General features: G+C 36.0%; 3 protein-coding genes and 1 non-coding gene across 15 annotated transcripts; all 4 read left to right on the top strand.

Moving 5' to 3' along the window:
- The first annotated feature begins 15,755 nt into the window (after window positions 1-15,755).
- LOC105053743 (serine carboxypeptidase-like 34) lies at window positions 15,756-19,902 on the top strand. The gene is made up of 10 exons (XM_073245667.1): window positions 15,756-16,029; window positions 16,822-16,929; window positions 17,568-17,663; window positions 17,778-17,870; window positions 17,980-18,068; window positions 18,224-18,517; window positions 18,697-18,833; window positions 18,963-19,055; window positions 19,553-19,658; window positions 19,753-19,902. Exons 1-10 carry the CDS (start codon window positions 15,756-15,758, stop codon window positions 19,900-19,902), a joined length of 1,440 nt encoding a protein of 479 aa, XP_073101768.1.
- A 2,489-nt stretch (window positions 19,903-22,391) lies between these two features.
- Window positions 22,392-30,945, top strand: LOC105053725 (putative pentatricopeptide repeat-containing protein At5g08310, mitochondrial). 12 transcript variants are annotated; one of them, XM_029267200.2, is made up of 3 exons: window positions 22,392-25,474; window positions 30,011-30,078; window positions 30,352-30,945. In XM_029267200.2, the coding sequence occupies exon 1, from the start codon at window positions 22,841-22,843 to the stop codon at window positions 25,397-25,399; it is 2,559 nt and encodes an 852-aa protein (XP_029123033.2). In that variant the 5' UTR covers window positions 22,392-22,840; the 3' UTR covers window positions 25,400-25,474; window positions 30,011-30,078; window positions 30,352-30,945. The 12 variants fall into 12 exon arrangements, with proteins under 12 accessions (XP_029123033.2, XP_073101945.1, XP_010933288.2 ...); XM_073245844.1 differs by having other exon boundaries at window positions 30,000-30,078; window positions 30,401-30,945; XM_010934986.4 differs by having other exon boundaries at window positions 30,000-30,078; window positions 30,361-30,945.
- A 37,080-nt stretch (window positions 30,946-68,025) lies between these two features.
- LOC105053727 (transcription factor TCP7) lies at window positions 68,026-69,636 on the top strand. The gene has a single exon (XM_010934988.3). It carries the CDS (start codon window positions 68,286-68,288, stop codon window positions 69,024-69,026), a length of 741 nt encoding a protein of 246 aa, XP_010933290.1. The 5' UTR covers window positions 68,026-68,285; the 3' UTR covers window positions 69,027-69,636.
- Window positions 69,637-71,816: 2,180 nt separating this feature from the next.
- On the top strand, window positions 71,817-71,889 carry TRNAF-GAA (transfer RNA phenylalanine (anticodon GAA)). The gene has a single exon. It is a non-coding gene; the product is annotated as a tRNA-Phe (tRNA).
- Window positions 71,890-72,089: the final 200 nt, after the last annotated feature.

Raw genomic sequence — 72,089 nt, 5'->3', positions numbered from 1 at the left:
ATCGAAGGTAATATTTTATTTTTTAGGATATTTTGGTTTGATTTTTGCTCCAATTTTTTGCCTAAAAAATAGAAAAAAATATGCATTAAATTTTTTTAAAATTTTTCATCATTTTGGTGCTTAAATTACTCAATTAAATTAACATCTATTTTTCATAAATATGTTTTAATTTTATTTTTTTTTAAATTATTTATTTTTATAAAAAAATTTAATTTATTCATAAAATTAGATTTTTAAGAAGATGTTAGCACCATAAATTATCAAAAATACCTTCAATAAATATAAAAATATATCACTTATCACACCTCCCAACTTGAACTTTGCTCGTCCTCGAGTAAAGAAAGAATTTAGAATTAAGTACCATTTAACTTAAAATCTCAAATTTCATCAAAATAATTTTCAAAAGGGCCACTGATGTTCAGTAGAGTGTAAATGAGGTATGTCATTGGGATATTAATACTAGTCAATATGAGAGTTAAACTAAGAATACTAAATTTTTTTTAAATTTTTTTAAATTATTGCTACCTTTATCTTCAAATTATTAACCTTCGTATAGACAAGTATATTGTTACTTCCATCCTTCATTTATTGATTTATTTTTTTTTTCTCTTTCTTTTTTTTTTAAACGTTGTACTGCTATTGAGTGTCTTAACCCCTTAAGCTTTCTGTTTGACCCATGTAGCGAGTTTTCAACCAATGACTCCCAAACCAAATAGCTTTAGGACACTAGGTATAGAATACTCCTCGGACCTACTTGTTCGAATCAAACAGGCTACGAGTTAAAACTAGCTTTACAACAAAGCTTCTTTGTTCTTCATACTTTTTAACGCGAAACTCAATGCTTACTTAGGCAAAAAGTTTCAATTACTCAGCATGAAGTACTTGAAAACTCTTCTTCTTTTTTTTTATTTAAATATATGAAGAAATATATAGTTGCTCTACACAAGTCCATCAAAAGTTAACTTTTCTTTGATACTGGTAGAAAAATTTAGAAATGCTAAAAAAAAATTGTTTAAGTTCTAAACTTAACTCTTTATCGAGTTTTTTTAATACTTGATCCTTCAATATCTCACAAACTCTCTAATCTATACATCAATTTTCTTTTAAAATACTTGGTATAACTTGATTCTTAAGTATAATCAGATGCTTAAATACTAAATACTAACTTACTTGAAGACTTAAAAAATTTTTTATTCTCCCCCCCAACTTAATCGACATTGTCCTTAATGGAGTAGAAAAAATGAAGGGTGCATGCAAAGAGAAAGAAAAAGAGAGATGGCATCTAATCCAAATTTTTTTTTTAAAATTAATTCTCCTCCCAACTTAGTCAAGATTATCTTCAGATCTCTACAAAAGACACTAAGTAAGACTTGATTAACCTAAACAAAATATAAAAGATAGCAAAAAGTATAAAATTAAAAATTAAAATTTGAATTGCCTCTCAGGAAGTGTTAAGTTTACCGTCTTCAGTCAGACCATGCTGATTCTCTCACCTATCTCGTGTCGAATATTGGATTGATAAATTTCAATAGTTTTGAATTGTCAATCTCAAAAAAATGATCTAAAATAAATTTTAATATTTTATTATTAATTTTTAGAATGTAGTTCACATCCTCGTTCTTAATTTTAGAAAGATAGTTCACAAATCCATTCACAGACCCTTATTTATCGAGAATTTTTTCTATTTATTCTTCTATAATGCTCATAAATTGAGTTTTTAATTTAGGAGTTAATTTCGATGTAATGGATACTGGAAAGATGTCATTTGATTCTAAACATATATTCTCAAGTATGACTGAGGACGATTTCAATTCTGGAGGGGATGGTGATTCTAAAGAAGAAGAACCGACTTTTAGGGCTGAAGAAAATAAAACTTTTGATGGATATATCTTGGGTAGCTCATCTGCTCTCTTCTCAGTATCAATTTTGGACTCAGATTCTTTTATTGGGTTAGCCTCAGTACTAACTTTTTTTTTTAAATTTTCATTTTGATTAGCATTAGTGTTAGCCTCTCTCATCTGGTTTGAATATGGGTCCTTAAGAATCCTATTACTTCTAAGCTCATAGATTACTTTATTATTTTCAAATTGAGAATTCTTAGGTGGGACATTGGACTGATGACTAGGTCCAAGTGGTTGGTGGATGGGTGGATCATTTTTAAAATTCAGTATTGGTTCGTTTGGCAATTGATCTAGTTCTCTCCTCATAGAAGATTCAGCTAATTGACTTATTTGTACTTCTAGCCTGGTGAGGGATTGCTGTTGGATCATAATCATTTGTTGAAGTTGACTAAACCTATCATCGGCTAGAGGAGTCTGTTGAAGAGGTAGGTATGAAGACTGATTGTAATAGGATGGCTGAGTAGGCTGACCTCTATTATAAGCATAATTTTGATATTGGGGCCTATTCTGAAAGTTTTGCATAGAAAAAATTTGGATCTGAGCCAAGTCTATTGGGGTCTCCAAAAAAAATTAGGATGGTTCCTTCAATCTTGGTTATATGCATTTAAGAATGGGTTATTGACAGGATTGGAGTAACCTTGAGCAGTTTGAACTTGTTCTTGGATGAAAGGTGAAAACTATGCAGTCGTGGAATATTCACTCATATGATGGGCTGGACTAGCACAGATAGAATAAATCTCTTGATAATTGAGAGATGGAATGTATTGCACAGGAGATTGTAGATCTAAAGCTAGGCATTTATCTATAAGAAGGTCAACTTTATCTAATTTTTGGACTAGTAGGTTCAAATCGACCTCAGGACTAGAGTCAGAATATTTGATCCCATAGAATGATGAGAACATCGATGGATTTAGGTGGAAGGAATAAAATATTCCTTCATCTGCCTATGTGGTTCTCAAAATTTCTAGCCATTTGATTATTAAGTGTAACATGGATCAGTCATTCAATTTCAGGATTAAGTTCAACTAGATCAGAAAAAATTATACCATGCATGTATTAGTGCAAATCCTAATATGTGTGTTGTTAAGATTTTTTTTTTAAGAAGAAAGAGGAGAAAAAGAAGAGAAAAGAAAGAAAGAGAAAAGTTCTAAAGGTGAGATCCTTAAGAAAAGTCTTAGACCTAAAGACGTAAAATGAGAAGAATTAGTTATGGTTAAGTGTTAATTGCAATCATGTTAGCAAACAGTTAAATCTAGACACCTACGGATTTCTTAGATGTAACAGCTCGATATAGAGTGGCTTAGTCTAGATACAAATTGGGTTTGTTCTCACTTCCTTCAACTAGCCAGGTAAGAGGTGAGGTCATGGGGGTCCTCCCATTGCTTGCCTTAGACACCAATTGAATTGACCAGATAAGCTAACAAAATCAATTAAATAACCATGAGTCCACTTAAAAAGAGCCTCTGTAACCTCTAGCCTTAGACATTAGTTTTAGAGATGAGTCCAAACTTACTTTGTACTTGACTTAACCACAATACTCAAACTGAACTCAATTGATCCTAGGGGCCCATATCTACTTGATTTTTAGTTAGGTTTGAGTTAATACAGGATGCTGGTTGATTGTTTTTAGGCTAAAAAAGGATGCTGAGATCTCCACCTTATCTTATTATAGGTGCTGCCCTTAAATTGATTTGAGATGAATATGCACCACCAATTTCAAACAAGGGATTCTATGCAACTAAATTAGATGCATGAAATTAATCAAACTTGAAAGCTTACCTTGTCTCCAGCGATCACCAAAAGAAAATCTAAGATGATGAATGCTTCTAAAAAATTAAATTTCTACTCTTGTCATGTGATTTTTATTAGGTTGATGTGGGTGAATTTTAGGTGAATTTAAAAAAAAATAGTAATTAATACTAAAAAAATAGTTAGGATTAGGGTTAGGATTGATCTCACCAAGCAAAATTGAAAACTTTATATCTCTTTTTTTCTATACTTTCTACTCAAATTTTCTGCTCACAAAGCTTATTTTCGGACCTCCTATTTATAGATAAATTTTTCATAATTTTTTGATAGGAGAAAGAGTCCTAAATTCTTTAGAAATCATATTAATCCTCTTAGAAATATTCCTGGCCATCGGATCAGGCTTGAACTGCCCAGATCTGCCCAGAAAATCAATATTTTAATCCGAATCAAAGTCGGATCGAATGTCAACCATTCGATCTGGGTTCTGATGAAGTTTTGACCATCGAATCATGCAAAAGATCTCCTATTCAAAGTCGAGAACATCCTCAACCATCCGATCGCTTGATGGATCGCTTCTAGGCCGTCGGATCGCGCAAAAATCCCTCTTATAAACTGGCAATGGATGTTGACCGTCAGATCTAGATCGAGATGAATTTCAACCATTGGATCGCATCCAGAATCCTTCTCTCACTGTGAGCCATGCTTGTGGACCGTGTGAAATTTTCTGTGGATCGCGCCCTGGCTCTGTGGACCGAGCGACCGGTCCACCATGCATCGAAGGTAATATTTTTTATTTTTTAGGATATTTTAGCTCGATTTTTGCTCTAATTTTTTACCTAAAAAATAAAAAAAAAATATTCAATAAATTCTTCATAAAATTTTCATCATTTTGATGCTTAAATTACTCAATTAAATTAATATCTATTTTTCATAAATATGCTCTAATTTTATTTTTTAAATTATTTATTTTTATAAGAAAATTTAATTTATTCATAAAATTAGATTTTTAAGAAGATGTTAGCACCATAAATTATCAAAAATATCTTCAATAAATATAAAAATATATCACTTTTAAACACATATTCTCAAGAGTTGAGAATTTGAGACATATGTTATTATAATTAACTCATAAATTATTTTTGATCGTAGGATCATCATGGAGACGGTGATCGATCCGAAAGATTAATGTATGATCATTTTCTTCGGATAGATGAGTCTTAAATATATGGTGTAGAGATATTGGAGCAAAAGTATAGATGCTTGTTAAGAACAAAGGTACTGAGCATGACCAATCACCAACAGTCACAAAAATTCCTACCTTCTCATCAGTGACTTGTTCATAGCTGCGGTTGTATGTTTAGTTCTCTGATTTGTAATATATCGATAGTTCATCTTAAGGGTACTGTAGTTTGACTACACCATAATTCGATTTTATAACCATATGGAGCTTTGAGGTATATGTTGGCTGTAATTTTTTTATTGTAAGAATTGAGTTGTACCAAGATGGGATCAATCGATCTTGGTAGAGGAGAAGTAGTCCTATATAGATCATGATATTGAGTCCTAAAGCCATGGCTATAGCAGTGTGAAAGATAGAAAAAAATTCTATTGGATTTCATATCGGACTCGAATCGAATGATTCTATCATATGATAGATATGAGGTTTGATGAGTAAACCTTCACCTCAATCTTATTGGGATCCACAATAGAAGAACTGAATCAGATGATAACTATACCTTAAAGTTCTTTTTCAGTTCTGATGGGTTGTCACTACATATTGCTAGATATCACTTATGGATTGTGAGAACTCACTAGGATTATGATGGATCGATGACTCTTATTGAGTGTAAGTTGAAATTATTCCAACTCATTGAAAAAAATTTCAATGATACTATGATAAAGATCATGGTATATCTTACTACTGGACAGAATTAAATCTATGAGATCATACAATAAGAGATTTGATCTTGTATTGATCCAATTGGACTTGTGAAGTCACAATTAGATTAGGATTTGATGAAATCCTATTGGATTTAGGTGCACCATGCTAGCACATGGTTCAACTTAAATTCTTTTCTGGACTTAGTTTCTTATTTGATAAGGTTCAGATCAAATTAATAGCCTTCATCCTAACCTAGTCTATTTGGGTCATGTGGGGTACCATATTGGGCACCTCATTTAGGTTGGACTAAGCTAATTAGTTTGCTAATTTTTTTTCCTTAACTTTTCTTATTTGGCATAGATTTTTTGGAAAGGAATAAGGAGGAAACATGCCACCTCTAGATGAGATCCAAAAAGGCACACATCTCCTTCTCTCTTGGAACATCTACATGTGCATGGTATATGAAATTGTGTAGAAGAATGAGGGGACCACATGCCCCTCTCTGATTTTAGCTTGTGGAGAAGGAAGAAAGGCACACATCCTATCTCTCTCTTGCTTGGATAAGGATAAGTGGCTGTCAAGTGTTGGTACCCACTTCATCTTCCTATTTGAGAGAGATGGCATTCCCTTTTAGATGGATTTTTCTTGAGAAGAAAATCTGAATAAAAGAAATGTGTTGTCATAAGATAACAACTAGTCATTTTAGCTCTTTTTGTTTGAATTTTGAATTCAAATTAAGGGTCTATAAAATAGGCTGCCTTTAGGGTTTGCAAATGGAGATGAAAATTAGATTTTCATAACCTCTCATTGTATCCACACACCTCTCCCTCACCACTCTGTCCAACGCTCAAAGAGTTGAGTGTCCACATCTCCTCACACCTAAGATTGTTAGGCTAGTTCTTTTTGTGCCAAGAAAGTCTCAAGTGTTGAGATTAGGAAGAAGATCAAGTGTTGATCTAAGATCCAGAAAGGCTATCAAAAAGAATAATTCAAGATTAATCCCGATGGATACCTGTAGAGGCTAGACATGTGCACGGCTAATCTGTAAACCTCCTTCAGATCCATATTTTTTGGATTGTGATATTCATCTACTCATGCAAGGTGATGAGATCATCCCTCTCTATTTTGTATGCTGATATAAATGCTAAGTAAATCTGATTTAAATCTATGCATAACGTGTCGGGTCGAAAATTTTTTGAAATTTCATTGCCTCTAATTTGATCTGATTCGATCCGATGTACAACTCGATCCTTTAACTGGTATCAGAGACAAGTCGATCCTTTGATCAACTTGGACTGTGGGGCGCCAATCTCACTGTGCTTATCCAGTGTTGGCACCGACAGTAGGAGAGATTGTGGAGATTCTTATCTGATATGATCAGATGATATCACTCTACCAATCAAAATTTTTTCAGAATTAATTAAAATTTTTTGATTGATCGAATGATGTGGCACTGCATGGCGCAGCAGGGTCTATTTAAACCCTGTCTGCGCCTAGGGTTTAGAGACTCTGTGCAATAACCAATAAAAGCCCGAATCCTCTCTACTTCTCCATGCTCCCTCTACTTCTTTCCCTCCCCTCTTCACGTCCAAGAGGTTGGACGTCCATCTGGTGCTTGTCCAAGGCGTGGTAGCTCTTTGATTAGAAGGCTGTAGAGATTTATCGAGAAGCTGCTGCTCCAACTTTAGAAGATCTTTTGAAGATCTTCCAGATCAGATCCAGATCTGATTTTTGGAGCAAAGATTCATGAGGAGAAGACAATCCAGATCCTGCTCGAGTGAATATCGATAGAGGCCAGACGACTGCGTGGCTATTTTAGAACCTCGAACATTGCTGCGATCATCTACAGGGTAATCTAGTTACCCTATAGGTATTTTTCTATTTATCATGATTTTAGATTTAATATCAGATAATAGAAATTAGATCTAATAGATCTTAGATCTAAAATATCGTAGGATAATTTTTTTGAAATATTCCACCTCAGATCTCATCAGATCTGGAAGATCCTACAAGAAAAAAGTCGATTTTTCCTTCAGGCATCACCTTGATGCCATGTCTAGTCATCAGTATGCTCGGCAACAAAGGAGGCCACCTAGTCCACATCATTGTTAGCCTTTTGATAAATGTGCCAAATAGTCATCTCGATAAAATGACGAAGGGACCTCTAGATATCATGGAGAAGCAGATGAACATCCACATGCTTCACCTCATCCTGGATCCATGCAATGATAGTGGCAAAGTCACTCTCGATGAAGATCCTCTCAGTTTGTAACTCCTGTTTCGTGTAGATGATGTTCGTCGAAGCAGTACGGAGCTCAGCATCAGGGATGGCGAGGTCAAAGAGCTGCGACCCCTCCGCCGCCAAGAGCCTAGCATCCAGATCCCGTATAACAAAACCTAAATCATCTTTATCATTTCTGACACTGCCATCAAAATTGATCTTGACAAACTCTAAAGAAGAAGGCTCTCAGAAAATGAAAAGAACCCTCTGGATCGCTGCAGGCGTAACCAAAGAGTCTCAGAAACTCAAAGTAGCAAAGCTCGAGTCAATAATATCGAAATGATAGTACTCCACAACTAAGCAGCAGACTCTTTCTAACATATGCCATGCAGGCACAGTCTTAACATCGAACACAAGACTATTCCTGAACAGTCTTTTCTTTACAACTCATCATTCCACCTTAGGTCATGATGGACCTCATCTTCATTTGGTTTTCCCATGTACCTCAACCAACCTTGCATTCGAATAGAGGATCATATAAAAAGGAAAAAAGTCTACGCAAAGTTCCAATGTTTGATTAGGAAGACACCACCTTCAATTTCATAGTTCCCCCCAAATCCAGAAATTGTTTGCCTATTTCAATCAAATGGGATCTGGACAAGAATGACACAACCGTCCGTGGACCAACAATTACGTAGTTATAATATATTTGAATGTGCAATCTATTTGAATTAAAAGAATTATTTATATTCCTTCTTGTCTTTAATAAATGGCATACTAATTGGTGTCAATAGCCAATAAGTCAGTGATATTGAATAAAAGGAGACGACTGATCCAATAAAAGATCCAAATTAGTGCAGTGTACAAAAAAAGATCCCGCAATTATCTCCATAATATTTCTAATTGGAGGTGCGGGTTTGAATCTTAAATGGTAAATTCTCAAGAATTGGGCCCAAGTAACGACGGATTCCCTGGATGACATAAATTAGTGTAGAAAAACATGGGCCGGAATCCTACAGATATCATTAGAAATCAATCCGCTAGGATTGAAAAATAGTTTTAAATAATGTCAGGGCCTGCGTTGAATTGTTTATTCTAGGTTTTTTCAGAAAAAAAATAAAGTTGAATTGTTTCAGAGAGGCGGCCGAGCACCTGGTGAAGGAAAAAAATATATCTTGGGTGCAGATAAAAATCAGATATTTTTTTCTGAAAAATTTTTAATCTCATACTCACCCCGCCTTACAAGAGGATCTGAGCTGAAGCCCACATCCTCCGGTGGACCAAATTGAAGACATATTTAGCTAAAAAAAATCATACCGGTGATGAAGTCTTTGAGCTTTACTTCAATATAACTCTCCTTGATAAACACGTGGTTGGTTCTCTCGGCCTCTTTTCAACTTCAAGAAAAATTGGATGGCTACTATTTTAACTGTTTGTTGAGTAAAATTCTATTCCTACTCACGAACCAAATATATTTCTTAAAATTAAAGCTCAAGGTTGAAGTAACATATTGCAAAACGAAAACCATTCCTTGTCTAAAATGGTAATAGGTGGTACTGCATTTGGTGGTCATGGACCAGTTCTTTTATTGGTTGGTTATTCCATTGCTAGCTTTAGTTCTACTCCTTCCTTTTTAAGATAAAAATCAATGCATGCAAGTGAAGCATGGTACTGCCATTGCTTGTATTCCTAAAAAATGTATATGCAACATATGAGCATGCCTATTCATGGCAGTTGGAGAGAGGAGCAGGAGTCAAACCAACTTAATTTGGATAAAAACTCTCTTAAGGAATCTACCATGGGATTGTTTATATATTCTAAACTAATTATTTAGTCACGTTTTAATATTATACAAATTATACTAATTTATAATAATATATAAAATAAATATATTTTAATATGTAAAAGATAAATTAAAATAATATATAAGATGCATATGACTTATCAACACATTTATTTGTCGAGTTTAATCAAGTTGAATTCAAATGAGCTAATCTTAGCTTTAGCTAGATTATTCCGCTACACAATCGACCTTTTTATGTGATTTTGAACATTGAAGGTTTCCAAAGTAAATGTATATAAATGAGAAAGAAAGAAAAATCTATTTATTTACCATGTTTGAAGGAAAGATAAATGAATAGATTAAGGCACTAATTTACTTTGACATTATCTTTCAATCAAAATGCACAATTTTGATTAAGGCTGAAAACATATTGGGTAAAAATCTCCTTATTTGCCTTGATGTATATTGTGATATTTTATATTTTCATAATTAATTCTTTCTATAACATCAATCCTATTCTCTTTGATTAGAAAAATTAAATAAACATACCTCAATTGATGCTTTACAATATTTTCGAAGGTTGCTAATGGAAAATTCAAAAAATATCAAAGGACTTCTATATATTCCAAAATTTATACCTAAGTTTTGATATAAGCTTTCTAAAAATAGATAATTATTAAAAATGTTAGCTTTAATTATCAAATTCTACTCAACATATAATTTATATCCAAGTAATATTTGACTTAAATCCGTATTTGAATAGAAAATATGATATGATTAATGTGGAAGATTAAAGTTGTATTCTATTATGCTTGGGATTTACCCCATTAAATATACATTGAAGGGCTTGTATAAGGTAAATGCTACAACAATGTCCAGCTAAAATATTCCGAATAGGACATCCTAAACATAGTGTCATATCTCTCAATAGAGGAAGGAATCTCACAATTGAGGAAAGATGTTTGTCATATCTCACAATAGAGGAAGGATATTTAACACCCCTCCTCAAACTAAAGATGCTTTTTACAGATGAAGTTGGAGAGAAGATATTGGAAGCACTCCCTGGTATGTGACTTTGTAAATAGATCAGCTATTTGATCATATAAAAAAAATGAGGTAGGTCAATAGTCTGGTGTTGATAGTAGTGGCGAGTAAAGTGACAGTCGATTTTAATGTATTTGGTGTGCTCATAAAAAATGGCATTGCGTGTGATTTGAATTGTACTATTGCTGTCACAATAAATGGGCATTGGAGATGATAATTGGACACTCATATCATCAAGGAGCTAACAAAGCTAGACAATCTCAGCAGTAGTATAAGCAAATGCATGGTATTCAGCTTTTGCACTAGAACGCGATACAACTATTTGCTTTTTGCTTTTTCAGAAAATCAGATAATATCCCTAGAAGATGCAATAGCCAATGGTGAAGCGACAATCAGTGACATCTCCAGTCCAGTCAGCATTAGAATAGGCATGAAGAGTGAGATCAGAAGAGAAAAAGAGAAGCCCACGATAGAGCGTGCCCTTAATATACCGTAAGGTCTGAAGTACAGAAGCATAGTGAACAAAACAAGGCTCAGATATGAACTGACTGGCAACATAAACTACATGAGAAATATCTGATCGATACCGTGAGGGATCAGCAAGAATTTTGCCATCGGTAGGTCAAAGCTTCAAATTTAGTTCAAAAGGAGTGTCAGCAGTCTTATTGTCTGTTAGGCCGGCTCGAATAAGCAAGTTGGATGCATACTTAGCCTAAGAAAGAAAGAAACCATTAGACTGATAGTTGACTTCGATGCCAAGAAAGAATCATAATAAGCCAAGATCTTTCATTTCCAAGCACTTGTATAGGTATTGCTTGGCATCGTGAATGCCTTGAGGGTCACTACCAGTGACAACCATATCATCGATATAAAGAAGAAGAATAACAATCCCATGAGATGAGCGTCGATAGAATAAGGCGGAATCATGAAGGCTCTGGAGAAATCCATAGTGAAGAAGAGTAGTTTGAAACTTTTCAAACCAAGCCCAAGATGCCTGTTTGAGACCATAAAGAGCATGATAAAATTTACAGACTTGATTAGGCTGATGAGAGAAACCAGGAGGTAGCATCATATACACTTCTTCAGATAGGTCTCCATGAAGAAAGGTATTTTTTATATCAAATTGATGTAAGGACCATTGTTTGGCAGTGGCTATAGTAAGTAGAGTACAAACAGAGGTCATACGAACAATAGGAGCAAAAATCTTCTCATAGTCGATGCCATACTCCTGTGTGAATCTTTTGGCAACAAGACAAGCCTTATAGTGCTCAATGGAACCATCAGCCTTGGTTTTTATCTTATAGATCCATTTATAGCCCACGTTTGATTTCTCAAGCGGCAGATCAATCAGGTCCCACATACCAATTTTTTGTAGAGCCTCAAGTTCTTCTGTCACAGTATTCTGCTAGGAAGGATTAGATGATGCCTCTTGATAGGATTTGGGTTCATGTAGTGGCAAAATGATGGACAAATAACAATGATAGTCTTTCAAATGAGCTGGTGTAGTATAAGAGCGAGTAGGATATCGCTTCTCAGATTCTGCTAGATTACTTGCAGAAGAATCGCCAGTTGAAGGCACAGTAGACTCGCCAGATTGTCCATGTTCCTCAAACGGTGCATGACAGAGAAAAGGATCAAGAAGAGGTTCTATACAGAAAAATAAAGACTTTTTGTGAGGTAAAGAGAAAAATAAATTTTTTTCTTAAAAAGTGACATGCCTAGAAATGCGTAATTTATGTATTTTGGGATCATATCATCGATATCCTTTTTGTTGGATCCCATATACTAAGAAAACACAGATTATATTTTTTTTTGGACAATTTGTCACACTCACGCTTGGGAAGAAGAACAAAGCAAGTATATCCAAACACACAAATATGGTTATAGGAAGAGGGAGAATTATAATGTCGTTCAAAAGGTGAGAGATCACAAAGGACATGGGAAGGAAGGTGATTGATCGTATATACAGCAGTATTCATGGCTTCACCCCAAAATGCTTTTGGGACAGAAGAGGAAAGAAGCAAGGTACAGACGGTTTCAACAATATGATGGTATTTTCTTTCAGACATACCATTGCCGAGGAGTTTCAATACATAATAACTGTAAAATGGTACCTTGAGATTTAAGGAACTCGTTGAATGCTTTGAAAAGATATTTACCACCAAAGTCAGAATGAAGAACTTTTATATGTTTTGAAAATTATATTTTAATAATGGTGATAAATTTAATATAAACTTTTAAAACATCAGAACAAGTATGCAAAAGATAGAGCCATGTGTAGCGAGTAAAATCATCTACAAAAATAATATAATATCTAGAGCCACCTATAGAGGACAAGGAGGTAGGATCCCAGATATTAGAATGAATAAGATTAAAAGGGGCACTATTAGATTGACTTAAAGAAAAAGATAAAACGATTTGTTTAGATAATTTACAATGAATACAGCACAGTTCTTTTATTATAGAGACAGAACCTAACAATCTTTTGTTAATTAATTGAGATAATTTTGAAAATGAAAGATGACCTAAACGATTGTGTCAAGACATAAAAGAAAAGTCAGTAGAAGAAACAGTAGTGATAGAGTGAATACCAAAAATATGAGGAACATAAAGCTTATCTAGGATGAACATACGATCAGTCTTACGGTGTGTCCCAACTTCCTTCCCCATCGAGCAATCCTACACAACATAGCCAAAAGAAGAAAAGATTATTGTGAGTCATTTTTCACATAGTTGTCCAATAGAAATAAGGTTCATAGAAAGTTGGGGAGTAAGAAGAACATCAGAAAGGGTTAGGTTATGAGAATGAATGGTTCCATTATGGCTGGCGATAATGAATGATCTATTTGCAGTTTGAATATGAGGTGGAGAATGAAGAGAAGAAACGTGTTGGAAAAGATTGAAGTTAAAGGTCATATGGTTGGAAACACCGAAATCAAAGAACCACCTATCTAATGATTTATTCGACAAAATGGAGGTGTCAGAAGAAGATAAGGTAATAGTATTACCAATAGAGAGAGCCTGATGAATCATTGTCTGCATATCATTGATAGTAAGAGATAGAGCTGCTTGTACTGTATGCTTCGACATGACAGTAGCATTAGCGAAGGATGGATGATCTCTAGGACTTTGAGTCTTCACTCGCATATTGTTGGAGTTAGGATGGTGACAATTCCAAATAACATATCCAACCTTCTTATAGTAGGTATACTATATGGAAGACATATCTTGAAGTTGAGAATCAGGCAAAGGTTGAGAACCAGATGCCTGACAATTACAGGCAATATGGCCAAACTTCTTGCATGAGTGGCACTAGATATAAGACAGATCCTCCGGTTTGACTTGTGCAGCCAAAATGAGAGAACCATCAGGGTTTGAGGAGATGATCTTTTTTTGAGTTTCTTAAGCAATCAACTTAGAAAGGATAGTATCAACAGATGGAAGAGGAGAACTATATAAAATAAAGGCCCGAACAAACTCAAACTCATCATAAAGAGCCATTAGAAACTAAATAAGGCAGAATTCTTCACGAAACCAATAATAGAGTTCAGCATCATGTGTCCAATTGGGCTCCACCAGGGCAAGTTGATCCTAAATTTGTGACATTTGAGAATGAAAATTAGCCACGAATTGCTCTGATTGTTGCTTGAGATTGCGAATATCTAGTTCGAGTTTGTATTTGAGAGTAAAATTTGTCTGATTATACCGCTTAGTGAAGAAGTTTCAAACCTCCTTTGCAGTGTCAAACTTGCTGAATTACAGGCTGATAGATGTACTGATAGTATTTGAAATCTATATCATGATCTTGTTGTTATTGATTTTCTATTGTGCAAAAAAATCGTCAGATTCGATCAGATATGGAATGTCACCAGTAACGTACTTCCATAGCTCTCGTCCTTTGAGAAAAATTTTTATCATGAAGGATCGTTGGTTGTAATTGGTCCCATCTAACTGAACCACAATCGATTGAGCCACATCAATCATGATGGCTGATTTAGATAGGTAGATTCAGAGAAGAAGAGCCTACAGGCACTAGATTGAGGTCGGTTGAAAGAGCTGGAGGAAGGATTCGGGGCCCTTGATTATGAGGTCCATAGAACCCATCTGGAGGCGGCCTTGTCCATAATGGCAGTCGAAGATCGAACTAGGTCGGCGTGGATGGTAGAGAGGACAAGGAGATGGAGAAGGCCAGAGCAGAGGAGGGAGAGAGCTAAGGTGGTGATGAGGGAGGAGGGACGAAGGTGGTTGAGAGATCGATAGGTGGGTGGAGGAAAAGAAGAAAAAGTGGCGAAGGCTCGTGGTGGAGGGGATGGCAGGCCATGGAGGGCACAGAGGGCAGACACACGGGGTGCGAGAGGTGCTCGGGATGCGGGAGGGAAGGACGGCGATGGCGCGGGATGGGGCAGTAGATGGTGCAGGGGGTAGAGGGTGCAGGGGCCGGCAACGAGTGCAGGGGTAGGATGGCAGAGGGTGCAAGGGGCGGTCGACGTGTGAGGTGCGGGAGTCGCGGGGAAAGGAGAGAGGTTATGTCGGAGCCGGGAGAGGGGAAGGAAAATTGGGAGATCGGGAGGGGAGGGGTTTTGATGGGCGCAGACGGTGGTGGGATGAAGAAGATTAGGAACGAGAGGGGAATGGAGGGGGTTATAGCTCTAATACCATGTGGAAGATTAAAGTTGTATTCCATTATGCTTGGGATTTACCCCATTAAATATACATTCAATGGTTTATACAAGATAAATGCTACAGCAATGCCCACCCAAAATATTCCGAATAGAGACAATCTAAACATGATATCATATCTCACAATAGAGGAAAGAATCTCACAATAGAAGAAGGATATTTATCATATAGAAGAATGAATCTCACAATAGAGGAAGGATATTTAACAATTAACATCCTGCTTTTATTAATGCCGTCTAAAACAGATATAGATATATTTCATATTCCATTCCTATCTTTATATGGATTCTAATTTCAGAATCTGTTTAATATCCAGGATTAGTATCTCTGTTAGTATACACTTAATATGGACAGATTTATAAGCATTTCTAATATAGTATTTTTTTTTTCCCCCTGCCAAAGAAAAACTTCCCTCTTCTGCATCCTCCATCCTCATATATGGAGGAGATGAGGAAGAAACTACATGCCTTCAAGTGTCTAACTACAATTCACCGGATGGGTGTCTTCTCCTCTTCTCTCTTCCTTCCCCTCCTACTCTTCTTGTGCTACTACTCGACTGTCGTTGAATCAAGTGAATTAGACAATGATTTCGTCGAGCAGCAAGAGGCCGACCGCGTGTTCAGTCTTCCCGGTCAGCCGCCGGTCAAGTTTAAGCAGTATGCCGGCTATGTTACAGTCAACGAGACCCACGGGAGGGCGCTCTTCTATTGGTTCTTCGAGGCCACTCATGACGTCCAGAACAAGCCTCTCGTCCTATGGCTTAATGGAGGTATACGTTATTCATGACCATAGAATTTTCCATTTAAGTCTCCGTACTCTACGTCCAATTCATTATCCATTCTCTCTCTCTCTCTCTCTATGTACGCACGTACACACACACACACACACACACACACACACACACACACATATATATATATATATATATATATATGGTTTTTGATTTTTTTTTAGATGTAAAGAGTTTGTAAGTCCACTAATTCTCTACATACATATAGTTGACATCTTATATGACTTTTTCTCATGATTCGATCGGTTGATCACCCTGACATATTGATGATGAAATATACCTTGAAAAGATAATCATACCAGCTCTGGAGGAGTATCTTAATTTAAAAGGGAGATCATGGTTCAAAGAAGCACGATGTAAGTGGGAAAAATATGAAATAGTTTGGAATGTCTAAAGCAATGGTGCCTTTGCCCATGAGCACATGAATACCATCATTTTGTAGTTTCCTCTCCACTTCTCTTTCTATCCTCTTGCTTTATTCCCCTGTATCAAATTTCACAAACTGTATCTTTGATTTCCATTCTGATAAGGTGGGGGAAGTGCCTCAGTGCCTCCAAGTATGCTTCCACTTATAGTCACACTCATCTGCCTTTGCTTTGACATTGGGTTTTGGCAGTTCAATCAATAACACATGCGTGCAATTCTCATCATCTTTGGCTAGATCTTGATAAAAGGCTCTTATTTACTGGAGAATTGTGTTGTTTTTGCCTAATATATATGAATTTTTTTCCTTTAATGAAAATATCAAATAACTTTTCTGATACCATCCAGGGCCTGGTTGTTCGTCCATTGGGTACGGAGAGGCAGAGGAGCTTGGGCCATTCTTAACGCAAAAAGGTTGGCCGGAGATAAAACTCAACAAGTATTCCTGGAACAAAGGCAAGGCCACTCATCACTCACCTACCACTGCATTTCCAATGTGTTAGTAAATACTATAAAAACTTGAAACGTTTAAGTTAGGTATTTCAACTAAAAATATTCCATAAAATGTTTTAGTCCATTTGCTTATGGTGTCCACCCAAAAGGGCAACTTTTTCCGAGGTTGACCATTATTTGTGAAGCAATAGTTGGGGAAGCTGCGAACCATTCAGTAAGTCTACATCAGGTGAACGCTGCAAAGGGTTGGACCTAATTTCCTTGTCTACAATTTGGTTGTCAAAATTTGCTAAGAGCTTAAGTTTATGTCCCAGAAATTAAATGGGTTAGGATTGGAACTAAAACATGATGCCGTGGTCCTTTTCTAGTCCAGACTGCACAGGTGCCATACCCGAATTGTCGGATTTGAGTCTGAAATATGGACCTGGCTCAGAACTGCATTAGATCATTTTGCCTGAGCCCGGCTTAGGAGGAACGCCCCGTTCCTCACTAAATGAACAACTTGTGTCTGTATTCTCGAAATTAAGTTTTGTCCAAGACAGAATAAGAGAATTAATAGAATTGGAGCTATAGATTTTTTTTTTTTTTAATGAAACCAGCAATAGATAATAATACTCTGATTCTTTTCATTTATTATTCAGAGGCCAATTTGCTATTTCTGGAGGCCCCAGTTGGTGTGGGGTTCTCTTATACAAATACGAGCTCTGATTTGCAGAACCTTGGAGATAAGATTACTGGTAAGCTTGAAAAAGTACATTATCATTGATTCACTAATGGCCAACCTTAGTTGGTAGAGTTTGTATACATTTCATGAATACTATTGACTTTCTTCATATAATTATTATTAAAAGCTATCGACTCGTACAACTTCCTTGTGAATTGGTTTAAGAGATTCCCACAGTTCAAGTCTCATGACTTCTACATTACTGGAGAAAGTTATGCAGGTAAAGATTTGCTTCTTCTAATGATCATCACAGTAGTATTTTTTTCAGCGAATTGATTCGTAATTCCTATAGTTGGAACGTAGTTACTTTGTTATCACATCATCTGCAGGGCATTATGTTCCTCAACTTGCTGAGAAAATCATAGATGAAAACAAAAAAGCATCAGAGGATGATTATATAAATCTCAAAGGATTCATGGTAAAGTTGTTCTGAAACATCCATCACTATCATAAACTTCCTGTACTAATTAGCTCTTGGAAGTGGTTTTTTCTTGCGCCACTTTGCCATCTTTTCTTTCGTCATCAATCTTAAGAATTTGTGTTCTTAGTCATTCACCATCTCTAATGATTCAGATAGGAAATGCCGCAATAGACGACGACTCCGATCAGTGGGGGATGATCGACTATGCCTGGGACCATGCAGTCATTTCTGATCAACTGTACGAGAAAGTGAAGAAGAGCTGTAATTTCAGCGACCAGAATGTTAGCCTGGCTTGCAATAATGCATTGGACGAATACTTTGCTGTTTATAAGATCATCGACATGTATAGCTTGTATGTTCCTGTTTGTGTTAACCAGAACACTTATGCCACCTCTAAAAAACACTTCAACGTCGTAGGCTCTGCTTCTAAGCACTTCTCCAAATATGTAAGCTCTCCCTTGGCATTCTTGCTCTAGCCACAAGAATTTACTTCAGAAACGAGACTCACATTGTCTTTGAGGAGTTGCATTTTAGACAACTCCATGAGGACATGGGTCGCTTGCAAAATTTTTACAGCTTTTTCAAGTACAAATTTTGAATAAGATTGGCTTTCTCTTTGTTGTAGAGAGCGTGGCATCAGAAGCCGTCCGGCTACGATCCCTGCCAGTCAGAGTATACTGAGGTATACTTTAATCGTCCAGAGGTCCAGAAAGCCTTGCATGCCAACGTTACAGGTATTGGGTACCCCTGGACTCATTGCAGGTACAGTTCTCACTCCCTCCGTCCTCTTTGGAACCGTTTAAAGGAGCCCTCTTTCTTACCTATGTTTTCTTAATTGTTGTCCACATTCAATCACGACGGATGCTAACTATTTGATACTTTTTATGAAAGTGATGCGATCAACGATTGGAATGATGCGCCAGCATCTGTGCTCCCCATCCTGCGTAAACTCATCAATGCTGGCCTTAGAGTGTGGGTTTACAGGTGAATTTCTTGACAAGTTCGACCCGATTTAACCGTTGGATCGATATATATTTAGCCATGCATAATGCCAACTTACGTAGCTATGTAGCATATATCAGTTCAAGTAGGTCGGATTGGAATATGTGATGTCAAACGTGTATATCATTATAATGCAGTAGAGTCGTAGCAGTACTCCAATCCCATGATACTCCTAACAATCATAAAACATGCATATAATAATTATGGCATGGTAAAAAGAATCTCATTAACTGTATTCTAATAACCTTGTTTTACCTTGACAACATAGAACAAAGAATCATGAATTTTACAACTAATGTAGATTAATATGCTCCTTACCTTTGATATCAAATAGCTGTTGGTGCAACACATGCTCATGCGGTTCCTGCAAGTAGAAGGGTTTCATGATATCATCATATTGGTTAATTTGATACAGTGGTTGCTAAATGCTTCTCTTTTCTACTGAAGTACTCGTCCTACATGTCTATTTGGCTAAACAGTGGTGATACTGATGGAAGAGTTCCAGTCACGTCGACAAGGTACGCATTGAACAAGCTTGGCCTCAAAACTGTTCAGGAATGGTCACCATGGTACCATCATAAACAGGTAATGATTATTTAATTTCTAAGAACCATATATATTACTGTCTTCATCCTCACCTTCAAACAACCAGATGGGATAATTCCATGCGATTGTTTAGGTTGGTGGGTGGACAATCATCTACGAGGGACTTGCGTTTGTTACAATCCGTGGCGCTGGACACCAAGTTCCAACATTTACTCCTGGCCAAGCTCTACAGCTTCTCGCACACTTCTTGGCTAACCAGGATTTGCCTTCTACAGCATTCTAGCAAGTGTCCCTTGCCTATCCCATCCAGACAACATTCTAGCCATTCCGTCCATCGATCCTATGTATTAAGAATTTGATCAAAGTAAAATAAAGGAAAACATTACATCAAAAAAAAAAAAAAAAAGAAAAAAAGAAAGAAAAACAAAAAATAGCTGTTGGAAATTGTTGTGAGCCAAGTTTTGAATTACACTGCTTCAGCTAGTGTTGATACATGCATGCATTGATATTTTTCATTCATGCAAATAATTTTATGATGATTTCTGCCCCTCCTCTTCAAAGTAGTATAACGATCATATCTTTAATCAAAACACATTGATATCTCAAGGATAGTTCATATCATGAACACTTGGAATACCGTAGAGATGAATTTTGCTGAGTGCTGTTTGGTTTCTTGCATGAAGATCCCTGCTTTAGGCCTTGCGAAATGCCTCGTCTAAAGATATCACTTGGTAGAACTACTTACCTGGATAATAATGAAAACATGTATATTGAGCAAATTTGCTCTAACCAAATGGAACCAGACCCTCAAAACCAAATAATTGTGATGATTTCATCTGTCGTTCCCTCTATTTTGTGCCATTGCAGGAGTACGTATATCTGAAAAATTAATCATGCCTGTCCTCAGACAGGAGCTTGTATGGTTTGTAGACTTTGACATGCAAATTTTTGAATTAGCTGAAGCTGATGGGCCTCTGAAACCTTTCCTGGGTGAAAACCGCGCGGATATCCTCAAACTCATTTGTAATTTTGTCCCACCATTATTGTCTTTTTTTTTTCCCCGGTACATACATGGGCTTGAAGCAGAAAAAAGGGTGGGTACAATCTCTTTAATGCATCTCTTGTAGTTTTGTTTGAACTCATCAATGTATGGTTTAAGGCCAAGTGGCATACCTTGTTCATCATCCCAAAGAACCACCCTTGTCACACCTTATGGACACGATCTTTATCTTGGTTTCGGGATTCTCAAACTATAAGTACCTAAAATCTATCCGATATATAATTAATGTGGGATTAAACGCACACTTAAATAAATCCTCACATTCCTCGTTTAAGGCTTAGCATCTTTGTTAAATGAAAGTTCAAAATCTAATCATATCCAATCATAAATATTTATATATGGTTAATCTATGATCACCCTTAATGGACTTGCCCTACTGTATCCTTTAATCTACCATAAGTAGGATTTATTCCGATATTATTTATAACAACCTTGAATCTCATCTAATTAGATTCCTCAATTCTACATAAAAATCCAAGATTTCTTCGTCATATCCTTACTTGACTAATTTCATATCACCTCTTTGCTCCATCATAAGGATCAAGAGGATATAGTCTCACCTAGATAATTCCCAAGGACCAACTTATCGAAAATCTCCTTTTCCAGTAATGTGGCCTAGTCTGACTAGCATTGCATCAAATGCCTCTACATAAGACCATCAGGGTATGGCATCACTTTGCCGCACAGTAATGTCATGATAGGCCCATGTCCTACAGGCATGCAAGAGTAGAAAATGCGACCAAAATTCCATGCCTCTTTTCAATCAAGAGAAATCCTTGAGTGTCTATGTATATCTTGACAATCTGCCACCATACCAAATAACATGTATGAGCTTTCACATGAGGTAACAAATTTATGATTTTATTTAACAAGACTAGTTGAAAAGTATTATTTAAATTTTTTGATATTATATAAATAATTAAAATATCTACAATTTACAATCGATGTAAGGACTAAACACATACCAACACGGACTCCTACAGAGTTTTTTGTTTTAGCTTTGGCTAAATATCTGATTCCAATCAAATCCCATTATGAACACCGTGAACTAATCCATGATCAGTCCAAAAAAATTGTGCTACAGCATTCCTTATTCCACGTGGATTATGAATGGATTTGTCCTAATGCCATTTACAATGACCCGTGAACTCATTTGTTGCCACTGAAAATCAATCTGACTAAGTCGTCGAGCTAGTTAGTGCGCTAGAGAGTTCGACAAGATGGCTAAGGAGTTGTCGAAGATCTCAAAGCATTTTGGATGATAGATGATGGTGGCTGAATCTTTGCTCCAATGCTGATGCTAATCCCGAAATACTACAAGGAAAGAAAATCTGCTTGCTAAAAAGTATCCTATAGGGATCTTTCGGCGTCAAAGTCCGATCACCCTCAAAAAAGAATAAGGGAGGTTCTCAGTAAGTGACAGAGAAAGAGAGACAGAGAGAAAGGGAACTCAGATTTGAAAGAAGAGAGTTCCGCTGTAAAGAGATTCCACTTGGTCTAGTTGCACTTGAGCTTGTCACTTGGAGACTTGTTACTTACATGGAGGATCCTCTGGTTTATATAAACGAGGGTGGGAGTCCGTCGTGGTAGAATCTTAAGATATGCAAGGATGGCCATTGCCACGTTCAAAAGATAATATTAAAGCATAATTTTCTCATGTATCTTACGATTATAGGGCCCGTTCTGTTGTCGTGAGTTAGTCGTAACTGAACGAGGAGAGACTGCGTCTCTGGGTTCAGATAGCCGATCTCTCGAAGTGGTACGGTCATGGACATCAAACCGCACCGTAGATTAGCCCAGACCATTTGCCGGAGAAATTACATCCTACACCCGGTGTACCCCGAGTACGCCGGACCAGCAAAATGCCGCCATGTGGATATTCTAGCCACCTCAGCGGTACCGGTAAATTACATCCTCCCTGTCACCGCAACCCATGCCGGTGGAATGCTGCAAAACAGAACTGTCGCCAACTAAGAAGATAAAAGAAGAGCAGCTGCTTTTTGGATCGTTATTTATTCCGTAACATTTTTGTGCCTCTTCGTTCTTCCCCAGACTCCACTAATGGTGGCTCTCTGCACCATTTCGACGAACCCTTCTCGCTGAACCATCGCTTACTTCAAAATTTGATGAGATATCGTCTCTCACTACCCTCCATCTTATCATGGCTTTAAGAGCAATCAGAACGACCAGCAGCTTCTCCCCTCCCAAACTCCTCATTCCTTCGCTGCCATCTAACCCTAATTTCCACTCCAACTCCGTCCCCATCGATCCTACCCTACCGGGCAATCAACTCGTCCACCAACTGCTCGACCTATTCTCCCATCCACCCGGCCTCCGAGAAAGAAGCGAGGAGCTCCACCACCTCGGCCGCAGACTGACACCCGAGATGGTCGAGATCGTCCTCAAGGACCTCAAAGGGTGGACTGCCGCTCACAAGTTCTTCCGGTGGGCCTCGTGGCAGCAGGGGTTCCACCACAACCGCTACACCTACAATGCCATGGCCTCCATCCTCGCCCGGGCGCGTCAACGTGCCCAGCTGAAAGCCCTGGCGGCGGAGGTGGTTTCAGTTCGCTGCCCAATGACTCCCGGGGCCTTGGGGTTCTTGATAAGGTGCCTCGGTAATGAGGGCTTGATCGAAGAGGCCAATTTGGTCTTCGATCATGCTGGGGATTTGAATTGCGTTCCAAATTCATACACTTATAACTGTTTGCTTGAGGCCTTGGCTAAGGCCGGTCGGGTCGAAGCAGTGGAATCAAGATTTCAGGAGATGGTGGTTGGTCAAGGATGGCAGCCTGACAAATACACCCTTACATCGGTCTTGCAGTCATACTGCAATGCCAGGAAGTTGGAGGAGGTGCTGGAAATCTTCAACAGGATGAATGGCAATGGGTGGGTTGATGGGCATGTTTTGACGGTCCTAATCGTCACATTTTGCAAGTGGGGAGAGGTTGACAGAGCGTGTGAATTGATCCAGCAGATGGAGGATCTTGGGATGATGCTGAGTGAGAAAACATTTCACATCTTGGTTCATGGCTTTTCGAGGCAGGGAAGGGTGGACAAGGCGCTCGAGATTTTTGAGAAAATGAAGGTTTCAGGGTTTCATGGGGATTTGGCACTTTACAGTGTTTTGATTGAGGGGCTTTGTGAGGGAAAAGAGCTCGTGAAGGCTTTGGATTTGTATATGGAGATGAAGGACAATCGTACATATCCTGATGCTCGATTAATCAAGAAGATGATCTCGAGACTTTGCGGGGAAGGGGACTTGGTCAATGCAAACAAGTTGCTTGAGGAAAATTTGGAGATGTTGAATATGGGTAGCCTGATCTCTCTTTATGATGCAGTTCTAGATGGGCTAGTTAATCATGGTGATGTAGATAGAGCTCATGTGCTACTAAGGGCAATGATGGAATCGCAAAGCTCGCAGGCCTCACAAGTGGAAGTCAATGAGAATGGATTTAGTGAATCTGGTGCTGCAACCGAAACCCTATTTCAGATCAAGAAACCTGTTTGCCCAAACGCTGACTCTTTTAATATTGTGATCTGTGGTTTATGCAAGATCCAGAAGCTGGATGTGGCTTTAGTTCTTTTGAATGATATGATCAAAGTAGGTTGCAGAGGGAAACTTCTGATGTACAATAATTTGATTAGCGAGCTGTGTAATGTGGACAGGTTGGAGGAAAGTTATGAGCTTTTGAGAAAAATGAAGGAATTTGGGTTTACACCCACAGAGTTCACTTACAATTCTATGTTTTACTGCCTTTGCAAAAGAAGGGACTTATCAAGTACCCTTGACTTGCTTAGGGAGATGCGATGTCAAGGATATGTGCCATGGATAAAGCATTGCACCATGATGGTCCAGCAGCTCTGCAGAAATGGAAAAGTAGCAGAAGCTTCTGGTTTTTTGGATGACATGGTTAAGGTGGGTTTTCTTCCTGACATGGTTGCTTACTCTGCGGCTATTGATGGAATGTGTAAGATTGGAGAGATAGACAAAGCACTAGGTCTTTTCCGTGACATATCTTCAAATTGTTATTTACCAGATGTGGTTGCTCATAATATTTTGATTAATGGATTTTGCAAGGCTGGTAGAATGAATTCAGCACAGGCAATTCTAGATGAAATGTTAGAGAAGGGACTTGTGCCTTCTGTAGTCACGTACAATCTGATGATTGATGGTTGGTGCAAAGCTTACAGGATTGACAATGCACTTGCTTGCTTTGCTAAGATGATTGATGAAGCAAGGTCACCCACAGTAGTCACATACACAAGCTTAATTGATGGCTTGTACAATGCTGGAAGGGCTGAAGATGCTTTTGCTTTGTGGAATGAAATGAGGGAGAAAGAATGTCCTCCAAACCAGATGAGTTACACGGCTCTTGTCCATGGTCTATGCAAGTGCGGTGATGCAGATGTTGCTCTTATCTATTACAAAGAAATGAAGGAAAGGGATTTTGAGCTAGATACTTCTGTCTATTTGTTGCTGATAAACTCTTTGGTTTTGAAAGGAAATTCAGTTAAAGCTTTTGAGCTTTTGAAAGATGTTCTTCGAAGGGAAAGCTTTCCTTCTACTGATTCTAAGAATTTCCGATTGATGAAGAAAGCAATACACAATCTATACAAAGATGAATCTACTTCTTTGGATGTGAGGATACTCATTGAGGGGGGATATGTTCCATTCATGAAAAGTGTCCATGACATTGGGGAGGACGTGAGGAAATAATATGCTGTTTGATTGAACTTGGAGAAAGATTTCCTAGCATGCTTCAAAAGCTGCCTTCAGATATAATGCTTCTGGGTACATGCATGTTTGAACGTCTCTTCTTTTACAAAAGGCTATAGGTTTAATGGTGCTTTTGCTGCAGGGAATGTTTTCTTCCATTACTGACCAAGGTGTTTACTATTTCAAGAGAGTTAAAGCTCCATGCTCTTAGACTTTTATTCCTCAAGTCATATTTCTGTAGTAGCTTACTTTTGTATATATCCAGGCATGAACAAAAATTCCATTTTTTTTACCAAATACATCTGGATAGGTTACAGGATTGTATCTAAATTAACAAAAAATCATTGCTCTAAAAATATGATCTTTTCATTGCTCTAAAAATCTGATCTTGAATAGATAGCATGGGGCTGATTACTTATGTTTTTGCTTGAATTTCAGATAGGTCTTATATAAGTATTATGTTGTAGATCGATGACTTACTACTGCATTGGGCTATGCATATATTTGTCCTTGACATCTAAATGCAAAAGTACCTCAAAATCTCTCATTAAGAGATATCATCTCTGTGCATATTCATTTATTATTCTTGTACAAACATGCTTGCTTTATGTCCAGCAAAGAACATTTCATTTCATTAAATGTAACAGAGCAAGAAAAAGAAATAGATCTTATGTTTCCCATAATGCAGGACATAGCACAGAACTCAGTATTTATGCTCCACTTAGATTTTTAATAAGTTCTTATGTAAGTTTTAGGTTATAGAGCCATGGAGGGAGGCTGCAAAAGAGGGTAGGCTGTAGTGGTGGGTAGGTAGAGGCAATGGTGGAGAGGAGGCCTTGGTGGATGCTGTGATGAGTGAGGGAGGTAGGAGGGAGGCAACTAAAGGAGAGCAGTGTGGGAATATTCTTTTGATTTTTTTTAAAATAAATATGGTGAGAAGTTTCTCATTTTCTATTAGACTGTGCACTTATTCCGAGTGAAGCCTAGGCCTAATCTTCTTTCTAGTAAATGGACCTTGGCTAGGATTGAGTCGATCATTAATATGATGGACCGGGCATGGTTTTGAAGTGGGCTAGCTTAAGCCTAGACCATTAGCAACCCTAGCTGATATCTTCTTGCCATTCTCCTCATTTTTCACATGTTGGTTGCGCATCATTTTAATTTATAAAATGCTTAACACACACACACATAATTCAAGGTATCCTCATCATTTTTCAAATGCTTTGCATGCACCACCACATTTATGTATATTAATTACATACTGACCTTTTGGTTAAACTTTCTAACTTCCCAACTTTAACTTTATTTTGGCCTTTCTACATGAAGTGGCAAACATGGGCATGATTGTATTATGATTTGAATTGATTCCCATATTGATGGTGAACCTAGCTGAAGGCTACTTTGCTGGTGTAAACTTGGATGATGTGTATAAGAATAAATGACAATTTTGAGAGAAGTTTGGATGATGCTATTCTTTTTGTGAACTATAACTTTGTGTGCCATATTTTCGGTCTTGGTAGTATAGCGAATTATGTTAGTTTGAACTAAAGTTCGTCGATTCGAAATCGGATCCTATGTTGGCTGACCGACGATATGAATTGGTATGCCTCTGTACTCGACCATACCAAGCTTGAACCGACATGGAAACGAGGAAGCATCGAGGAGGACAAGAGAGAGGGGGGAAGATAGGGAGGGAAGGAAAGAGCAACTGGTGGAGATGCTGACGGCAGCCACCGGATGGCCATGGAGGCCCTCGGAGGGCTGTCAAGGCCTCCGGGGTTCCACAGTCGTCTACAAGAGGAGAATGGAGAGAAACGGAGAGAGGGGGGACAGAGAGAAATGGAGGGAGGAAAAAATGGTAAGGAGGCCACAGGAGGGCCACTATGGCAGCTGGATGGCTGAAATTGATCTTGCAGATGCCGTGGGTTCAAAATAAGTGCAATCCGTCCTTGTTCATCGCATTTGTTTTTAATGCAATTTACAATGAAGCCGGCAATGGATTTATTTTGGTTGTTTGGCGGCCCTCCAACGGCCTCCCATTGCCTTCCCCTCTCATCATTTCTGTCCCTCCCCCTTCTCTTTATCTCTGTCGCTAATCTTCTTTTGCATAGGATCGTGGAGCCTCGAAGGCCTCAGTGGGCCGCCGACAGCCACCACCGGTCTTTTCCTTTCCTTTCCTCCCCTTGACTCTCTCTCTTCTTCTCTTTTCTTTTTTTTTGCTCTGTTTTTGCTAACGTTCCGAATTGAATGCTTGAATCGCATAGGCTGGCTGCTGGTATAGTTCGACACACCCCGAACCACCTGATTCAGAATAGTTCAGCATTCCATGGTTTGAATAGAAGCATTATATTTAGTATACCAAAATATGTCTGGATATTTTAACACCATTTTTGGACCCCTGATAGTTAGACTTTTGTATATGTATTTGGTTCAAGATACACTACAACCCTTCATTAAATTGAGAGTCGATCAATTCAAGCTAATAATTATTTTGGTACATTTGATTCTCTTTATTTATATAAGTAACTTCCAACAGAATCTGTTTTTTTTTCTTTTTTTGGAAAAAAAAATCAGCTGACCAGCTGAAGATTTAACTTACCTGAATAAATGTGGTAATTATTTCTATATTTTGATTGATTTCAATTACACATGGTTTTTTTTCTTCTACAACAGTATAATCTTAACATGTATTTGAGAAAAAAGGGTGATATTGGTACAAAATATCAGATTCACAATCTAAGAATGTAGACCTTGTTTTTGTAAAAGGGGATGGTAGAGAAGATGATTAACCTTGATCAAGGGCTTTATTGGTTCCTTTTTATCGAAGGTGCACATGATTGCTTTTTCATGCTAGAGAAAATACAAATTCAAGTCTGATTATTAACAATATCAGTACTTGGAGCTTGTCACCAGGCCTCAAGTGCTACAACATGTTGTATGCCTCCTTTGATTTAGGATGGTGTACTTAGGATGGGATAATTGACATCCAGTTCCTCTTGTTTAGCTGCCAGTTGATATTTAATCCCCATTGACTGAGTGTTTTCCTGCCTTCTGATTTCAATGGAATGGCCATTTAGTATTTACTCCCTGGCTCTATGCACACTTACACGGTGTGCAAAATGGATGTGTATGGCATGTGTGTGTAAACAAGAGTATGTTGGAACAGGCATAAGTGTTTGCAGAACACTAGTATAAGTGTGTGCAGGACTAAAATTTTTATGCTAAATGTTTAAGGACGGAAAATGAAATGGCAGTCAACTAAAGGATCAGAAGTTATGTTTCCCATTTAGGATAGGACCTAAGGTGGTTGCCATACCAACACTGATGTATGATCTTAGTTGCTTGAATTGGGACTGAATGCATAGATGGATTTGGGTGTCAAAGCGGGGATCCTATTCATAAAAATTTTAGTTTACTGATGTGGGGCTTAGGGTTTGCAAGATGCTTAGATAGGTAAGAAGCAAAAGTTACAAGTTGCAAGAAGTTTATAGTGAGAAACTACTGGGTGTCCTTCATGCCTCTCTTGCTGACAGATGAAACAGATGTTTAGGAGAACTCTTGCTGGTCAGATGCAAGATTACTTGACTGTTGGCTGGTAGCTAATGACTTGAATTTCTTGGAAGTGATCTAGTGGTGGTGCGTTAGATTGCAGATGATCTTCTTTAGGATTGGTCGCTCTGTTGTTGTTTAAGCTCTCAAATGGCCTGGCTGAATGGAACTGGGAGAATTTTGGATGTGTTATTTCTTCAAGGATGCTATCTAACATTTTATATAGCTGATTTCCTGAAAAGTTGATACAAAATGAGACTATGTCATCTCATTTCTGACAGCTTGCGAACAAGAGTGCCTACCTTGCAATGGGATCATGGACGATGACATTGTCTCTAATGCCAAAGTATACTAGAAAGGACTTTGAAAAGTTCTTGTTCACTGGTGTCTTGTATAAGCAAGCTGTCCATCTTTTCACTGAGGAAGGAACCAAGGCATCAAAGTCAAGGATATTCATAAGATTCCCTCCAAGCCTCAAATGTCACCTCTTTATGATTCCTGTCACTTATCTGCCTTTTCCTGAAATCACTAACTAGCATGAAGTATCCAGAATCGCCAACCTTGGGGATATTTTTCTAGATACTGCAATTTTTCAGGTCTGTCTATAGTATTATTTACCTAATCCTGTTCTGTGGCTATTATAGTCATTGTATGATTAGTGTTTGTTATTTTCTTTAAGATGCCATAGATATAGCTGAGTATTATTTAAATTTTTGGCACTGAAAGGACAGTTTCACGAAGATGGTTAAACCATCTCGGCATGTTCACTTGACCGAAAGTATCGGCTTTTATTTGAAAGAGAAATGAAAGTAAAGTGCAAAGGCCCCTGTTGTTATAATTAGTAGTTTTCCCCTTCACGGCAAATTTTTACTTTTCTACCTAGTCTTTTGCATTTTTCATATTATGTGTGGGTATTTCCTGATTTGCCAGTGAGTGCATCGCAAGGCTATTCAACTGTAATATTTATCTTTCTATGGATACCCAGTAAGCCAATGTACGGATGGTTGCTTATTCCTTTTGCTAATTGAATATCTGAATCATTACTTTTTAGTTTGATGACAGCTGAGCTTGCTTGGGCATGGAAAGCAATGAAATTTCAGGGGAGCAACAAATTGTTGATACAAATGCAGGTGTGTTCATTGTTGGCACAACACCAATGTCTATGCTGTACTTCTCATTCTTGAATTTATGCTGCATCTCTGGAAGGAAACTTGTACCTCTACTTAATCATAATTCTTTACCGTAAATGAAGACATTTGTGATATAAATTTTGAAAACAGAATATATTTTAGCACTTATCAGGAATTTTAGCTGACTGATTTAATCAACTTTTAACTGCAAGCTGTTCACTTATTTCTGATTCTCCTAGCTAACACCTTTTGTTTGTGTTATTTTGCTGGAAGCGCGCTTAGGTGAACAGTGAAATGACCGTGTCACCTGGTGGTTTGGCAGGAGAGATCGTTTGAGTTGATACCAAGACAGGTCCTCCCGGGAGGGTTTGCGTTTTCTTGGAGGAGTAATGATGCTTTAGTCACTATGAGCATGTGTCTCGGCTGGTAATGCATGATGTCCTATTGATACATGGGCATTAGGGTGTGGATCCTGTCAGTGGTGTATGCACCCAGCGGAGGGGAAGGCCAACAGGGGCTTCGGAATGAGCTGCACAAGATTGAGGATTGACAAATTTCATGGATTGAACAGTCCATAGATTTCACACAGACGTAAGACGTAGTAGACTTTGGACAGATTATAACCACTCGTAGTTTCAATGGTGGAAATTCTCATTGGCTGCGGGTAAATTGAGACAGCAATTATCCAATCGGTTGTAGCAGCACTTCAACTCTCTAACCAACTTCTCTACATTTTGGACATACATGGATTCTTAACAATGTGCCTGCGTGACTTTGCTATCTTTGGCTGCTTATATATGGAGGGAATGAAATGGATAAATCTTCATGAACAAATCCTTTTCTGAAAATGCATGGTTGTCTCTTGTATTTCTTTTTTTTAACTGTCCGGTCTATTATTTGTAAACATAAGCACCCGCTTAATTGCAGTAAAAATCCATTCAAAGAAAATGCGAGATGAATAGGAAGGAGAGCAATAAACTTCTTATTTTTATCAACCTATTGGACGCCGATTGGCTGGGGGACAGCAAATCTAGATTAACTAGATGTGGAAAAATATTGTGATAAAATACAGAAGGATTGAGAATAAACCCGTTATATCTTTTTCACAGAGTCGTTTTATCTAGATTTTTCCAAATTTAATGGAGTAGCAGAGTCAAAGGATTATATAGGCAGCATGTCAATTTTTTAAGTGGGTTTGAAATCTCTTCGGGAGTTGGGCGACTATCACAAAAGCCAGGTCGGCCCGAATTCCGTCAGAGTTTAAGCCCGATAACCCAAACTGGCCTTGAAATTTCCCTATTACACCCTACCTTAATGCCTCTCTGCCTACGTGTGTTTTATCTTTTTTGTGTTTTTCTTTTTTACCATTGCTGCAAGCATGTAGTCATCTATTTAAATCTATATAATAATAATAAAATGAAACATGTGGTATTTCATATTGATACGTAAGATTATATAATAATATCCCGCAATGCCATGTGTCAAATTTTATTTTTTTATTTTTAAAATTTTTAAATAAAAAATAAAAATAAAAATAGTATAATAAAAAATAAAAAATATTTTAAATTATTATAATTCAATTTTATTTTAAAAAGATGAAGAAAATAAGAAGCAGACAGAGTCATGACCGTAAAAAATCAAAACCCTTTGCCCTCTTATCTCACCGTTAATGTCGCCTCTAAAGCTTATGCTCTCCATCTACTCTCATCAAAAAATTAAATCTTAGTGATGCTGATCGTGATGGAAAGATGAAGAAAACTTCTCAGAAGCAAATGAAACAATCATTTGGGCTTGACTCTATGGCGCTCGAGTCTCCATTCAGAAGATGCTGATAATATGTTCAAGAAGATACTACAAGAATATTGAATATTGGCAACAGTATTAGTGATAGAAAAAAATTTCGTCGCTAATAATACTTTTTAGCCACCACAAAATCAATCAAAAATCTTACCGTCACTAATACTATTAAAGACGATAATATAATTATTAACGACGGCATTTGCCATCACTAAAAGTATTTAAATTTTTTTAATTTTTTTATAATATTTAAATATAAAATAATTATTAGCGTTGGCGAATTGGGGTTATTAGCTACAGGAATCTTGCAATCGCTAACAATTTTTTTCAAAAAAATTGAATAATAATTTTAAAAAATATTTTTTTTAAATATTATTGACGATCGAGTTAGCGATGGTGATATTTTTTTGTCACTAATAATTCAAAAAATGATTTCGGTTCAATTTGAATTCAATTTAAATCCGATTCGAATCTAATTCGAAATCCTGTCAAATCTAATTTAATTAGGCTTTGAATCCAAATTTTATTTAGATTATAAAATTTAATTAATCTCAAAAAAGTAAAGATTAATTAAATTAAATCTGATTTAAATCAATTAGGAGAAAATAATTTTCAATTTGGATTCAACTCAAATCCGATTCGAATCCGATTTGAAATCCTATCAATTCTAATTCAATTAGACTTTAAATCGAAGTCCTACTTGAATTGTAAAATCCAATTACCTTCAAATTAAGTCAAGGCTAATTAAATTTAATCTGATTTAAATCAATTAGAAGAAAATAATTTTCAATTTGAATTCGATTGAATCCAATTCAAAACTGTTTCAAATCCAATTGAAAATCGTGTTAAACCAAATTTAATTAGACTTTGAATCCAAATCCTAATTGAATTATAAAATTTAATTATCCTCAAATTAAGTCAAGCCTAATTAAATTTAATCTGATTTAAATCAATTAGGAGAAAATAATTTTCAATTTGGGTTCAATTCGAATCCAATTCGAATCTGATTTGAATCTAATTCGAAATCCTGTTAATCCTAATTCAATTAGACTTTGAATCCAAATCTTATTTGGATTATAAAACTTAATTAGTCTCAAATTAAGTCAAACTTAGTTAAATTTAATTTAATTTAAATTAATTAAGACTTGATCTATAATTCAATTCGAATCTAATTCGAAATTTTGTTAAATCTAATTCAATTAGGCTTTGAATCTAAGTCCTACTTGTTAGAAAACCGCTACGGTTTCGTACGTGAAGTTCAAAAATTTTTCTAAACATAAACCATGAAAATAAATAAATTAAAATATTTTTAATTTATTTATATACCAGATCTAATCTGAAAATCGTAGTTAGGATCTTGATACGAACATTCAACCATGATCTGAAATCTGAAAAAGAAAACAAACAGTTAAAAAAATAAATCGAAGATCAGATCTCCATACCTTGGATCCTGTGGATGTCCCAGGTTCTGATCATAGCCGTGCACGCGTCCGACCTCTGCTGGTATCCATACGAAGATGTCTAATTAGAGCACCGAGATCATCGATATGCTAGCACCTTGTAGATCTCGCTTCTCATTCTTAAATCTAGATCTCTTCTTCTAGATCTCGAAGAAGGAGATCACTGTGCGAACTTTTTCGTGCAGATCTGATTGGATCTAAATCAGATCACCATAAAGAGAAGAAAAATCCTTCTTCTTCTCTTATTCTCTTTCTTTCTCTTCTTAGGTCTGATCTCTATCTGATGTGGGCATAGACATGAAGGGAGAAAGGAGGAGGAGGAAGTTGGGCGTTGAAAAAATTCTTGTGTCCAAACGAAGTCGCCTATTCTTTTAATGCAAGAAACCTCATGCCCTTTTTTTTTGTCGCACCACACCTCTTATCTTACACACAATCTCTTTCTTAACGCCTTAATAGATCAAATCCTATTTGATCTTGGGCGTTCAAATCAAATCAAAGGGTAGAAAGGTCTTGAGATAAAGTTGTGATGTAAGAAAGAAACCTCCACTCACAATTAGTGCACGTCCACCTTTCCTCAATTTTTTTTGTCATACAAAAAAATTCTTTCACGCCCCAATCAGATGGATTTCTATCTTATTTTGAATCAAATTCAAATAAAAAAAATCTGGAGGAAAAAGAATATCAGATAAGGTGGGGCGCCAATACCCTCTCCCTTTTCACGCGTGCAAGAAAAGAAAGATGAGAAAAATAACACCTCTCTTCCCTTCTTTGCATGATGTCTAGAGAGAGAGTTCCAAAGCACCTGGGCTCTCTGAGTCATAGTTCTTCTGGTTCAAGTTGGACCTTAATCGGGTTCAAATAGAGTTCGAATCGAGTCGAATTCAAAAAAGCTGTCAAGCCTGATCCAATCAAGCTTGTAATCCAAATCTGATTTGGATAATTGAACCCAATTAGTATTAAATTAAATTAAATATAATCAAATTTAATTTAATTTAAATTAATTAAAATTTAATTCATAATTTAATCAATTTTTAAAAAATTATAATATTTACAATTAAGTCCCTGCGCAAACAATTAGTAGCTGCCAAAACTGTAACACTTACAAATTAGCAGTTTTTAAAATTCAAACTATCAATCCGATTGATAATTTAAATATGATCCAAGTCATTGATCAGGTGATGCTCTTTTTGTATGTGACCCCTTAGGTTCTATTCTGTCTGGTAGTGAGACATACCATAATCTCCATCACAGTATCATCGAAACTCTTTTCGATAGGCTAAAACAATTCCAACTCACCTCAACAAAGATCGTTGATCCGAAAATAATCTTAGTGAGTTCTTTTGATCCACCAATGATGTCTAGCAACATGTAGTGATAATTCAGCAGAACAGAAAAGATGAACCCTTAAGTACAGTTATCGTGTGATACAATCCCTCTATCGTGAGTTCCGACTTGATGGAGGTCATGGAGAACTCGTCAAACTCCATTGTCAGTCATATACTAGATTGGCTCGACTCGAGTTCATCTATCAATCCCATAAAAATTTTTTTTCAGTATTCACACTTATTCTGGCTAGAGATTTTCTGAACTCAGTCTTATGAATCGTATAAGATTTTTTCTTTTCTACCAAGATCGATAGATTCCATCTACATGCATCCTACTCCAAACAGTGAACCTGAACCTACAATAGCCAACATACACAGTAAGGATCCAAATGGCTAGGGACCAAGAAAACATGCAGTCAATCTAGGTAGCTTTGCTGTGAATAGCCAACACACCACAGGTTAAAGGACCAGTCACACCACTACAGCATCGAAAAAGATCACTGACGAGTGAGTAGATATCCAAGTGATTTCTCATATTGGTCATACTCAGTATAAGTTATTGTTTAACAACCACCTGCACTCTCACCTCAGTATCTCTACACCGCAGACTCAAGACTCATATGCCCTAAAGGGAGGTGATCCGTGCATCGATCTTGAATGGATTGTTCACTGTCCTCCGTGACGATCCTTCGATCGAGAGTATTTAGAAATTAACCACTAATGATGTATGTCTCAAATTTTCAATACCTTGAGAATATACAAAATTATCTTTATTAATTTTTAGGATAAATCATGGATACATAAGATATGATTGACTATAAAGACTGCCTATCAAGTACAAAATATGTCCTAAAAAAAGTATGTGTCAGTCAAGATTGACTTCTAGAGTACACATCTAATATTACTTGGATTATAAAATCTAATTAGTCTCAAATTAAGTTAAACCTAATTAAATTAAATCTGATTTAAGTTATTTAGGATTTGATCAATGATTTAATTCAAATCCAATTCGAATCCGATTCGAGTCCAATTCGAAATCTTGTCAAACCTAATTCAATTAGACTTTAAATCTAAATCCTACTTAGATTATAAAATCAAATTAGCCTCAAACTAAGTCAAGCTTAATTAAATTAAATTTGATTTAAATTAATTAGGATTTGATCTATGATTCAATTCGAATCCAATTCGAACCTGATTCGAATCCAATTCGAAATCTTATCAAACCTAATTCAATAAGACTTTGAATTTAAATCCTACTTGGATTATAAAATCTAATTAGCCTCAAATTAAGTCTAATCTAATTAAATTAAATCTGATTTAAATCAATTAAGACTTGATCCATGATTCAATTTGAATTCAATTCGAATTCGATTCAAATCTAATTTAAAATTTTGTCAAATCTAATTTAATTAAATTTTAAATCCAAGTCCTACTTAGAATATTAAAATCCAACTAGCCTCAAATTAAGTCAAGCTTAATTAAATTAAATCTAATATAAATCAATTAAGAATTGATCCATAAATTAATTAAGTCCAAAAGTTAAATAAAATTCAATAATAATTTTTAACCACCCAAAAATTGATCAAGGAGAAAAAATTAATATTAAAATTTAATAGTATTAGCGACATCATTAGCGACGGAATAATTTATCGTTGCAAAAAAATATTATTTTAAAATTTTTTTAAAAAATTAATATTAAAATTTAATATTTCAATAAAAATTTAATAGTATTAGCGATGATGAATAGTTATTAGTGATGAAAACTATCGTCACTAATATCTTGGCATGTAAAATGAGGTTTTACCAACCGTATTACCAATGGTCATCTTGCCGTCGGTAATAGTCTCACTAAAATACACCCCTAGCTCGTCGGAGGAAAAAAAATTTCTACGCTCATTCTTCTTCTTCCCACAAATCTCCTCTTGTTCTCCTCCTTCTCAACTTTTTCCCACTATGCTGGTGCCTCCTCCTGATCGGTGGCGACCCCCCTCCCCGGCACGTCCTTCCCAGCATTCCTTGCTCCATGCGTGTCCTTCTTCTTGATGTTCCGACTGCGCTAGCGCCTCCTATGCCGCAGCCTCGAGCCTGCCACTCCTCGCTCGCGATCACCCCAACCCCACTGGCACCTCCTAGCCACGACCTGGAGCTAGCCACCCCGACCTCACCTCGCCTGCGACCGTCCTGACCCTGCCAGCATCTCCTACACCGTGGCCCCAAGCTTGCTGCCCCGGCCTTACCTCACCCGTGGCTGCCCCGACCCTGCTGGTGCCTCCTGCACCGCCACCCCAAGCCAGCCGCTCTAGCCCCGCCTCGCTCGCGGCTACACCGATCCCGCTGGCACCTCCTACGCTGCAGCCCCTCGCCCGCCGCCCTGGCCCTGCCTCACCCATGGCTGCCCTGACCCCACTGGTGCCTCCTATGCTGCGGCTCTTAGCCAACCACCCCAGCCCCTCCTCGCTTGCTACCGCCCCGACCCCATCAGTCGGACCCTGCGGTCCCTGCCCCATCGAGTTCCCCATGGCCCAATCCCCGCCAACCTAAACGTGCGGCCCTTGCCCTGCCACTCCTAGCCCACGGCCCCAACCCTGCGGCCTCGTTTCCATGCCAGCACACCTACTATTGTGAGTATTAACGATGGCTAATGTTGTCTAGTATTAGTGACGGCATTAGTGACAGCTACTGCTGTCACTAAAAGTTAATTAAATATTGATTTAATTAATTAGTTAGATATTTAATTAATTAATTAATTAGATGCATGGGACTTGGGTCTCGACATGCAGAGTGCTCAGCCAAAGGAAGATGCTGGGTAGCATTGTAACATGAGATCAGAGCAGGAGATCTCAATATTTACCTATCCCACTCAAAAATTTGGGCACGAGGTTTGTTAAGTTTTCTTCGATACTGAACTCTGACAGACAGGGATATATATTTTGCTAAACTGCATGGAGCTCGACCCATATATTCTGTAAGTATCCATCACAATCCTAACTTTTTAATCACTTATTTTATTATACTTATCTTATGCATATTTAAGCAATGTGATGAGATGCTGAAAGGAGAAAATTTGAGCATTAGTGATGAAAAAATATCAACACAGCGCTCAGAGAACTTTATATATTGGTTCCATCAATTGGTAAGCATCCATTATCATTTTATATGTTTTGATTTTTTTTAATTTATTCTTTTTATAATATGCAGGTCATTTAAGGGAGCGAGTCCATACCAACAAAGTTGAGACCATTAGGTTATGAGCTTAAAAAATACGTGACATGCTATAATGGTTGTAATGTAAATGATTTCAAATTTCACACCCAGCAATATGAAATTATAAAAGCATAATGAACAGTAGTATATGTATAAAAAGTAGCTGGTGGGAAGATAAGACGGAGAGTGACTATTATGAAATCCTTAAAGAAGTGATTAAGATGAGCTATATTGGAGGTAATAGTATCATTCTATTTAAGTGCCAATGATTCGATACCAACAATAGTATGAAGGTTGATCCATGGTATGGGCTTATTAAAATCAAATATAGATCAAAAGCTTATATCAACGAGCCATTTGTACTACCTGCATAAGCTGCTTAAGTATATTATACTCTTTTTTCATCAAGAGAAAGAGGAACGAATGATTGACGGGCTGTATGCAAAATTAAATCTCGAACCATTTATTACGTCCTCGAAGAAGAAGAAGAGTCCTAATTACCAGAATACTTTCAAGAGAATGAGACAGTAGGAGTCCATCAATCCTTTGATGATGTGGAATTAGATGCTTCAGAAATTCTCCTATATGAAGATGGCCAATATGAGGAGGTAGATCCTACTAAGATTGTTTTAAAGGACAATCCTCTCCAAGAAGAAGAAGAAGATCAAGAAGAAGAGGAAGAAGAGGAAAAATCGAAAGAAGATTTTGAAGGATACTAAACATCTAAGAGAGCGATGAGTAGTGCTAAGTATATAATTTTTAGATTATTTTAATTACTTAACTTGTATTATTTTAAATCTTACATTGCCATCCATAATTGTATAATTAATTTGATGAATCTATTTATTTTTATTTTCAGAGAGCATACATTATGTTTTCTAGAGGTTGGAGCTGCGCCAGCCGAGGATAGAGCTCTTGAGGAGAGAGCGATCATACAGCTAGCTCACATGGTTCTACACCTCTCACACCAAGCGGTCAGCTCTAACACTTTATATATTTTTATTTATGTTATTTTATCATTTATTAACTAATATAATATTCTTTATATTAGATATTTTGCGCTCAGATTCGAAGGACAAGGGTTCACCAGTGACCCCACAGTTGCATGCAGTAGCGACCGCCGACTCTCAAACATAGCACCGTGGTCGAGGATCTATCCGACTCGTGGCACGTTCGACTCGACTGGAGGATAGAGAGATCATCCATATCCAGAGCCACTCGTAAGTACTACATGCTCAATTAATAAGTTTAAAATTTAGTAATTTTAGAATTAACATTTATTCTTCGAAATCAATTTTGCAGTACATTTAGAAAGCCTTCTATATCTCTATCGTTACCAAGATCATATGTCGATTGATGTCGGTATCGATGAATGAGTTTTCAAGTTGATTGTCGGAAGCTCGTGATGCAATCTGAGAGATATTTTTGGTAAGTCAAAACTAGTTATTTTTAAATTCTCGATATATTGATATTTTAATTACATATTAATACACATTTGCTTCTATCTTGTAGGAGTACTACCGATTTGAGACTTCCTAGGATGAGGAGGCTGACCATCGAACCTTCGAGGAGTGGTCACATGGAGGCTTCGAGATGGCCTCTATAGCCTCAGGCAGTTCGCCATCCAGCACTCTGGTTTTCAGTCACCATCGGACTAGAGGTCCTTTACGGATCACTGGATATGAACGGACATATGGCAGGTCTTATACGACCAGTGGAGTAGTGAGAAGTACTCCAGTAGACAACAGAGGGCCTGACAGAATCGGATCGTCTAGTAGGATCCGATCAGACACACAGACGGCTCGGTCGGCACACATGTTATGGCCAATAGACTGATAAAAAATCTATACCAAAAATCTTCACTAAAACTGTAAAAACTCTTATATGCATACTTTAATTAATTTAATTTTATTATTTATTTATTATAGATATGGCAGTTAGATCATGCACCAGACCAACTACAGTTGTGGTGGGCCATACATCAGTCAGAAGGTCTACTGACTATTTAGATTTTATGTCGCGATAGATCATGGTAAGAATTTCAAACTTTATTTACTAATTAAGTTATTACAGAATTGAATTTTTATATTAGAATTAATGTATTTTTAATAGTGCAAATGCATTACGTGGCGTACATTGTTGAGAGATACCATGATGATCCATCTTTTTCAACCCCCTTGATCTTGAGGGATAGCTCAGCGCCATCGGAGGGGTGAGTAGGAGTCAGGCCATACAATTCGACCACAGCTTCGATCCTCCACCAGCTCGATAGCCTTCGACATCCTTATAGGCTTGACATTTCAAACCTAGAGCGATGCATATATGGAGGAGGTCGTGTAGAGGCTTCTGAGCCAGCAACCTTAAAACCGTCTGAATGTCATCCGCAATATGATCGTGGAGCTTTTTTGAGATTCACAGCTGCACGATCAGCTAGGCTCGTCATCTCAATGATCACATCAGATAATTATATTACTAAATTTTTTTATTTATTTTAAGTTTTCATATTTAAAAACTTCATATATTTAAGTTTGAGTCTGAAAAGAGATCTTGGGCTAAAAATTCAATCTAACTATCTAATCGATGGTCGAGGGTGTCTATAATTTCATATCATCGAATGAAATATATAAAAATAATCTGTTCGATAATCGAAGAGTGTATCGAAAGATATACCTCCGTATTGAAAGATATATCTCCATATCAAAATTACTAATATTGTTTTATTCTTTTTGTTACATGATGCTGGGACATCTAACTCTTATCCATCGTTACTCGAGAGGAGCAGGAGAAGAGGAGGTGAACGATGATAAGGATCAGATCTTTTTTTTTTTGATGTATTGTATTTTTTTTGATACTGCTTGTAAAAAAATATATAATTTATATTTTTAATATAATATAATTAATTTTTAATTTTTGATTGTCATATTATCTTTGAATTTTAATTATAATAGATATTAAAATCATAACTCATTATGATTAATTAAAATAATTTTAAAAAATATTATTATTATTATTAAAAAAATAAAATTAATTATTAGCGATGGATAGTACCGTCGCTAATACTTATTAGCGATGGCATTAGCAGTAATAATTCTATGCTAATATTTTTTAATTTTTTTATTTAATTTAAAAATTAAAAAATTAGAGATGGCATTAGCGATGGCAATATTGATCGCTAATAATTATTAGCGATGGTATTAGCCATGAAAATACATCGCTAATATTTTTTTAATTTTTTTAAAAATTTAATTTAAAAAAAAATAATTAGTAATAAAATTTTTTATCACTAAAGCCATCACTAATAGCTTATTAGTAATGGCTAGGATTTTCGTCAGTAATAAATATATTTAACGATCAAATTTTTTAGATTGACTATTACAATGAATTAATGATGGCAGGTTATTAGCGATGGGAGTCGACTATTAACAACGGCAACTAGCCATCGCTAATAGTCTAATTTCTTATAGTGATGAAGAATACGGTGCTCATCCCTAAAGCAGTTGCCATGCTTGGTGGGCTCTGCAAAGATGGATTGGTTCAAGAAGCAAAAAAGCTATTTGGGTTAATATGTGAGAAGAAAACAATCTCTGAGGTTATGATTTGCACGGTAGTTATAGAAAGCTTCTACAAGGTAGCAAAGTTAGACGATGCAAAAAAATCTTCAAGAAAGATGTAGAAAAATGGGATATACTAAATGCTTTTAGTTATGTAGTTCTGATTTAGAGCTTGTGCAAAATACAGCAATCTTCACTAGTTTGGAAGGCCATCTTTGGAAAGAAGAACTCTCAGAGACCCTTTAATCTCATCGTAGGATTAATTGGTGAGAGCAACCTTTAATGTAAAATATTATCTTTATTATCAATTAAATCCTTGTAATGCAGGGGTTGAATGCTAGTTAACGTCAGTCCGTGAACTTTCTCATCTTAACAAATGGATGCAATTTTCATTTGATATTTAGTATGATGCAAGAGGTGTAACTTCCATGAATATTTTTCTCGAGTTCTTCCCCATAGCGTACAAAGATCAGATAAATTTCAGCACATCCAAGAACCAGCGGTGCTCATTCGACAGCTAGCTGCTAACCATCTTCACCTCTTCTCCTCTACATCACTAGGCTCATCTCCACCTTCTTCGCACCAATGTTATAGATGGAAAGTCTCAATGCTGTGCAGTGGAGCATCCTTTCTCATTGGCTCTACTCTGAATAGCAACATCGTAAATATGGTGTATCATCATCGATCGAGTCTTGCTCAACATCAGTGTTGACTTCGCAAATTGGGTTGTCCCTCTTGTTGGAAAGAGGTGGGCTCACACACACACACTCAAAAAGAAAGACAGAGGTACTTGAAAATTTGATTGAATACTTTGTTGTTTCCAAACACTTACATACTTTGCCTTGATATATGGTGTATTTATAGCACTCAAATGAATATTAGAATCAAATTAATGATAGAAACTGACTTTTAATGATCATACATACATTTGCTAAATAAATAACTCAGCATTACAAACATAAATACAAAAAAAATGGAACATCAATTTTTTGGATTTCTCAGATAGACTGCACACCTTCATCAATATGATTATAACTCTATAGAAAATTTAGATTCATGTAATATTTGAAGTGTTAGAAACTAGATAGATATAACTTTTCAACAATATATTATTTGTCCACAGTTATTGAAGTCTTTAATAAGATATCTAGCTCAAAATTAACCTCAATAATAAAGATTATAAATCTCCATAGTCAAGTTTACTTTCAAAAAACATCCCTTCTTAAACTTGATCTTTTCATTACTTCAAGCTTTAGCTATATGTTCTAAAAGTTCTCATATTTGAGAGCCTTTGTGAAAATACAATTTGATCAAAAGACTTTATATATTTCAACTCAATTTCTTCTTAGCAATTTACTCTCGAATGAAATGAAATCTTGTGTCAATATGCTTGCTTCAATCATGATAAATTGGATTATTTATTAAAGCTTGAGTTGGCTCATCATCAATTAAAATCTTTGTAGCTTTTCTTGTGGTAAATAAAATTCTTTTAAGAGTCTTCTTAGCCATGTAACATAACAAATATAAGATGTTGCAGCAACATATCCGGACTCACATGCAGAAGTGTCACTATGGGTTGTTCCTTAGAACTCCATGAAATTGCATTATCATCTAAGAAGAATATAAAACTAGTGGTGCTTTTTTATCATCAAGATCTCTAGCAAAATCACTATGATAATAGCCCACCAATTCAAGAGTACCTTTTAAATAATAGAGAATTCTCTTTGCTACCTTCATGTGAGAATTAGAAGATTTTCTATGAAGCGGCCTCCAAGCCTAATGGCAAATAAAATGTCTAACCTTATGCATGTCAAATATCTTAAATTCCCCAAAAGAATCTTGAATAGTATAGAATCTATCTCTTTTAGATTCATTTTGGATAACTTTATACCACACTTTATAAGAGTATTAATCGGTTTGCAATCTAACATATTGAACTTCTTAAGTACTTGTGTATCCTTCTTATGAGATGAAAATTTCTTCTTTAGTTGCATCACATCAATTTCCAAGTATAGGACATAAGACCCATACAATTATTTCAAATTCTTGTAGCATAGTCTTCTTAAACTCTTCAAAAATACATGGATTATTGCTGATGAAGATAAGATCATCCACAAAAATGCATGCAAATAATAATCTCTATTTTGCTCCTTCACATAAAGTGCATATTCATGTAAGCATCTAGCGAAGCCATTTTACTGAAAATATTTATCAATTTGGCTATTCCATACTCTTGGCACTTGCTTCAATCCATACAAGACTTTCTTCAACTTTAGCAACTTGTCTTCATGACCTTTAACCTCATACCTCCAGGATTGTTCAATATAGACTTCTTCTTCAAGATAGCCATTAAGAAAGGTGGACTTAAATCTAATTGATGAATTTTTCAATAATTATAAGCTATAGATAAGATAAGTAATCTAATTATCTCTAATCTTGCAATAGGAGCAAATATCTCTTAGTAGTCAATGTCTTCTCTTTACTTGTATACTTTAGCTACAAACATTGCCTTGTATCTCACCACTTTATCCTTAGCATTTTTCTTAGCTTTGAACACCCATTTGACTCCAATTGCCTTCTACCCTTTTGGTAGACTAGCCAACTTCTATGTCTATTCTTCTCTATGGCTTGTATCTCCTCATTCATAGCTTGGATCCATTTCTTTTCTTTCCTAGCTTCTTCAAAACTCAAACGTTCAGCATTAGTTTAAAAATAAAATAAAGTAACATCATCTAACATTTTGATTTTATTGTAAATATCAACAAGACTTCTACATCTTTGAGGCCCTTCACTTGAACTTGATATGGATGAAGATGAGGATGTTGATCCATAAAAGATAGGAGTTGGTGAAGTTGGTGGTGAAGCAAGTTTTTGAGAAGCTTTAATGGCTAAATCTTCTTCTTCAAAATATGGAAAGAAATCATAAGATTCCTCCTCTTGTGAACTCCAAACCCATGATGGCTTCTCATCAAACCAACATCTCTATTGATCAAGATCTTTCTGTTGCTTGGGTTGAACAACTTGTAGCCTTTGGAATTTGCATCATAGCCATATATATGTACTTCTCACTTCTATCATTAAGCTTGATTCTTTCTTGTTAAAATATATGTATAAGCAATGAAGTCAAAGACACCAAATGTGATATACTTGGCCTGCATCTACTCTACGCTTCTTAGGGCATCACATCCTTTGGCTCTTGGTTGTATAACTGATCGCTGTCGTAGGCGGTCAAGAATAAAAATGAACTCAAACTATATAGATAGGATGAGTCGAGATCATTTCATAGAGATTTAGGGTGATTATTTTTTTTAAAGAAAAAATAAAAGAGAATTGATGTAGAAGGATTAAAAAAAATAAAATAGCAAGAATTTAATTGTAAATATAAATTAATTTATAAAAAAAATAAGTTAGAAAATAATCCAAAATTTCAAATCCACATGTAAATTAGATTTATTTTTTTTTTATATTGTAATATTAATTCTTGTGATTAAGATATTAGTATAGCTTATCTCTAAGGGATACAGATGTATCAGTAGATCACAGCTCATCCTATCAGAGTATAAACTATCTAAATTTAATTATAAGATATAAGATTTAATCTAACATACCACGATCTATCTCTCCAAAGCATGTACTGTATCCAGGATTACGGCACGTCAATAGAGGGTATAGTCGTGTAGGCTGGATCAATACCTCAAAAAAAATAAAAAGATATAAAATAAAAGCATAATTTTATTATATAAAAATTAAATATAAAAAAAAAATAAAAATCATTTACAGGCTTCATCATATTCCTGGATTGAAGGGATTTAGCCACGCATCAAGATCTCTAGCTCCATAATCTCTCAATATTTGATCCCTAAAGCTCCTTAATTTTTTTCTCTATTTTTTTTTACTTTTTCTCTAATTTTTTCTCCTTCTACTCTTATTCCAGACTCCTATTTATAGATAATTTTTATATTTTTTTGGTAGGAAAAGGAGTCCTAAAACCTTAGAATTCGTATAATACTTTATATTAATTTCTGCCATCGGATCGCCTTTGAACCACCAGATCAATCCAAAATCTGATGTTTTAATCTTATCAAAGTCGGATACATTTTTGACCTTCGATCATTCTCAGATAGAATTTCAATCATTGGATCATGCAAATCTTCCTTTATCAACCAACAATGAACAACAGCCGTTGGATCTGAGTTGGGATGATTGTGGACCATTGGATCGGCAAAATCATCTCAACCACTATGAGCCATGCTGTGGACGTGTATTATTTTTGATGGACCGCCCCTGACTCTGTGACGACCGACTGATCCACCGTGCACGAAGATAATAAAATTTATTTTTTAAGATATTTTTGCTCTAATTTTTATTTAAAAAAATTAAAAAATATGATTAAATTTTTATTAATTTTCAATATTTTGATACTTAGATTCTCAATTAAATCAATATTATTTTTATAAATATGCTCTAATTTTATATTTTTTAAAATTATTTATTTTTATAAGAAATCTAATTTATTCATGAAATTAATTTTTAAGAAGATGTTAGCACCATAAATTATCAAAAATATTTTAATAAATATAAAAATATACCACTTATCACATCTAACTTGAACTTTGCTCGTCCTCGAGTAAAGAAAGAATTTAGAATTAAGTACTTTAACTTAAAATTTCAAGTTTCATCAAATATGTTTAAAAAGAATCATGATGTTCATAGAGCGTGAGTGAGGTATGTCATTGAGTATTAATACTAATCAATGTGAGAGTTAAGCTAAGAATACTAAATATTTTTTAATTTTTTTAAATTATTTTACCTTTATCTCCAAATCATTAACCTCATATGGAATGTATATTGTTACTTCTATCCTTCATTTATTGATTTTTTTTTTTTTAAGTTGTATTACTATTGAGTGTCTTAACTCTTAAGCTTTCTGTTTGACCATGTAGCGAGTTTTCAGTCAATGACTCCAACCAGATGATTTTAGGATACTAGGTATAGAATACCCTCGACCTACTTACTCGAATCAAACAGGCTACGAGTTAAAACTAGCTTTAAACAAAGTTTTTTTTCCTTCATACTTTTGATGGAAACTCAATGCTTACTTAGCAAAGAGACCCGATTACTCAGCATGAAGTACTTGAAATTTTTTTTTAATATTAAATATATAAAAAATATATAGTTATCTAATAAATCATAAGAATAAACTCTTCTTTGATGCTGGTAGAAAAATTTAAAATTCTCAAAAAAAATGTTTAAGTTCTAAACTTAATTCTTATTGAGTTTTCGTAATATTGATCCCTCAATATCTCAAAATTTCTAATTTATACATCAATTTTTTTAAAAAAATACTTGATTTAACTCGATTCTTAAGTTAATCAGGTCTTAAATACTAAATACTAACTTACTTGAGGACTTAAAAATTTTAAATTTTTTCTTATTCTTCCCCAACTTAATCATATTGTCCTCAATGGATAGAAAAAATAAGGGTGCATGCAAAGAGAAAAAAAAGAGAGATGTCACCTGATCCAGAAGTCTTTTCAAAATTAGTTCTCCCCCAATTTAGCCAATTTTATCTTCAAATCTCTACAAAAGATCGAAGCAAGCTCGATTAACCTAAACAAAATGTAAAAGAAAGTAAAAATGAAATTAGGTTGCCTCCCAAAAATACTAAGTTTATTGTCTTCAGTCAGACCAAATTATTGACAGGTGCTTCCACATAGAGCAGTCTTTATTCTTAAAAAAATAAAAATAATTAAAATAAAATAAAAAAAAATTGATTTCTCCCAAAGAGTGCTAAGTTTATCATCTTCAGCCAGACCATACTAATTTATCTCACTTATCCGTATCAAATATTGGATTGACAAATTCAAGTGGTAAGGTGGGTGAGGTGAATCAAGCAGGGATTAACCTCTGGACTTGAATTTCTTCAATTGGTTATTCAGAAAATTATCTTTACAAGTGATTCGACAGGTGGTTGCCATTTGGATGAACTCTCTGATCACTAGATGAAGAAATTTCATAAGCTATTTCAAATTTTTGATCTGCCAGAGATTACAGTTAAAATCTTCTTCCCTGGATCAATGGTCTCATAGATCTCATCCTGGATCAAGTTTACATCAACTAATTGGTCTTTTTTATTTTCAAGATTAAAAATATTAAGATCAATGGACATATTTCAAATGAGAGCTTCATGGTCCATCGGAAGTTGATCAGGCATTGGTGGTTGCTAAAAATGATCTACCTAAGATGATGAGATGTACCTTTTGGGTTTGACACTGATTCAGTTTCTAGGATCACAAAATTCACAGGATAAATAAATCACTACCTTGATTAGCACATCCTCCACAACTCCCTTGGGATTCTCATGATCGATCTGCCAATTGTAATATAATTTCTGTAGGCTTTAATTCTACTATCCCTAATTTCTCATAGACGAATAAGGTAAGATATTCACACTAGCCCTAGGTCTAATAAGGCCTATCAATGATGGTTTCTCCAATGACACATGAGATTGTAGGAGACCTGGATCTTTGTACTTGACTGGCATGTGGCTTGAAAGATATGAGCTCACACTAGCTGCAAGAAGCTTTCTTGAGAACATTAGTGGTCTTCTTCTTTGTGCATAGGTCTTTGAAAACTTAGCATAAGTGAAACTTGTTGGATCATATCTAGCAAAAAATATTTACTTTCACTTGTTTGAATATCTCTAAGATTTGATCCATGTGGGCTGAGTGTCTGTTGGACCTAAGTCTATTTGAAAAAAGAGCTATAGGATTGGTGGTTGATGTCTCAACTTGCTTAACCTAGTGATGGGTTCTGAATTGGCTTGGATGGCTCATCAACCTCTATTGATTTAGGATCGTCAGACTTGGTCTGATCAGTCTGTGGTTCAGTCGATTGGTCTTCTTGGTTCTCAGTTATACCTACTGATTGTCTACTTATCTCCCAGACCTTAAGGTGTGAATTGCATTTAATGGTTGAATCGACCTTCAGGTTGAGATTGTTGATCAATTTGGGCTCTTGGGTTATGTTCAGATTGGCTTGACCATTTTTTTTTTCTTTTCACTTATGGTGGTAGCGAACTGACTTAATTATATTTCTAGATGGGCAATGGCTTGGGTGTTTGAATTTACAAGTTGGCCCTGTTTGCATGAAATTGTTTTGTTTTTTGTCAAGCTTAAGACTTTTCTCTAGCAATTATGCTTTTGATCATTAAATTATATACTATCAGAAGTGATTTTTATTAAAATCTCTAACTCTTTTTCTAGTGCATTAAGCCTTTGATCATTGTTGAAGCCTTGTGAATAATTTGATGGTTGAGTGGGGCTTTGATTGGATTGATTAAGGACAGGTCTACTGGGATTTGACCCTTATGACCAAGAAAAGTTAGGTGATTCCTCCATCTGGATTTACGTTGGTGCATAAGGGTTATTTGTAGATTTGTAGTAGGCAGCATTAACCTGTGCTACTTCATTCCCAGTTTGGTTCATTAAAAAGGGACATTCTTCCATGATGTGGTCTGTGGCATTACATCCATTGCAAGTAGATGTTGAAACTAGATTCACTTGGGTGTGTCCCTTGAGTTCTAAGGCCTCTAACCTACATAGTATAGTATCTATTTTGGCCTCTATAGCTAGGGATGTGGATACTTGGTGCATAGCACCTTTTGTAGGTTCCCTGGTTGCTTCCCACTGCAGGCTTTTTCTGCTAGATCCTCTAAGAATTGTCAGCTTCATTGGCTTCCTTATACATAAGCTGGTCCTGACACATTGACTCTAGCATGGTTCTAGAGTTTGGGTCTAGTCCCTCATAAAAGATTTGGCATAGTCTCTAAGTCTCAATTCCATGGTGTGGGTATTGGGTTAAAAGGTTTTTGAAATGATACAAACACTTCCAGAAAGACTCATCCCTAAATTGATAAAATTGGTTAATTTATTTCTTAACTTAGCTGTTTTATGATGTGGAAGAAATTTTCTCAAAAGTTTTTACAAATCCATCCCAAGTTGTAATCGAGTGGTTGGGTAGACTATATAACCATTTCTTAGCACTGTCCTTGAGAGCAAAATTAATCAGCCTAAGTTTAATAGCATCATCTGACAATTGGTGTATTCTCATGGTGTCACATACTTCCTCAAATTCTCTAATAAAAATATATGCATCTTCATTACCAGTGAATTTAGGGAGCATGTTAATGATTTGAGGTTTAATTTCAAAAGTTGTTGCATTGGTTTGGGGAAGTCTGATACAAGATAGTTAGGCTGATCCAACAAGATAGTAAAGATCTTTTAGGACCTGAGATTGATTGACTTCACTCATTCTGAACTCAAAATTTTCTTGGATTAGGATAGAGTTTGAATCAATTCTCATTAAATGACCAAATATCCTTATCCAAGAAAAAATTTGAGAATTTTAGTTATTTTTGTAATTTTTTTTAAAGAGAAGAGGAAGGAGAGATAGATGAGAAGAGAGTACAAAAGATGGGAGCCTAAGGAGTCCTAAATCCAGAGACGATAGAAAAGAGCATTTTAATTAAGGTTAATGTTTGTAGGTTAGTAATCAAGTTATGCAATCAATCCTAGCTATGGGTAACCCTAGATTTAGACAGCTCCTAACTACCAAGGTTGTCTTTGAGTACTCCAGGTAAAAGACTAGCCACTCAACTGGCCAAGTAAGTGTAAGATTGGTGAGGGTCCCCTCGTTGCTTTCTTTAGACACCAACTGAGTTGGCCAGATAAGCGAATGAAACTAATTAAATAACCACCTTCCTTTAGGATATAGTTTCTGAACCATTTTTCTAGATACCAATCAAACTGACTAATCCTAACCCGGTCTAACTCTTTGGATCCTTTGTCCTATTGAGCTCGAGAGTCCTTAGAGGCCAACGTCTAATTAATTTTAAGTTAAGATTTAGGTCCATACAATATGCAGGATGGTGGTTTGTGGGCCAAGGAAGGGTGATGAAATTTCTACCTTATCTTGTTTAGAGTTTGTGCCCTTAAGATGTTTTATGGACTTATGTAATACAAGAAGAAAAGATGGCCAGATTTGGTAGTTAGTCAAGAGTAAATTGATTTGTTTCACTTTTTAAGTTTTGTGATTAAGTATCTAATTTTCTAAGTAGATTATAAGGTGTCAATATAGAGAATTTTTTTTTGAAAGAAAGTAAGTTTGACTAAAGAACTAAGCAAATTAGAAAGCAAATAAAAAAAACTAAGAATAAGATAATTTTTTTTAATAAAAAAATAATCGTGCCTAGATCTCCAACAATGATGTTAAAATTTGATCGCTGTCATAGGCGATCAAGAATAAAAGCCAACTCAAACTATATAGATAGGGTGAGTCAGGATTGTTTCTACAGGGATTTAGGATGATTATTTTTTTTAAGAAGAAATAAAAGAGAATTGATTGTAGAAGGATTAAAAAAATAAAATAACAAAAATTTAATTATAAATATAAATTAATTTATGAAAGAAAATAAGTTAGAGAAATAATTCAAAAATTTTGAATCCACCATGCAAATTAGATTTATTTTTTTTTATATTGTAAATATTAATTCTTGTGATTAAGGTATTAGTATAGCTTATCTCTAGGGGATACGGACTGTATCAGTAGATCACAGCTCATCCTATCAGAGTATAAACTATCTAAATTTAATTACAAGATATAAGATTTAATCTAACATATCACGATCTATCTCTTCAAAGTATGTACCATATCCAGAGATCATGGTACGTCAATAGAGGGTATAGGTCATATAGACTGGATCAATATCTCAAAAAAAAGATATGAAATAAAAGTATAATTTTATTATATAAAAATTAAATATAAGAAAAAAAATAAAAATTTATTTACAGGCTTCATCGTATTTTGGATTGAAAAGATTTAGCCACGCATTAAGATCTCTAGCTACATAATCTTCCAATATTTGATTCTTAAAGCTCTTTGATTTTTTTTTTTTTTTTTTTAATTTTTTTCTTTCTACTCTTATTTTCGGACCTTCTATTTATAGATAAATTTTTCATATTTTTTTGATGGAAAAAAGAATCCTAAAACCCTTAGAATTCGTATAATACCCTTTACATTAATTTCTAATTGTCGGATCACCTTTAAACTGCCCAGATTAGCCCAAAATTTGATGTTTTAATCCTTATCAAAGTCGGATGCATTTCTGACCATCTGATCATACTTCAGATAAAATTTCAGTCGTTGGATCGTGCAAATCTCTCTTATCAACCGACAACGAACAGCAGCCGTTGGATCTAAGTCGGGATGATTATGGATCGTTGGATTGCGCAAAATCATCTCAACCCGCTGTGAGCGGCACTTGTGGATCGTGTATTATTTTCCATGGACTGCACCTTGACTCTGTGGACCGACCAACCGGTCCACCGTGCACCGAAGATAATAAAATTTATTTTTTAATATATTTTCACTCGATTTTTGCTCTGATTTTTATCTAAAAAAATTAAAAAAATATACATTAATTTTTTTTATTAATTTTTTAATATTTTGATACTTAGATTCTCAATTAAATCAATATCTATTTTTTTTATAAATATACTCTAATTTTATATTTTTTTAAAATTATTTGTTTTTGCAAGATAATCCAATTTATTCATAAAATTAAGTTTTTAAGAAGATGTTAGCATCATAAATTATCAAAATATTTTTAACAAATATAAAAATATATTACTTATCAATAACAGTTAGAAAAATAAACGACATATGAAACAGCTTCAGCCTAAAAATTTTTTCGGCATCTACTTACTCTTCAACATGCATCTAACTGTTGGATGTATGTCCTAGAAGCCAGATTAACTGATACTTATAAATTTTTTTTAAAGCATAATTTATAAAATTGACTTTTATATTAATAAAATTAGATTATTTTCATTCATATTATGTTTAATTATGTCTGTGAATCATTCATTGGATTAATAGGTATGATAATACATATCTTTAAGAGTTGAGAATTTGAGATATGTGTTATTATAGTTAACTCATAAATTACTTCTGATCGTAGGAATATCACGACGATGGTGATTGATCCGAAAGATTGATGTATGATTGCTTCTTTCGAATAGGTGAGTCTTGAATCTATGGTGTAGAGACATTGGAGCGAAAGTATAGATGTTTGTTAAGAATAAGGATACTGAGAGTGATCAATCACGAACAATCACAAGAATATCACCTTCTTGTCAGTGACATGTTCATAGCTATGGTTGTGTGTTTAGTTCTCTGACCTGAGGTGCACCAGCCATTTATCTTGAGGATACTATAGTTTGACTACATCATAACTCAATCTCCTAGCCATATGAAGTCTTAAGGTATAGATGTTCATTATAGAAATTAGGTTACACCAAGATAGAATCTATCGATCTCGATAAAAGAGTAGTCCTATGAAGATTATGAGATTGAGTCCTAAAGTTTATAGCCATGACAATGTAAAAAATAGAAAGATATTTTTATTAGATTTCACATCAGACTTGAATCGATTGATTCTATCATATGACAGGAATGAGGTTTGATGAGTTAATCTTGATCTCAGTCCTGTCGGAACTTACGATAGAAGAACTAGATCATATGGTAACTGTACCTAGAGATTTATTCTTTAGTTCTACTAGATTGCCACCACATGCTGCTAGGTGTCACTGATGGATTATGAGACTAATTAAGAATCATTTTGATAATCAATGATTCTTAATTGACTGAATTGGAAAGAGTTTCGATCAATCGAAAAGAGTTTCGATGATGTTACTGATAGAGATCACAACATATCTCACTACCAGATAGAATTGGACTTATGAGATCACATAAATAAAGATTTTGGTCTTCGATTGTACAATTGGGTTAAGTGTAGTCTAATTGGATTAGAATTAATTAAGTTCTAGTTTTAGGTTTAAGGGAGCCATGCTAGCACATGGTTAAACCCATTTTCTTCTACTTGATTTGGGTTCTCTATTAGATAGGATTTAACCAAATAGATGCAAGTTTGAATTGGGTTCCAAATGTTAGTAAGCCCAGGTTCAATTCATGACCTAATCAGATTAGGTTTGTAGGGGCGCCAAGTATTGGTGCCACCCAATTATTCTAGCCAATGGAAGGGATGTGCGACCATATGGATTTGATCCATGTGTGTCACCCAAATACAAATAAGAGAGAGGGAGTGGGATAAGCCTCATCCACTGGTAGATAAGGATATATAAGAGATATGATCTCATTTGAATTTAAAGTTGATTTAAAATTTGAATTGTTTGAATTCGAAATAGAGGAGTTTGAATGGGACGATAACCTTCCTATCCTTTCTCCATGCCAACTGGCTTTTCTCATTAGTTTTCTATGACAAGACGTGGAAGAAAATCAGATGGGGCGATAACAGAAGAGTCCTTCTATTTTAAGCATCTGATTCAATCAGATGAAAAGATAAATAGGGCATTATCCATCACAGGAGATATTTTTTTATGAGAAAAAAAATTTCATCGCCTCCTTCCATTCTCTCCATGCCAACTCCCTCTCCACTCTTTGATATCTGAAGCTCTTCCATGTCCAAGTGTGTTGGACAAACCATCTGGTGGATTTGAAGTGTCAAAAGCCATCAGATCTATGCAAGGAGTGAGAAGACTACGATCAAGCATCGATCGGAGCCCTGTCGAAGATCAGATTTGAATCTGATCAAGGAGCTTGCAGATCTATCTAAGAGTAGATGGATTGAAGAAGGAGAAAGTATCACAGATTAGATCTGAGTGGATACCTATAGAGGTCGGATAAGTATGCAGCTCAATAACGAACTTCAGATCCAATGATTATCAAACTGCGATGTCCTTCTACCCGCGCAAGGTGATCAACGTTATCACATTTCTATTCTTTCTTATATGTTGATATAAATGGTTAATAAATTTGATTTAAATCTATGCATCACATGCCAGATCAGATCAAAAAAATTTTGAAATCTGCTATCTCTATTCCCAACCGATCCGGTGCATAACACGATCCTTCAACTGATATCAGAGCCAGATTATATGGATCATAAATATAGATTAGATCAGATCTTATTCATATATGATCTGAAGTAGTGATTAGATCTAATAATATTAGATTAGATCTAATTTTCAACATATTTAAATAGATCTAAAAATAGTTTAGATTTGATCGCAAGCATATTTTTAGATTAGATCTATTTTGATATATGAGATATATACATAGATCTAGTTTAAAGTCTGAGTAGCCAAGTACTCCAATTAGATTTATCACTAGACCGTCTGATCATAAGAGGAAGCAGGGATTAAAGTCCCTCTTTTGTCCAATCAAAGGATACTTTTATGACGTGTATGGGTACTGTGTGATTATATCCCATAAAGAAGAACAGTGAAAGAAAAAACTTAATTTTCTGTAAAATCATAGATCCAAAAACCCTATATTTTGATGCATAATTAAGTTGTTTAGATTTTAAATTATTTTAATTTCTAAATTAAAATTTTTTATTATGCATGGATCATTAAAATTTGTTTAGACTTCTTTTTCGAGCCAACTCGAGCCCCTGGCGAGTCGACTCCTTTTCATCGGAGTCGACTTGAGATCCTATGGAATCGGCTTGGTTTACAGACAAGCCAACTTGGTTTAGCAGATTGTGGCAAATGGTTTCTCTGTTCATCATAGGGAGCTGGCTCGGTTTCAGACTCGAGCTGACTTGTTGTGATGAGTCGACTGGAGTCTAAGGCGAGTCGACTTGAGGGTGAGCAGAAAATTTTGCATGTGATGCATTGTTGATCTAAATTATTTAGACATATGATTAGACCCATGGGCTTAATTAAAAATTAAGATATGAAATTTAAAAGATCTAAAAATAAAAAATTGAAGATCCAAGTCAATTTCATAATACATGGGTTAAGAGTGTGGGTAGCTCAATTAGGTCTAGTTTGAGCAGTTGATCAAACTGAATCAAATATTGATTATGATGGGATCAAATGTGCTCATGACCAACCCAAATAGTTGAATTTGATCAAATCGATTTACAATTATAAATTATTGATCAACTTAAGATCTAATTTGACTCAATAGTTCGAGTCCAGGTCAATAGGCTAACTTGATCAATTCTAATCAACCAATTTAGTATCTAAAGTAAGTACATAGATGATGATTTCTTAATTGATTCCGTTGTTTGATCTGATCAATTCGTTGGTGTCTAAGAAAAGCAATGGAGAGACCCTCACACATCTTAACTTACCTGGTGATGTGTCTTAAATTTATCGCAAGCGCCTGGTGTATAATGTAGCATGTTCGACGAGTATGGATCGATCCCACGAAGAATTAGATTTTAAACTGTATTCAAATACTTGCTCAGGCGAACTTTAAAGAAAAAAGGAGAGATTATTTGTTGAATTACAAACTACTTAAGCAGTAAACTAATCAAACATAAAGGGTAAATTATCTAAAAGATCTAGGGCTTTTGAATCCACTAGACCAATGAATTAGAGAGCCTTCATATGGTTTCTCTTATAATGTCCCTTGATTAAGGTGTAAAACATGAACAAGCATGGATCATGAAGAGATTTAACTCAACTATGATCCATCAAGTATTTTATTTTCACCTTAATTAAGAGACTCTTCCTTTCTTCACTTCTCTTGTATTGTCCAAATATAGGCTATGAAGGGATTCTGATCCAAGTATAACCCACAAGGTTCTCATAAGAAAAGAGAAGAAACGGTTTAAAAAATTGTGATCCTTCTACCAATCATCTACTCTTACACCGAACCAAGTATGGACTATGAAGAGCTTCTGACCTAATGATAGTCTATCAAGTCTCTTGGCAAGAGAGATGGACGGAGAAGGACTCTAAAATTACAAACTCGAAAAGAAAAATTCAAAGGAGAAGGCTTCTATTCATGGTCTAGCTTCATCGCAAACCCTAGAGAGATTGCTTAGCCAGACATAATTGATTTGAAGTTCGAAAAAAAATTAAAATAAAATCTAATTCTACTTGTTGGAATTTAACTTACGAAAATTAAAAATTACAGAATTAAAAGATGTAAAAATTTAAACTACCCTATTGCAGAAATTAAAATTATAGAAAAAAATAACTAATTTATTGCTGAATAAAAATTCTGATTACAAAAATTTTTAACTCCTAAGCTATTAACAAGGCTTGGAGTTAGAACAGAAAATAAAATTTCTTACAGAACCTAGTTTTTCTCCCTCTTCTGGCTTGGGACCAATCTCCTCCTAGCTGACTCTCCTTCTCGTATGTTGGAAGGATAGAAGAAAGTGGGAACAAAGTGGTTAAAAAGTTTAAAAAGTGAGTATACCTATCTGTCACACAAACTTTCTACAAGAATTATGGAGTGGAGAGAGATATCTCAATAAGAAGATGTAGAGGATTTTTTATAGATGTTAGGGGGAGAAGATTTTCATAATTTTTTGATATGGGATTAAAAAAAAAAATAAAAATTAAGATATGAATGAACGAGATTTGAAGGATAAGAGAGGATAAGGCAAGCCGTTCAATTTTTGCGACGTCTCAGGTTTTATTTCTGCGTGAAGTGCGCATCCATTCGCCCGCTCGCATGAAGCCCATGGTCCCGCTTGACCACATGAAACCACTCGTACTGTTGCTGCTTCTTGCGCACTTCAACACACACACCATGCCTCCTGGATTCAAATCGCACCCACCTGCTTCCATTTAATTCATGCAGCGCCAAGCCGAAACACCTTTTTAAATCCTAGGGGGCCTCGTTCCATGTTGCTGTCATTTAAATCCTTGCGGGCCCTCATGACTTTTAATGCTCTTCCAACAAAAACTACATCACAGCAACTTCTTAAGGACCATGAGTCCCATTATTTAATTCTTGTTTTCCACTTATTCAAGCCAACGCCTCATGACAAGAAGACTCCACGTTGCACATTCACACGACCAGCCAACCCCTCTCACCCATTAAAAGCTATATGGGCCTTTAAAAGCTTTGGGTTTTTAGGCTTAGTGATCATAGATATCAGATCGTTATTTTCTTAAAAATTGCTGCTTGACTTATAAATAATTTTTTTGTGACTAATAATTGACGTCTCCTTGTAGCACCTCTTTTCTACAAAATATATGAAAAAGTATCAATTTTAAAAAAATAAAATAATTTAATCTATAAATTAATATTTCTATAGATAAATTTATGCACTTATCACCTGGCCATTTTAAAAGATTATGTTTTGTATTAAGTTACTTGTTGACTCGAACTAACCCATGCTACTAGATTAGTCATAACCATTATGACTAATTAAGAAAGAGACCTAAATCAAATCTTCTTAATAAAATAATAAGTCTAGCAGTTTTCCATCATTGTAGTTGTGCGGGCCCTTTTCAGGGTTGACTGTTCTCGATTGGACATAATGGTTCAGTTGCATCGAAAAAATGCAACCACACTATTAGGCATAAGATGCTGTGGGATTGAAATAGGGTTGGGCTCAATATTTTGGATACGGTGAGAGTCCCAGTGATGGTTCCATTTCGCACAAATGGTGGGTCTGACTTAACTAAGGAGTGGGCCAATATTTCGGACATGGTGAGACTTCACGAATTAGAAATCGAAGTTGGCTATAATATATTTAGAGAAATATTGGATAAGAGTTATCAATTTATTGGTTGGCCCATCACCAATAATTATTAGGTGAGATGGTGAGCCAATTGGTGAGACCACAGCACCCATTAAAAATCTTTGATCACGGAGGTTTTCGTTTCTCTACTGAGAGAGTGGGGATCTAAAAAAAATAGTGAGAATCTTAATTTATTTTTAAAATAAAATTTTTAAAATAAATTGATTAAGTTAATTATAAAATCTAACTAAAAATTTTGACTCTCTACAGGAACAATGTCTGCTTCCAATCTCCTAGCTAGAATCTTTAAGACCAATAGGTTGACTGGATCGAATTTTAAAGATTAGCTCAAGAACTTGAAAATTATTTTGAGTTTGAGAAATTAGCCTATGTACTTGATCAAGACCTTTCTCCTTTTTCAGCCCACCCGATTGCTGATCAAAGAGCATCTCATGAGAAGTGATTGGCGAGGATAACAAGATTAGGTGCTATGTGTTGGAGTCAATGTCTAACAAATTACAGCACCAATATGAGGACATGAGGACTGCCAAGCAAATGCTGGCTCATCTGCATTGTATGGGGATCAGAGCTACGCAGCTCGCTATGAAATATCCAAGCGATTTTTTAAAGCGAAGATACTTGATGGGCAGTTGGTCAACGATCATTGTTTGACAATGATCAAGGATCTTGAAGAGCTTGAGAAGCTCGGGATGTCCATGGATAAGGACTTATAGATCGACCTCATTCTACAGTCCTTGACTGATTCATATGGTCAATTTATTGTAAACTTTCATATGAATAAAATCCAGTGCATCTTGACTGCGCTTATGAATATGCTGGTCACTACTGAAGAAACTTTGAAGAGTTTAAGGGCCTTTGTACTTGCTATGGAGTGGACTTCTTCCAAAAGAAAGTCTACTGGAAAGAGAAAAGGTCCATGAAGAAATAGAAGGTAGAGAGCAAGAAGAAGATGGTTTCAAAAAAGAAAGCCACTGATAAAAAAAAATATTTTCATTACAATATTGATAGCTACTGGAAGTGAAACTACCCTGCTTACCTGGCAACACTGAAGAACAAGAAGAAATGTGGACCTTCTGAAAGTATGCTCATTGTAGAAATAAATCTAACAGTTTCTTCTGCATCCAGTTGGGTGCTTGACTCTGAATCTAGTGTTCATTTATGCACTTCTTTGCAGGATCTTAAGGATAGTTGGAGGCTGAGGGATGGTAAAATGATCATACACATCGAGAACGGAGTAAAGTTGCTGTTATGTCTATGAAAACGTATCCTCTACGGCTACCATCAGAGAATGTTTTATTATTAAGAAACTATTAGCTTGTACCTACTGTAAGCAGGAATCTAATTTCTATCGCTTGCTTAACGTAAAAAGATTATGTAATTAGTTTCTTTAAGGACCACTGTAATATTTATTTTGAAAATAATAAAGTTGGTAGTAGTTTTCTTATCAACGATCTCTTTCAGTTATATGTAGATGCTTTTATGAATTATGTCAAGCAAAATGTGAATGCCGTAGGTTTTAAACATCCGAGAGATAACGTAAATGAAAAGTATTTGTGACACCTAAGGCTAGGTTACATTGGAAAAGACAGAATTAATAGATTGGAGAAAATCAGACTGTTGGATCCATTGACTTACGAGTCATATCTGGTTTGTGAATCATGCTTTCAAAAAAAATTGACCAAGCTGTCCTTTATAGAACATGGAGAAAGGATCACAGAGATACTTGCTCTGGTGCATTCTAATATCTGCGATCTATTTGATGTGCCGGTCAGAGAAGGTTTACTCTACTTTATTACCTTTATCGATAATTTTTTATGATATGGATATATGTACCTTATGCGTCATAAGTCTGAGGCTTTTGAAAAGTTCAAAAAATTCAGATATGAAATGAAGAAATAAATCAAAAAATCTCTGAAGGTTCTTCGATCAGATTGAGGAGGTGAATATCTTAGTGAAAAATTTTTAAATTATCTCAAGGAATATGGCATTGTCTCACAATGGATTTCGCTTGGAATGCCTTAACTAAATGAGATTTCAGAATAGAAAAATCGGACCTTATTAGATATGGCTTGTCCATATGAGCTTCATAGATCTTCTTATTTTTTTTGAGAGACATTATCTTTTGACTACCATATATATACTGAATAGGGTTCTATCTAAATCATTCCTACTACACCATATGAGATATGGCATGATAAGAAACTAAGTCTGAGTCATTTCAAGATTTGAGATTATCCGTCCCATATCAAATGACAACAGGCGGATAAGTTAGAAACCAGATCCCTTAGAGCTCATTTTATTGAATATCTTAAGGAGTCTTTAAGATATTATTTCTATCTTTCGGAAGACCACAATATGATTGTGAGTCAGCATGCAGTCTTTCTTGAAAAATAGTTTATTCAAGATGGAGGCATCAAAAAATAGATTAGGTTCGAGGAGAAAATCTCTGAAGAGCAGCAAGCCTTGGAATCTGAGGAACCAATTCAGTCTGAGCCAACCCACGTACTTCCTCCTCCACCTTGTAAGTCTAATAGGATTTTTCATCCTTCTGAGAGGTACTTAGGTATTATCCCAGAGGATGTAAAGAAAATATTTCACACAGAAAATAGGATACATGGAGATAACCCCAAAATCTATTATGAGGCAATATCAGATATTGACTCTGAAAAATGGCTAGAGACAATAAAGTTAGAAATTGATCGATGTACTCCAATCAAGTCTGGACCTTGATAGATTCACCTGAAGGTACTATGCTTGTTGGGTGTCAATAGATCTTCAAGAGAAAGATAGGTACAGATAGAAAGATAGAGACCTTTAAAGCTAAGCTCGTGGTGAAAGAATATAATCAGCGTGAAGGCATTGACTATCAGGATACCTTCTCGCCTGTGGCATGCTTAAGTCCATCCGCACATTGCTTGCCATTGCAGCATATTCTGACTACGGAATATAGCAAATGGATGTGAAAATGATATTTTTAAATGGATATCTTAAGGAAGATATCTATATGGAACAACCGCTTGATTTCACTTTCAGTGATAGTGATCACAGGATTTGCAAACTACAAAAGTTCATTTATGGATTCAAGCAAGTATCTCGGAGTTGGAATGCTCATTTTAATAATATAATCAAATCATTTGATTTCATCAAGAACGAGGAGGAACCGTGCATCTTCAAAATGATTAATGGGAGCACTGTCACATTCCTCATATGATACATAGATGACATTCTCCTGATTGAGAATGATATTTCCATATTAACTACCACTACTATAAGAAAGGGCTATGACAACGATTGATAACCACTGCTGTAGCCAAAAGAATCACTACCATAGTCTATGATAGCGGTACCGCAACCACTGTCACTATCACTATCGTCGTAGGTCTATCGTAGTGGTTTATATAACTGCTGCTATATACCGTGTATCGCAGCAGTTGCTCAATTGTTGCTATATAAACTACTACTATAGAGCCTATAGCAGTGGTTAGGTAATCATTGCTGTATCTAAAGCAGCGGTTATCCATTAGCTGCTATAAATTCTATAGCAGTGGTTATTCAACCACTGCTATGTCAAGTCTATGGCAACAGTTATGAATAACCGCTCCCGTAGACTCTATGGCAGCAGTTTTTAAACCGCTGTCGTAGTAAATACTACCATAGGCCCTTTCTATAATAGTGCATGGTCAAAGTTTGGTTATCTAAAGAGTTTTCTATGAAAGACGTAGGAGAGACATCCTTCATTTTGAGAATTAAATTCTATAGAGATAGATCTAGGAGGATGCTAGGATTATCACAGAAGATGTACATTGAGGAGGGACTGAAGAGGTTCAATATGGAGAACTCCAAGAGGGGTCTGGTACCTTTCAGATATGGCATTCATCTCTTTAAGAAAATGCATCCCAACGTATCGGAAGAGATTGAACGCATGAGCAAGATCCCTTATACTTCGGCCATAGGAAACCTCATGTACACCATGTTTTGTATGTGACCTAATATCATCCATGCTGTGAGTGTCACAAGTAGATATCAGTCGAATCCAGATGAAAAGTACTGGACTTCTATTAAATATATCCTTAAGTACTTGAGAAGGACTAAGGATATATTTCTGATCTTTGAAAAAAGAGAACTTAAAGTGCAGGGGTATACTGATTCAAACTTCATGTTTGACACTGATGATCGAAAGTCAACAGCAGGAAGCATCTTCTTGTGCAATGGTGGTGTTGTTAGCTGGAAGAGTTTCAAACAGACTGTAATTACAGACTCCACCATAGAAGCAGAATACATCGCCGCATTACAAGCTGCGAAGGAGGCATTCTGGTTCAAAAAATTTATTGTAGAGCTAGGTGTGATGCTATCAGATGCCATCCTATTCTACTGTGACAACAACGGCACCATAGCCCTAGCTACCAGAAATTCAAGCACATCGAGCGGCAGTTCCACCTCATCCGTAATTTTTTCGAGAAAGGATACGTTAAGATGAAGAGAGTCGATACCACGGACAACATGACTGATCCACTGATAAAACAATTGAGCCAACAAAAGATTGAAACTCACCTCAAGAAGATAGGATTTAGTTTTATAGCCAATTGGCTTCAGTGCAAGTGGGAGTTTGTTGGATGTATATCCTAGAAGACAGATTGGCCGATACTTATAAAATTTTTTTAAAATATAATTTATAAAATTAATTTTTATATTAATAAAATTAGATTATTTTCATTCATATTTTATTTAATTGTGTTTGTGAATCATTCATTGGGGTTAATGGATATGATAACATATATTCTCAAGAACTGAAAATTTGAGATATGTGTTATTATAGTTAACTTATAAATTATTTTCGTTCGTAGAAATATCACGAGGATCATAATTGATCCAGAAGATTGGTGTATGATCATTTTTTTCAGATAGATGAGTCTTAAATTTATGGTGTGGAGATATCAGAGTGAAAGGACAGATGCTTGTTAAGAACAAAAGTACTGAGTATGATCAATCACGAACAGTCATAAGGATATCTATCTTCTCGTCAGTGACATATTCATAGCTATGGTTGTATATTTAGTTCTTTAATCTGAGATACATCGATCATTTATCTTGAGGGTACTGTAGTTTGACTACATCATAACTCGATCTTCTAACCATATGGAGTCTTGAGGTGTATATTGGTTGCAGTATGTTCATTATAAAAATTGAGTTACATCAAGATGGAATCTATCGATCTTGATAGAGGAGCAGTCTTATGAAGATTATGAGATTGAATCCTAAAGTCCATGATCATAGCAGTGTGAAAGATAGAAAGGTGTTTCTATTATGTTTCACATCAAACTTGAATTGATTGATTCTATCATATGACAGGAATGAAGTTTGACGAGTTAATTTTGATCTCGATCTTGTCGAAACTCACGATAGAAGAATCGGATCACACTGTAACTACACCTAGAAATTTATTTTTTAGTTCTACTGAATTGCCATCACATACTGCTATGTGTCACTAATGTGTTGTGAGACTAATTAAGAATCATTTTGATAATCAATGATTCTTAATTGGCTAAATTGAAAAGAATTTCGATCCATTGAAAAGAGTTTTGATGATGTTGTTGATAGAGATCATAACATATCTCACTACCAGATAGAATTAGACCTATGGGGTCACACAAACAAAGATTTTAATCTTGGATTGCATGATTGGATTAAGTGTAGTCTAATTGGATTATAATTAATTAAGTCCTAGCTTTGGATTGAAGAAAAATATGCTAGCACATGATTAAATCCATTTTCTCCTACTTGATTTAGGTTTCCTATTAGATAGGATTTAACCAAATAGAAGCAAGCTTGAATTGGGTTCCAAATGTTGGTTAGCCTAGGTTCAATTCATAACCTAATTAGATTAGGTTTGTGGGGGTGTCAAGTGTTGGCGCCACCTAATTATTCTCACCAATGGAAGGGATGTGCGACCACATGGATTTGATCCATGTGTGTCGCCCAAATTCAGATAAGAGAGAGGGAATGGGATAAGCCTCATCTACTAGTAGATAATGATAATTAGAGATATGATCTCATTTGAATTCAAGGTTGATTCGAAATTCAAATTATTTGAATTTGAAATATAGGAGTTTGAATGGAACAATAACCACCCTATCCTTTCTCCTTGCCATCTGACTTTTCTCATTAGTTTTATGTAACATGATGCAGGAGAAAATTAGATGGGGCGGTAATAGAAGAGTCCTGTTTTAAGCATCTGATCCGATCAGATGAAAAAATAAATAGGGCATTGTCCATCACAGGAGATATTTTTTATGAGAAAAAAATTCCATCGCCTCCTCCCATTCTCTCCATGCCAACTCCCTCTCCACTCTTTGATATCTAAAGCACTTCCACGTGCAAGTGTGTTGGACATGCCATCTGGTGGATTCGAAGTATCGAAACCCATCAGATCTATGCAAGGAGCGAGAAGACTGCAATCAAGTATCGATCGAAGCCCTGTCAGAGATCAGATTTAAATTTGATCAAGAAGCTTAATAGTAGATCCGTCTAAGAGTAGACAGATTAAAGAAGGAGAAAGCAAACAAGACCAGATCCGAGTGGATATCTATAGAGACCGAACAAGTACGTGGCTCAACAGCAAATCTCGAATCCACTGATCATCGGATTACGGTGTTCTTCTACCCGCACAAGGTGATAAATATTATCACATTTCTCTTCTTTCTTATATGCTGATATAAATGATTAATAAATATGATTTAGATATATGCATGCATGTCGGATCGGATCGGATCAAAAATATTTTGAAATCTGCTGCCTCTGATCTGAGTCGATCCAATGCGCAGTACATGATCCTTCACTAGCCATATTTAAAATTATTTAATTCTTTTTTTGATTACTTCATTTTATTGTGGCAATTTAGGAACTGTTAGAGGGTGGCAAATTTCATATGTTTCATAGAAATTGTTAAATTCTTTGGAAGAAAGTTCACCTCCTTTATCAGTCTTTAAAGCTTTGATTTTATAACTACTCTCTTTTTCTACAATTGCTTTAAAGCTTTTAAATACCACAAAAGCTTCAGATTTATTTTTTAAGAAACAAACCCAAGTCTTTCTATTATAATCATCAATAAAGAGTAAAAAAAATTATCAAGTAATGGAGATTTAATGGGGCCACATACGTCAATATGGATAAGTTGAAGTGGCTTGGTGGCTCTTGAGATAGCTTGCTTTAGGAAGCTCTTTAATACTTGCTAAGTAAACATGCTTCGCATAGTTGATCGGGATGATCAATTGTTGGCATGTCCATTGCCATCTTCTTTTCTCCTAAAATTTTGAGTTCTCCAAAATTCAAATGGCCATATTGCATATGCCATAGCCATGACAAATCATCCACACATCTTCAAATATATGGCTTCAGCAATTTATAAATTTAAAAGGAACATCTTATTGCTTGTCATTGATAATTTAGCAATAAGATTAGCATTTTGATCCCTTAACCAAAGGTTACGATCTTCTAGATAAACTTTATAACCCTTCTCGATCCAGAAGTTGCCTTGGACTTAAAATATTGCTTCTCAACTTTGGAATATAATAAATATCAGACAATATTTTATGACTATTATTTCTTGACTGAATTAAAATTATATCTTTGTCTTTAATTTTCATCTTGGATGAGTCTCCAAAAGTTATATGCCCACCAATATTACTATCAATCTTCATAAATTTACTTCTATCACTGGTCATATGATTACTCGCTCCATTATCAAGATACCACATACTCTTCTTATTTTTGCTTTCTTCTTTAAGTGTAAGCAATAAGACTAGCTCCTTTTCAACTTTATTTTCAATAAGGTTTGTCTCCTCTTCAACTTTTTTGCTATAGCACTTTCAAGAATAATAACCAAATTTGCCATGATTATAATATTCAATATGAGACTTGTCATACCTTTTTCATTATTTCTTCTATAGTTGCTTTTTCCTCTTCCTCTACCACATCCTCTTGAGGAATTTTGATTTTTATTCACATATGAAGAATTTTGTTTATCTCTTCTTCTTCCTTGGCCATAACCATGACCACGACCATAAGTTCTTCCACATCCATAGCTCCTTCCACCTCTCTCACAAGCATCTCCCTTAGTTTTAAGAGAGAATTTTGCTCGCAAAACTTACTCCACAGGTTCATATTTACTTTTGTTTATTCTTTCTTCATGTGCATATAGAGATCTATTCAATTGATCAATCGACATAATCTCTAAATTCTTGGACTCTTCGATAGCCACTCCCACATGCTTAAACTTATAATTAAATGAGTGAAATATCATCTCAACTATACGAATATCTTCTACTCAGAATCTCCTCTATTATTCTAAGATAGTCTAACTTAGGCATTCAGAGGTCTCTCATCGAAAAACCCTCGAAAAGTAAACTTTCTCTATTTGTGATGTTTTAGGATCGATTCGAATATTGAAACGAATATCCAATCATTATCGACCATATCGAGATCTCCATTCAGCTACTTGAATCTCTTTATCATCCCCTTTCATTTTTCTAACTCATTAGTCTAAGCCGGACCAATCCTCAGCAGCAGCAACATTTAACAATTTTTATGGATGAAATCAATCAACCTGCTTTTAATAATGCCGCTCAACAATTACATATATAGCTACTTGTAAATAGTCTGTGATGAGCAAGAACAAACACTTCAATTATTGTGATTTTAGTATCTCAACCAAAAGTACTTGACGTATTATTTGATGAGTTCAGCTCAATATTTGAATGAATTTTCTTCTGTTTTTGGACCAAGTAAATGCAAGTTTTGGGCCTAAATCAATTGCCAGTTGCCCAAAATCCTAGCAAAAACAAACCACTAACAAAAATGTACTATATTACATTTTGTATTTTAATAAGTTTAATATGATCAAATTGTAAAAATGTCATAGAATTTGTAAATAAGTTGTGATTGGTTTCTTTTTAAAAAATAATTTAAAAAATAATTCAATAATTTATAAATTAAAAATATTTTAAATATTATTTTGATAAGTTGATTAATGAAAAAATTAATTAATTTTTTATAATAATTATTCATAAAAAAATAGATCGTAAAGTCTATTGCAATCACATCCAGTAAATTTTTTTTTTAAACTTTAATGTAAGAAAATAGCATTGGCTTTCGTTACCGCCATGTCAGTCCACAACGTTGTATTTCTCCCTTCCTATGAGAGAGTTCACGTTCCATCTCAAATGGCCTCGTGCTGCGACTTACCCAATTCCTCCCGTTCTTTCTTTCTCACACTACCACTTATCCCATATGATACGGTACCGGAACTGGAAAATTACCCAGGGTTGACCGGAAATGAATGACATTCTGGTAAATTCGTACGTCAAGTAAAAGGCGTCTCTAAAATCAATGCTTCCTGCCATTTTTCCCTCTACCGCCCGTGAACGTACCTTCCCTCGTTCAACTTCAACTTCAGCCTAAAGAGAGAACAGTACCACACCACCTCCACTTCCACGCGAGTGATGGAGATTTTTCTTTATTGTTTTACCGTGTTGGCAGGAATTGAGGTGGTCCATCGACTGCAGTTAAGTGAGTGCGGGTGCCATCCCGTTCCGTACCTCTACCCGATCTGGACCATGGAGCCCCGCACATGACGACATATCCATCTTTACCGTCTCCATCAACTACTCACCCGGACTCAACCATCTGGTTAGCATTTCTTCGTATCAATCAATTGCTGCTGGGATGCATTTGCTCCGTGATCGGAGTCAAAATCATATGAAAATTAAAAAAAAAAAATTCATATATTTTTTTTTAATGCATGTTTGATGCATGATCGAAAGCAAAATCAAATTAAGATCTCTGAATGAAAATTAAAATCTTTGGCGATCAAATAATAGCTGGAGTAAAAATTCCTTTTTTTTTTTTTCTTTTTCTTTAAATCATGAAGTAGTTCTCCTTCCAACGAAACACAAACGTGCCCTCAGGCTTCTATCTTGGATAAATCTGACCAGAACGGCTCTCACTCGCTCATCGAGGGTGACTCACTCCAAAAATCCAAACCCTGCTATCCGTCCGGTGCCAGTATTAATGATCGTGATTGATCCGGCGAATGGGTCCCTTCAACCCCCATGTGCTCTTGCCTCTGTCTCCACCCCCTCCTGCCTCTCCTTCATCATCACGCATTTCCCTTCCTCCAACTCATTGATCTCCTCTCTCCCTGCCCGCGCTGCTCGTTCGACTCCATTTCTTTTTTCTATTCTATTCCAATCCTTTTCTTCTTTTATCCGCGAGGGCCATGAGCGGCGTCCTGACGGGCCACTCTCACCAGCGCCAACAGATGACACCGGGAAATAACGATAACGGCAACGGCAATGGCAACGGAGTCCCGCTGGTGGTGAAGAAGGCGCCCTCGAAAGACCGGCACAGCAAGGTGGACGGCCGCGGCCGCCGGATCCGGATGCCGATCGTCTGCGCCGCCCGGGTCTTCCAGCTGACCCGCGAGCTCGGCCACAAGTCCGATGGCCAGACCATCGAGTGGCTCCTCCGCCAGGCCGAGCCCTCCATCATCGCCGCCACCGGAACCGGCACCACTCCCGCCTCCTTCTCCACCCTCGCGACCTCCCTCCGCCACTCCACCTCCTCCTCCTCCGCCCCTCTCGACCACAAACCCCAGCACCACCCCTCCGCTCCCTTCATCCTCGGCAAGCGTCTCCGGGCCGACGACGACGACGACGACTCCTCCGCCACCAAAAATGGCGGTGTAGGAATGGGGCCGATGGGCGGTTTCTGGGCCGTGTCGGCCAGACAGGACTTCGGGCAGGTGTGGAGCTTCGCGGCGCCGGAGATGGTCGTGCCGCCGGGGTCGCTCTCCGGGAGCTTCGCCGTCGCTGCGCAGCCCGTCGGGAAGGCGTCGGCGGCGAGAGGCGGGAACTACCTCCCCATGGTGCAGGGCCACCTCAACCTGCTCGCTTCCTTGTCGGGCTCGCCAGCTGCCGCTTCAGCGGCGGGCAGGAGTACTGAGGACGAGCCTCGCTGATTGCTCTGGTGTTTCGCTGAGGTTGGGTGTGAGGGATCCCTTCCTTGGAAGGTTAGGGTTTGTGGACTTGGAATGACGTAGTTAGCGTTTTACTGCTTCCCCTCTTGCCGTCTTTCTTTGTTTGCGCGTAGGCGTTCCATCTTCTGCTCCTCTCTCCATTGGACTAGAGATTTTGGGATTGAAATGGTTTTCAAACTGCTGGCATTCGAAAAGTAGAAAGGATATAGAATTTCGGTTAAACCTCAAATTCTTGGAAGTTGGATGCCGCAGCGAATGCAATCAAAAAGGAACTGAAAAGATTAGGTTTTGATTCGTAGTTGAGTGTGGAGTGTATCGATTGAATTCTCTTCTCTTCTTCGCAACCCCAAGGAAGCACCATGGGAAGTCAAAGAGTTAATATTGAGATGAAGTGAGGGTTTGGGAGCTCTGCTTCATGACCGTGATCATTCTCTCTATGTCTTCTCTCTCTATCTATCTATCTATCTATCTATCTATCTATCTCTATTTTAAAGAAAAAATTATTGGTTAGGGAAAGCTTCTGTGCTTGGCCCGTAAGTTCTCCACTTTTAAAGCTCGATCTGTATTACTTCTAAGCCAGAATTTTTGGGTTTATCGGCATGGAAGTTTCTGTATGTAATTCTGGACTGTTTGGGTGTTCGAGTGCAAATAAAAAGTGTAGCTTTTTACCAAAAAAATATAAAAAATAAAAAAGTGTAGCTGATCTTGCTGCTAAACTTGGTTATGCTCTCAGTATCTAATTGGCGCGAATACAAATCTATATTCTCTCTTCTTTTGTTTCTGTGCCTAGCAAAAAGATAAAACATAATCATAATCATGTTCTAGTGTAGTTGAGCCTATGTAATTGGTTTTTTGAGTTTGATGGATTCACACTGTTCAACTTGAGTAAATCGTATTCAGTAGATCACAAGCTTTATTTTTGAACTTAATTTTGGAGGAAATATCAAGAAAACGGGCAGATTTAAATCCAGTATTCTTTCCTGAAAGCAGCAGTTTCCAAACCTGAACCACAGTTCATGTATCATTTATGGCTCCAAGATTGTTGCATATTTATTTTCACTTCACATGCATTCATGAGCATTAGCATTAGCATTTCAGCATATTCCATGTCCATTGCCATATATATATACATACACACACATTCACTAGTCTTTTTATCAAATCTTGGTTTCTCTTTGCAAGAATTCATCAACTGTGCGCTGGGAGAGACGGTTGGACTGAAAGAGATGTCTGCACATTTCTTATTGACTCGAAGCTGAGCTAACTTTATCAAAAAAGTTTGGTGCTTAGGATTGATTTTAAGGCTTGAAATTGGAGCCATTTCTCCTTAGTGAAAAATCAAAAGAAGGGCAACCAAGCTCTAGTTTACTGTGTTCAAGACAACTTGCCTTTTTCTGAGTCATCAACTTCCAAAGTTGGTTTAACCATCAAACGGCTTTTAATAGTAGTGCAATATGATCTTACCAAAACTAATCTAAATTATGTACTGGTTGAGGTGCTGCCTTTTTGGTTTGAGGGCCTACATTGCTACAGGTGTTAAATGAACAAAAAAATTTATAGGGCTGCTTGGAATTTCGTAGCTGGGCCAACTTGTTTATTTGGATACCTCCAACTCAAATTGTATAGTAAGCAGCTTGGTGGTTGTAACTTAGAACTATTTTATGGTAGCTTGACTTGTGGTCAATATGGCCACGTGATCCTTGCCCGTCCCTTCTCATCCTTTTTCCAATCCTACTCTTAAGTCAATCCTCACCAGCCCCCTTAATGCTATTGCCAGCCCCCACCACCTGTGGGAGGCCCACAGCCATCTCTGCTGTCTCAAACTTCACCATAAAAGCTTCTCCTCCTCCTCCTCCTCCTCTCCTTTCTCTCTCCTACCCCTACCCCACTTTTGAGCCCCTCCTCACTATTGCCATCAATGTTGCTGCTATCCTCATCGCCTCTAGGATACCCACAACCATCTCCACTGCATGCATTGGACTTCATCACATCGCCCTCTTCCTTCACATCACTGCCTCCACCATTATTCATTCCCTCCACCCTCCTCCACCTTTGCCCTTTTCAAGTCCTGCAATGCCTCCTACTCTCTTCCCATAGCCGCCTAAGTTGATACCCAAACCCTCTCCACTAGTCACTTTGATACCTCTTCAACCAAAAGACCCTTATCTTCATGCATGTCAAATACTCTGACCTACCATCCACTTGCAAGGTGACAGAATGTCTATTAAAGACATCTCTTTTTATCCCAAACTCTCCTCAAAACATAAGAATTGAGCATTTTTATAAGTCAATATCGAAACTTCAATTGCAATGTGACCTGAGTTGTAGTATAACTTCAACTAGAAGCCTCAAACAGCTCCTATAATTAGTTTAAGTTAGTTAAATTTCTTTAGATTTAAACTAGCTGAGATATTATTGTTAGGTTAATAGACCTTTTTGAGTCAAATGTGTGGAGACTAAAACACAATAATCAAGCTTGTGCTAATTAATTCAAAACTTGATTTAGTTGAGTTCAGTAATGCATTATTTGGACAAGTTATTTTCTAGATTTTTGTAACATTTTACTTAAGTTAAATATATGGATCAAAAGTGACATAGATTTCATGATAAGTCTCTTTTAATGAGGATGCCATTTTTGAAAATTATGTTAACTCTACAAAAAAAAAATTATGTTACTGCATGTACATAAGGAACCCCTCTCTAGAGTGAATTGCACTCCATTGATCATTATATAAGATATATACAAGTTATTTTAATAAAAAAAAGTGCTAAGCGGGGATAGCTCAGTTGGGAGAGCGTCAGACTGAAGATCTGAAGGTCGCGTGTTCGATCCACGCTCACCGCAAATATTTTTTTATAATAAAAATTTATAAATAATTTTTATAAAAAAAGAACCACTCTATATAAACAATTCAAAATTCTCAAAAATATTATTTATAAAAATATCAAAAAATAAAATTAAATATAAAAATTTAAAGCTCTATGACCCTGGATATAAAACCCCCTAATTTTTTTAAAAAATAAAAACTACTTCTATGTAAAACT

Source organism: Elaeis guineensis, chromosome 11 (assembly GCF_000442705.2).
Source record: "Elaeis guineensis isolate ETL-2024a chromosome 11, EG11, whole genome shotgun sequence".
In the NCBI taxonomy this organism is placed as follows: Eukaryota; Viridiplantae; Streptophyta; class Magnoliopsida; order Arecales; family Arecaceae; genus Elaeis; species Elaeis guineensis.
This window is presented reverse-complemented; position numbering and strand designations above follow the sequence as displayed.

Bases quoted from the DNA above. Each gene is read 5' to 3' on its own strand.
- LOC105053743 (XM_073245667.1), top strand. From the start codon at position 15,756: ATGGGTGTCTTCTCCTCTTCTCTCTTCCTTCCCCTCCTACTCTTCTTG. The intron at 16,930-17,567 runs GCAAGGCCACTC...TTTATTATTCAG, and splicing joins CAAGTATTCCTGGAACAAAG to AGGCCAATTTGCTATTTCTG. The intron at 18,834-18,962 runs GTACAGTTCTCA...TTTTTATGAAAG, and splicing joins TACCCCTGGACTCATTGCAG to TGATGCGATCAACGATTGGA.
- LOC105053725 (XM_029267200.2), top strand. From the start codon at position 22,841: ATGGCTTTAAGAGCAATCAGAACGACCAGCAGCTTCTCCCCTCCCAAA.
- LOC105053727 (XM_010934988.3), top strand. From the start codon at position 68,286: ATGAGCGGCGTCCTGACGGGCCACTCTCACCAGCGCCAACAGATGACA.